This window comes from Lycorma delicatula, chromosome 1 (assembly GCF_047948215.1).
Source record: "Lycorma delicatula isolate Av1 chromosome 1, ASM4794821v1, whole genome shotgun sequence".
NCBI lineage: Eukaryota > Metazoa > Arthropoda > Insecta > Hemiptera > Fulgoridae > Lycorma > Lycorma delicatula.
Genome location: NC_134455.1, coordinates 219,827,840 through 219,899,928, shown reverse-complemented (window position 1 = coordinate 219,899,928; position 72,089 = coordinate 219,827,840). Strand labels below are relative to the sequence as shown.

Genomic DNA, 72,089 nt, shown 5'->3' with positions numbered 1-72,089 from the left:
CATCGTGCTCGGGCGATGATAACGCTGAAGCGTTTTTCGCCCAGAAAAACCACGGAAAAAACTGATGAAAGACATAGTAGTGTGGACATTAATAAAAACAATGATTTAATAAGCTTTGATTTTCATCGTATGATTACAACTTATACAAATGTCCACACTACCATGTTCTTTCGTCAGCTTTTTTTTTTTTTTTTTGTTTTTTGCCCAGAAAAACCAAAAATGTTTATAATAAACAGTGTATACTCCAATTCAGTTTTACATTTGCCTAAAAAAGAATCAGCTGATACCAGTCAATTAATAAAAACAATGATTTAATAAGCCTTGATTTTCATCATGATAACAACTTATAAAAATCTTAAATGACTGGTATCAGCTGATTCTTTTTTTTAGGCAAATGTAAAACTGAATTGGAGTATACACTGTTTATTAATGGGTTGGCATGGTTACATGGTGTGACTAAGTAATTTGTTATATATTCATATTCTTCAGTGTGTAATCTGGACTATAATTTATTGATTATATATGTAACACTGATTGATGCATACTTAGTTCAGGAAAATGTTGAAGCATAGTGATATCAGTATAAAACATGCTTGCATTTCTCATTGAGTAATACGTTAGTGTTTTTGAAGTGTATAAAATATTTTAGCCAGAAGGTTAAAAAATGGGTGAAACTGTTTCTAGGCTTAATTGAATGCTGTATTTTGTGTATGTGAAATAATTTTGTTCTGTTATATCAAGGTTAGGATTAAAGTGATGTATTCTGGGAATGTGTTGTTTTCCAATAACTCATGTAAGATTTCAATATTTTCTTATACAAGAATATTACAGTACAGAGTGGTAAGGAAGTATAAAAGAACAGAGATGCATAGAATGAGTATATCTTTACTTTTATCCTTATTGCAAGTATTCAAAATATGATGTAAATTCTGTAATATATATATTCTAAAATTTTTTTGTTAAGTCTTTGAATCAATACTTTATATATGTGTGTATTTTTAAATAATTTTGGCTACTTATAACTATAATTTTGTAATTACTATCATATTTTAATTGATAATATTATCTAACTTATATTTTGAATTATTTTCTATGTTTTACATCTGTAGTTGTGTTATATAAATTAGTAACTGTGTGATGTGCTTTATAATTTTTTTTTTAATCACAACCCAGTTCCAGACCCTCAGATACTCTCAAAACAACACTAGACTGTACGTTTTTTACATAGTATTTTTATATACTAAAGAAGGAATATAATATATTTCAAGAATCATTAGTTAACTATTGGTTTTAGAGATCTTTGTCGTGCAATGACTTCAAAAAGAGAAGAGTGGCTTGCCACTCACACTAATCATGATAGGCAGATTTTGATCCAGGCACCTAACGATTCATAGCCAAGCGCGGGAAATGTGATCTGCAGTGTGAGAGAGGTTTTTTGAGAATGAATCAAAAAGTACTTTAGAAAAGAATGAACCTTTAACCCATTTTCAAAAAGTTAGAGAACGTATTGCTGCTGCTCCTACAATTAATAAGAATACAGTTTCCAATATTAGTAAAGAGAAGTCTTTAACTGTGCAGAAAGGTTCATCCAAATTATCGATATCGGGCAAACAACCATCAAATGATTCTCGAGTAACTGATTTTAGATGCGTTTGCAGCTGATGCTATTTGCCGACACAACGATTACTCGAAGAAAGAATATCCATCAATTAACAGGTTTTTAGTTTCTGTAAGGGAAAATACTAAGTTTCTGTTTACAGAAAATATTAATTTTAATAAAAGTATTACATCAGCTTCGAGTAGAAAAAAATTAATAGCTGGAAAATTTTACTGCTATTTTTTTTTTTTTTTGAGGTTTTTAGGAGCATCGACTACTTTGGTCATTAGCCCCATCCCACTTCAAACAAAAAAAATAAAAAAATAAAAAAAGGGTTCAATATTTCACATTTTCATGTGTCAAAAAATGATCAAAATTTTACTTTTTCTTATAACTTCTGATCCAATAAAATTACTTTTTAGGCTTTCCTTTCGGCCATCCTTTTTTACGTTTCTCCATTCTTCTGACGGCCTCAACCTCTGATGACAGCGTATCTGAGGCCTCAGACATGGCATCATCTTCCTCTATTTCGGATGCCAGTGACGTTCTTCGGCTGACGTCAGTTGATGAAACTTTCGCCGGCGCTGTTAGCATCTTTGCTAATGTGCGATGATGTCTCCGCGGCGGATGAGCCGGACTCTAACTCTACTGCAGTACTGGGTCCGGCAGAAATAGATTCTCTCACCGAAGCTGATCTTTGCGCTTTTGGAGGCTCTATTGGTTCAGGTTTTATTTCATCCGCGCCTGGTGCTTTTTCTATAATAACTTGCATCTCCATTTCCGCAGATTCAGGTTTTCTTGTCACAATTTCTTTAGATTTGTGACTACACGACGGAGCGATCTGTTTCTCTTTGTCAGATAAATCAAGATTTTTAATTCTTACACAAGTTGGTGACTTTACAATCGCAGATTTAGCTGGTTTTTTAAACGGCGCTGGTGTGTCTCTCATGTCAACGGCGTCAGTCCGGGGATGAGCCTTCTCATCTTTACTTTGTTTTCTCTGATGAGTCGACTCAATCTTTGAATCAATGATTCTTTCAATCATCGTCGAAAGACTTGGTGCCATCGTGTTAAGCAACTGCTCCACATTAATTTTAGATGTGGAAGGGGCAGCCGCAGCTTCTGCATAAGAAGTCGATGGTCGTGGTGTACGCTTATTAACAATCTTCTTTGCTTCAGGATAGCTTACCTTCTGAAGCGTTTTAACTTCCTGAATTGCTGTTTCTAATTTATATGTAGGGCAGTTACTTGAACGACAATTGTGATGCCCTTTACAGTTAACGCAGGTTGGAGGGTCTTTACATGAGTCACCCTCATGTGTTTTCTCTCCACATATACATATTTCCTGCGCTTCACATCTTGCTGCTGTGTGTCCGAATCGTTGACTTAAAACATCTCATCGGCTGCGGGATGAAAGCTCGTACATCAAGCCGATGGATGCCAGCTCGTACCTTTTCAGGAAGATTCGGCATATTAAATGTCAAAACATGCGAGGCCGAAGGAAGAATCTCACCATTTCTTCTCATAGTAAGTCTGCGACATTGAGTTACTCCCTGACATTTCTTGTACAATTTCTTCTTCTGTACAATTAAGAAGATCGCGACAAACAACAACTCCTCTGGATGAGTTCAGTGTGCTATGCGGTTGGACAGAAACCGCAAATTCACCGATCTTCTTCAACGCCAAAACTTTCTGGCTTTGCATGTCGTTGATGGTTTCGACATGCAATCCATTAAAACTTTTACGAATTTCCTTGACAGGACCACCAGCACAATTTGTAACTTCTCTTGCGATAAGGAATGGACTAACTTTTTGAAAGTTTCCATTCTCCCTTGTAATAATTAAAAATCTTGGCTTAGGTGCGCTATAGCCAAATAGACTTTTCTTTAATTCTTTACTGATTCTATCAGCATCTTTCTTTATCCTATCAGATTCTTTACTTTTTTTCCTCTTGCGGCGAATCGGAGGTTTCTAAACGAGGGTGTTTACGTGCACCCTCTGCCACGTTTGATTGTTCAATATTCATGAACAGTGGATCCCTTCTGTAGCAAGGCTAGCCGCCGGGGTACACCCCCACTCCAGGGCTACTAACCTTGGAGGTCCGATCCGGTACTCCGGTGGAACCGGCATATGTCCTGGCAGACAGCGGATGCGCAGTCTCTGCACTGACTCTAGGCTCCTACTCACCGAAGCTTTCAGAGCTCCCATGCACCGACATACATGGGCACCATTGCTACATGCTTGCCATCGCAGGGGACAACAGAAGGGTCTCCGTTACACCTGCAATATCATTGACCCTGGCCGCCACACCGCCAGCTCTAAGAGTGGTATGAATCCATTTCCAAAATCGTTTGTTATTCCATTTCCTGCAGGTAGCCAAAAATCCAGTCCGTTTAGTGACCTGAAGTTGGAGCCAGGTCAAACTTAACAAAGCATAACCGAGGAATTTACTCGGAACCCCGTTAGCCAGCTATATGTAATGTACGAAAGTACAGCTGTTGCCGCCCTGGACGTGGAACATAGATGTGTTCCGGACGTGGGGATTATCTACCTCAGGGCATTTTACTGCTATTGTCGCTCATTGTAGTAATTTTCTGAAGCTGTATTAAGGCTGTTTAATGAATTTTCATGAAAATGTTTGGTTAGACGAAACTTGGGGATAATGGTAATTACTGAAACCCAAAATCATGAACTGAGAAACTCTTGACGGTACTATACTTGTACTTATTGATCGACGTGAAAGATCAATTGCCTGTCATGCCGATACAGCGGACGGGTTTGTGAATGAAGCGCTATTAATGCTAAAATGAATGAAAGCGAACGACTACCACGAGGAGATGAATAATGGAAACATTCACAAAATGGTTCGAAGAAACGCTTTTGAAAAAAACATGAGTTGATTGATTGGCTTGTTTCACGTGGGGTTAATGCAGACCATTCAATGACCAAAGGACAACTTTTGGAAATTATTCAGGAAAAAGCTTAAAGATCTATCTATGTAATAGTCAGGCCCAGATCTAGGTATGGGCAATCTACCAAACTGGGCATTTGCCCAGAATGGTAGATTTGGGAAGGCGGCAAAAATGGTTGTAGAGAAAAAATAAACTTTATAAAAACAAAAAATTTTAAAATATGAACGTGTCGTATATTTTCAACACGCTGCAGGTAAGAAGTTAGGCGACCCTTCAATTGGTTGAATGGAAGCACGTGGGCCGGCATGCATTCTGGGATATTCAATAGAAGAATAGGGCTCATGTCCTTATCGGCAAACATTGACACTTTCAAGTGCAATTCCGTAAATATCTTTTGTGTGCACTTGTCCGTTTTGAGAAAAACAATTTATTTTTATGACCAACCTGCGGAACTGTAGTTTGAAAGGAGATTCAGAAAGTTACAACAAATCTGTCATTGCTTATTTTGATGATTTACAATATAGGGTCTTTCAAATAGCGGACTTTCGCATTTAAAGTAAATACGAATATATCTGCAAAAAACTGTTGACAGTGAGGTTAGGTTTCAAAAGTGAACACCAACAAACGCTTTATTGTTATTTATTTTTTTTCCCCCCCTTCACCACCAGACCGGTTATCCATTTAAGTATACTCGGTGTTTGGTAAAGTTAACAAAAAAACACACAGCTCGTATTTGCCAAAAGAAATTGGACTTTAATTATGTAAAACAACTGAACTTATGTTACAGCAACCTTAAATTAAATGAAATTAGGAAATAAACATAACTTAATTTTACATAAGAAATATCAGCTGAAATCAGCATATGAATAATTATATTAAATGAGAAAATACATGAATATACATTTTTCAAATTAAAACAAAATTTAACAAATTCAAATTTTAACAAAGCCTGAAAGGCTTTGTTAAAGAGAACATAGAACAAGAGAACATAAAACAACTTATTTACAATTATAAACTTAGAAAAACAAAACATGAATAAACATATTATGACTGGAAAACTATTGCATTACTGACGAATGCTGTAATATTGAAAAAAATTATCAATGAACAAATGTCATTAACTTAGAAAAATAAATTACAGTAAATCTGTAATTGGCACTGGCCTTTTCTAATTTATGAACATCATAAAACTTAGCATTAAATAATTAAAACTAGAAATTCTAGTTTAGTGTAGAAAAAATGCCACAATAATATTCTAGTACAAAAAAAGTTAATACAATAATCAAATTGAAATAAGTAAACATATAAGTAGAGTTCATATTAGTAAACAAGCTTTCTTGAAGATATAAAATTACAAAGAAGTCCTAAAACATAACTGCACATCAGGAGTAACTTGCTTTAGGTTAATTTACGAGAAGTATTATGAATACAGTTCATGAGTAGAAAAGGATTAATCTCGGCGATTAACAAGTTACAAGATTAAATTATAGAGTTGATTATCATGACAACAAATTGCAATAATAAAGCACGTAAAATAGGTTGCAGCTGAACAATGACACAACCTTATATGTCACCTGTCGTGACTGTACTTGAGTAAATGGTTTTTTAAAATAAACTTGAAAGGCATAAGGTATGATGAACTGAATGTTCCACAAATTTTAATGATAAAACAACTGTTTAACGTAATAAATAATGAAAATTGAACTTGCCTGTAGCACACAAATATTAGCAAGAGACGAACTGTGAATGAAGGTAAATGAATACATACAGTAATCCTGGGCGTAGCCTGCAGTGGTGTATCAGGAATGCAGGGGTGATACGTGGTTTAGAGGTTGAGCAGGATGTGGCGTCTCAAAAATGTAGCAACGAGTTTGGAGAGATTCTGCATCGATGAAAATGTCAGCAGCTCGAGAAGATTAGGCTCGATAGAATTGGCAGTTTGTAGTGATTGAAACACTTTCCACGGAGACGTAATATAGAATTTGAAGAATAACTTAACGAGGCAAAACAAAACAAAACATAGAGATCGGTGAAATTTCGAGACACTGCCGAGTAGAGCTAGAGAATATTTCGACGGAGAAATACCGCAACGTTTATGCGGATATGAATGCGATGAAAATATTATCACAGTTTGAGAGAGAATGGCCATAGGCGACTGTCCAGGATGAATGTTGGATCTACTCTGCCGAAAAGATGGCGTGAACGAAAAGAATTACGTAAGGCTGATAAAATAAATTCTGAATACGCAAGTTGAAGAAATGACATCACGGCAGACAAAGAGAAATAGACTTCTAAGAACTATGACAATATTGAAATTGGTTGAGAATATAAAACACTAAGCCTAAGATATACATTAAGACTAAATAGCAATGAATAATGCGTGTTAGAAATTAACTGACGCCAATACGATGATGAAATCAGCAAGTCAAATTGGAGACTGAGAGAAATGATATGGAAAACAAACCCAAACAACCTATTTAAAAATACACGTAGATAAGCCTTACAAAAATGCAAAATAAAATTATAAACTACAAGACTCGACCATAACCTTGAATTCATTGGAATAAAACGACTTTACGCAAACGGCGTAATCACTTGGTCTGGGAGAGTGTGTCCTTATACTCTGAGGAAGAAGGCCTTCCCGCCCACCAGCTATAATTCGGGCAAGGCAGATCGGCCCCCCCGGATCTTTTGTTAATTTAATTATTTGCCTGCCTCAAATCCCCAGGTACGAAGCCAGGTCCAGCAAAGCTGTCCCCAGCCCCACCCCAGGGACCGTGTCTCGGTCTTTTTTATGCCTACCTCAAACCTCGCAGCCGGGGAGCCCACCCCGGCTATGCCGTTACGGACCCCAACTACGAGGCCGGGTCTCGGTCTTAACTTTATTATTCCCTATAATTCCGATGTCCTAGGCCGTTGAAGTGACAAATTGCTAGTATCCTCTTCTTCTACCTTCCTCTTCTTTCTCCTTCATGACGGTATAGGTGAATTTTTCAAATTTCCTCCAATTTTCATCAGAAGATAGGAGGAATCGGGCAAGTTGCTCCGGCTCCACGTCCGATATTCCAGCTCGTAATCTCACATCATACCAGTTAACACATCTGAAGATGGTGTGTTCAGGCGTATCCTCGAATTCACAATACATGCATTTGGGGCTATTTCTCAAGCCAAATCGGAAGAAATACGCCTGGAAATTTCTGTGGCCCGAGAACAATTGTGTGATATAGTATCCGGTTTCTCCGTGATTCCGATTCACCCATTGTCTTAAACTTGGAAAAAGGCGTTTGGTCCACAGGGTGCCCTGATGTTGGTCCCATCTTTCCTGCCATTTATCCATTATCTGGTCCTTTGCTTGCAATTTCTCCATACGGATATGGTACGGTATCCACTTGTTACTCCGATAAAGGCACGTCTATGAATTCCCTGAAGTCGCCTGACATTTCTAGCAATATGTATAGCCTTATACCATATCGGTGCTGCATACAATAATATAGACGTGCAAGCAGAAGCTATGACTCTTCTTCTGGAGGCTCTAGGAGCAGTCTTGCCAGATAATATTCTAGATAAAGCCTTTAACGGCTTTTCTGCCGCACCACATCTGTCAGCTATATGCGGACTGAAGCTCAGGGATTTATCAAGGATGACTCCAGGGTACTTCGTTTGTGCAACTCGACGTATAGGATGATTGCCCACTTTCAAGTCTCTGATGTGCCTTTTGCCTGTTGGAGAAATGTATTCACATTTGTCTACAGCTAGTTACAGGCCTTGTTCGCCCAACCAGGCGTGAATCTACTCCAGGACTCTATTGCCACTAGTCTCAATTTCGATCTCAGTTTTTGCTGCAATTAGTATAGCCAAGTCGTCAGCATATGCTATGATTTCAACTCCATCTGGTAAATTCAGCCTCAAAACATCGTCAAAGGCTATTAACCACAGCAAGGGGCCCAGGACAGACCCCTGCGGTACACCACCAAAAATTTGATGTCTCAAGCTTCCCTCCAAGGTGTTAACAGTGCACCATTTGTTGTTCAGATAATCGCTAACTTGTCTCTGTAACCAATTACTAATGCCTCTTCTAGCCAGGGCATTCCTTATAGTATCCCATTTGACAGTACCAAAGGCATTTTGGATATTAATTGATAGTGGTATTCTTCGCGTTCTCCATGTTCCGCTACGAGTGGAGAGGGCCCATTTATATATCCTGTCCAAAGCCTGTAAAGTAGATCTGCCCTTTCTAAAACCGTACTGATTCCTGTGTAATCCATCATTACCTTCGAGCTCTTCCATAATTGAATTTATCAATCTTTCTGCCACTTTTCCGATATTATTTATAAGGCTAAGTGGCCTGTATGTGATGCTCTGTGCGTCGACTGCCTTTTTTTGTAAGAAAACTACCTTGGATTCCTTCCACATGTCAGGAAACAGTTTATTTTGTACTCCATAGTTCACAATATCTGTGATTTCCCAGGGAACTCTATTCATGAGTCCTTTAAGGATTGCAGCTGGTATGTTATCTGGACCAGGGCTTTTCTTGTCTTTTAATCTTCCAATAGCTGCGGCAACTTCGGTCTGAGTGAATCTTCTTCTCCGAGTGAATCTTCTTCTCCGAGTGAATCTTCTTCTCCGAGTGAATCTTCTTCTCTGAGTGAATCTTCTTCCATTACAATCAACCAAATCAGCTATTCCAGGGTCATCAACCGGAAATAAGACATTTAATTATGCCCTAGCATTCTCCATAGTTAGGGTAGGCAACCGTCGCCCCCCAGTTTTCCTGTGACCAGCCTATATGCCTGTCCCCACGGATCGTTATCGAGTTCTGTGCATAGTTCTCTCCATTTGTCTCTTTTCGCCTGCTTAATTAAATAATTGAGGGTACGCCATGTTTCAGCAAATGTCACTGATGCCATTTCATGCGCCGGGCCTCCGTTCCTGAATGTCCTATGCTTCTTTCTACGACAGAGTTGAAGCTTCCTCCTCTGCTCGGCAATCCCAACGTTCCACCAGTAGACTGGGCGACGTGTATTGGACAACGGTATTCTTGCCATTTCAGCAATTATAATATCTTGTAGAACTGACGGTGTGACTACCCTACCGTCAGACAGTTTGTTGGCAGCTCTGTCTACAATTTTATTTATTTGTCCACTGGTGAAACGCGGATACCCACGAGGACAGGTAATAGGCGGTAGGCTTCCTTCATTGTCATCAGTGTTACAAAGTGATCGCTGGCGGTCTCCTCCCTGAGGACTCTCCATTGGAAGAGTGATGGGTCCCAACGACTGTCAATCAAAGTGAGGGTCAAGCACTCCTACACATTTGAGGCAAGAGGAGTTATCGTTAAGGCATACCAAACCTACAGTCATCATCATATTTTCAAATATTTCTCCTCTTCTAGTTGTATGGTTACTCCCCGCCAATATCAGTTTACAATTGAAATCTCCCATTAGGACGATTCTTTTTGTTGCCCGCTGTAATACTCCGGTGAGTTTGAAGATGTATTGCTCATATGTATCTAGAGTAATATTCGGGCTTATGTATCCAGATACCAAGACCATATCAGGCAAAAGCACAGCCAAAATTCCATCTCCTCTGTAGAGAAGCTGCCATCCTAGTTTGTTACTGACGTTATGAATGGCCACATCGGCAGATGCGTCGGCAAGCCAGTCGTGACGGGCCGCCGTCCTATAATTTGGCTCAGTGGTCACCACAATGTCCACTCTTTCGTTTCTGGCTATTTCCTCCACTAGATCATGCGAAAGGAGACTTCGATTGGCATTTGACAGCAGTAGTTTAGCCATCCGTTCTCTTGTTGCACGCTACGCCTCCAGTGCGGTGATCAGAACTAGAGCAATCCAGACATTTCATTTGCTCCCTGCAATCTCTTATTATATGTCCCTTTGCGCCGCAATTAAAACACACCGCTGACCTGTCGGGCCCCTTACAGTCAGTTTCTCTGTGGCCAGTCGACCAACATCTACGACATTTCTGGGTCTCTGTACGGATATAGGCCCGGCAGTGGACCCATCCGACTTTCATTCTTTTGGCCACAAGTTGGACAAGTTGGATCGTGGCATTTCTTGTGTCGCCACATTTCAGCGTGTCTAATAGATGAAATTCTAAACGATTCATTTTTACCAATGATTGCATGTATTGCTTCTTGTAATTCTTCCTCAGTCGTGTCTGCCTCTAAGTCTTTGATGTGTACTGCCGAGCGTCTATCCCCTCTAGATCTTACGTCCACCAGCAGCTCTGTCCTTAAGCACCGTGGTGAATTGCGCCGCTTGTTCGGCACCCTTGATCCTAACCTCCAATTCGTTGTTCCTTCCTTTTCTTAGAGAAAGAACTTCTCCAGCTTCTTTCTTGTTTATTTTACATTTCATGGTACGGAGCAGATCCGCGTAGGACTTTCCCTGTCCCTTAATGACTACTATCTTGCTCCCCTCAACCGGAGGCGTCGAGCGACGTGCCGAGGCGGATCTGGATCGACCACGGCTTGAGTCTGATTTCCTGGGTACTACCAATGTTGCAGGTTCCTCGTTGGTTCTATGCAAATAAATAAGTATTTTTCTCAAAATATTTCCATATTCACCAGTTGGTAGAATATAGGTCACTTTGTGTACACTGACTAGTACCTTTCTTAATGCATTTATAATGCACCTGGCCGCAAGCTTTTCCTCTTTTTCGGAATCGAAGAAAATAGTAAATTTATTTTTCTTAGTAGCCTCCATTTGGAGACTCTCCATCATTGTTCTCTCTTCGATTTACTGATGTCAACAAATTGACATGTATCCCCGTCTGTCGGAAGAGTAACGACTTTCACCTTGTTCATTGTCCACGCAGACCACCTGCTCGGGAGTAACTCAATTCATCATCAGACAGATCAAGATTTAAGATTTCTGCCTGATCCGTCTCAGAAGGAGGTTCAGTCTGGGTGGACTGCATGTTAACCTCTACGGGAAGGGGCACATCAGACAGATCAGTTAAGCCCTCATGTATTCTCCTCAGCTCATGCTCGTGGACTGTTATATATCTGGTCAAACTTGACCCCGTATGCTTTTTCAGGGCATCAATCGCTTGTCCAAGCTGGTGAACCAGACTGCCAAATGAGTAGGGCGACCCATCCTCTTCTTCAGAGGAGCCCTGACGGGCTCTCTTTTTCCCTTTGATGTCCATTTTCTTGACTACAGACGATTTCGTCGTGCCACCATTTTTGGGAGGATGTCCCTGACCCAGCCTTCTCATGGTGTGGCACTGGACTCAGAAGACAACCCCGAGTCCAGCGAGCACCCACACGCCCTGGTGCCCCAATTTTTTTTTTGTGGGGGGTAAAACGTCGAGGATTTTTGTGATCGGGATTCCAATATCAGCCCAATATCAGAATTTTTCGTGAAAAGAGACATTATTAAAACGTTGTATCCGCGAGAAATACTGTTTTTTGTAATTCTTAATTCACATTTTTCATAGTGTGAATCATTTACTTAGCACACTCTCATCATCCTTATCTCGAGTCACAATTTTCTACTATACTTATCCGTGTCGTTTTTGCTCATTACAACAAAGTCTTATTGAGTGTGTTGTGTGTTTGTGTGTGTGAATGCATTTTGTTTTCCGTTCATTCGTTGAATTTGTCATTTTAATTTTTATCTTTACGGATCCATACAACAGTTCAGTACCTAAATTATAGTAATGTACAGTGCGATTGTTAAGTGTTCTTCCGGATAATATTTTCCGGATGTATTAGTGCAACAAGTTTGGCATCGAAAAAGAGAGTTGTGTTTGACTGAAATACAAAAATCAAAGTAATCGAAGCCAGCGAAAAAGATAAAACTGCCCGTAAAAAACCTAGTCGAAAGATTTGGCGTACGTAAGATTCACATCTAAGAAATTTAAAAAAAATGAAAAGGATTTAAAAACTGATCGGTTAAAAGGGAGCGGTTCAAATAAAAGGCATATGCGAAAAACTGGCAACGAAAAATAACAAAATTATTTGGGAGTGGTTTGTGAGCGCGAGGGCAAGAAAGTTACCGATTTCAGGAGTAATCAGCATCAAGCAAAGGAAGTTGCAGAGAAATTAGGTAGTATTAACACCAATTTCAGCGCTTCAAATGGTCGGCTGGAAAGCTTTAAAAAGCGCATCAAATTGTGTTTAAAGAAGTTTGTGGCGAGGGCGGAGATGTGCGTGGCGAGATAGTAATTGACTGGAAAACAAAACTTGCTACTTTGACTGAAAATTACGAACATAGAAATATTACAAACTGAGACGAAACCGGACTTTATCCTGCACTACCGAGTAAGACTCATTGCCTGAGAAGGTTATATAGGAGGGAAGCATTCCAAGGAAAGGTTGACAGTTTTTGTTTGCGGTTTTATGACAGGAGAACTGGAAAAACCGCTCATTATTGGAAAGGCAGATAAGCCGAGGTGTTTTAAATAAAACATTAACCTTTTCAGATCATTTAGTCTTGGAACTGGTTATGTACGGCGTCAGTTTTAAAACGCTGTTAAAAAATCATTTTATATGGCATCTAAGTCGGTTATTTTGTTTTATATTCACAAAGTTTTATTACACAATTTGAACAACGTTTATAGGATGTAAAATGTTTTATTTAGACTAGAAAGAATATGACCATTTTTTCTCTCAGAAATGTGTTTGTATGTGTGTGTGTGACTTGTGTGTTATAATTTCTATGACGATTATGGATTTATTTATTATTTACAAAAATTGCTTATCTTAGTAGCAACATATCGATAAGTATTGAAACACATAATAAATTATGATATACGACACACACAAAAAAAGGAATTTGTGGTCATAAATACATCACTTTTACTTGAGGTCTATAAATATCTTTTCTGACAAATGATATCGGTAAACATGTAACACATAACGATTCGTAATGAATAACAGTATACAGTAAAAATTGTTTTTTGTCAATCTGTATAGTCTTTTTAGTGGTGTCGATTTATATAAAACGTAGTTTCTGAATCTACTTTCACTTGTACTAACATATGTTTCTAATCTGTGATTTATGACACGGGGTTTTCATCATATTTTGCCCAACTTTCAACCGATTTGCTTGAAAGTATGATTTTTAAAATCAGAAAACTATGTTTCATAAACATAAAGAAAAAAACAAAAATTTCGCTAATAAAAAACGCGGTAGAAATGCGCAAAAAAATTCTGCAATTAAATTATCGTAATTTTTGTATTGTTTCAATTTTAAAAAACATAATAAATATCCAATCGTAACGTTTTTTTTTTGTCAGAATCTGTTAAATCTCTTTAATATACTGTAATTTTTTTACAAGAGGGTAGCATAAGACTATGAAGGGAGGCAATCAGATACAAACATATTTTCGCGGAGCGCTAATCAGGATCATTGTGAAGGGAGAAGGTTTTAATAATCTTCCTGTAGTATAGAGATCAAACAAAAAATCATGAAGTCGCGTATTATGGAGGAATAGTTGCAAGAGTACAAAAACGAAGCAACAAAATAGACACATTCTTCTCATTTTAGATAACGCCATCCGGATATTGTTTTAAGCCATGCTAAATTAGCTTACTTTCCACCAAATATTACCCAGCCTATAGACCAGGGTGTAATTTATTTAATGTCTCAAATTACACTACCGTTAGCAAACGGAACAGTCAACTACTCAACTGAATAAATCTATATCAGTGCTCGACGCTATAATTTGGCTATCGGAAGCATTTAAATGCGTGTCGGCACAGACGGTTCAATACTGATTCCAAAAAGCAAACTTTCAATTGCACACGGCTACAGAAACGGAAATTACGACATTTGATTGCCTGCAGGAAGAACTGAACAAGGCGTCTTATGAAAATATAATTGCTAAAGATTTTGTTAACATGGACAACTTAGAAACCGAGACTAACAGAGAATATAGAAAAATTTATTGACACCATCGAGAGAAAACTGACGAAGACAAAGCGATTCCTATGACGGGACCGTAACAGTAATGAGCGATACAAAAACTAGATCATACAGTGTAGCGTTGTCCAACCTATTAGACCTTAAGGAATTTCACTCAGCAAATAATTCAGAGTTGTTTAATATAATTTGTAAAGCCAGAATGTTGACAGAAAACAGAGTAGCTGAAAGTAAAAGTAAATAACAATTTTTTTTCTTATAATAAAGACTAAATTACATATTGAACAGTAACAAAGTACAGTTAGTACAGTTAGTTAATTTAAATTATATTTACTTATTAAAGTGTATTAGTTATTGAATATAAGGTATTGAAATTCGTTATTCTTCAATGTTATTACAGTTCCTAAATTATAGATATTTTACATTAAAACACGAAAATTGTTCTACTACCCAGTATACTGTACTGTACATGCTAACATAAGATAGAAATTTTGTATTAACGAATTCGCTAACAAACCGATACACAATGCACTTGAGAAAATGAAATGGGGTTCTAGTAAGTACACTACCATATTTTTTTCAATTTAGTCCACTAGTTCACCGGAATCCTGTTCACTCGGAAAACATTTTCGGTCCCGCGAAATTCCATTAACTCAGGTTTTACCTGTACTTGATATTTTCATAATACTAGGAGAAATACCATTTGTTATGGTGTTAATAAAAAATAATTAATCAAGGGTAAACTTGAAACTAATTAATATAATCTAGGGTAAACAGAACTCCGTTGATGATTTAATATTTCCCACCTAACAAAATATGTAAGATTAACACAGTTCTTCTGGTGGTATAAATTGGTATTTATAAAAAATACAATAAAAGTAGTAGAAAATTTAGTGTATGAGACTTATTATACAATAAAACCTGAGTTAAACATAGCGTAGTGTACAGTATGCTGTATGTACAGTACTGTACAGTATACCAGTATACGTATTCTATTTTATATCGTGGGAAAACGGTTCTTAACTCGTGAGATTTTTTTCGTTTACGCGTCAGCCAGGTTTTCGTTTTTTCAGGAAAAAGTAACATCATATCTGGTAAAACTAACGGAACCTGGGAAATTTTCCGTTGTAGACAGGAGTCCGTTAAATCCAGGTTCTGTTAACTCAGGTTTTACTGTAGTTCGTTCCTAATTTTTGTTAGTAACTTTTATGAAACTGTTTATGTTACAGTATTTTTTCGATAGAAAATTAACATCCGACATTTTTATAAATTTCTAAGCGTCTAGGAACCTCAAAACAAGGATATTTAAAAAAATTATTTGTAAAAAAATTAACATTCCTATTTGTATAGGTGGAACAAATAGATACTTTAAAACTAGATTGCTTGAAAATTATAGAAATTAGAAAAAAAAATTAGTTTTAATATGGCAGACCATTTAATAAACAATAAACATTCTATTTTTGATATTAACACAAATTTAGAAGTACTAGAAATTAATAAAGATGACATAAAATCAAATATTAATAGAAACAAAATTTCAATTTGATAAACAAATTGAAATGTGACAGTGTTTGAAGGAGACAGTCTTACAAAAACTGCAGCAGATAGCAGCACCCGTGTAAATTAGTCCACAATTAACATTATTTTTAAAATTTATTATGCAATAACTGAATTATTTCAATCATGACTGAGGATGCGGGATTCCGCGAAAGTACTTTATGAAAAATTAAGAGTCTGATGAGTCTTATCAACCATGTCGGAGAGGTATCTGTTGAGAGCCAGACTAAGGAATGATTCCTGAAAGAGAGCAGCAGCTCTTTCAGAAGTTAAGGGCGTAGGTCAGGACGACTTAAACGGCCATATCATCTCTCAATCTTTTGAATACTGCGCTGCTGAAAGCAATGGAAAACTACAGCTGCTTTTTTTCCAAGAAAATGTAGCTCTCTGCATTTTCATATAACAAAAATGGTCTTCCTTGGTAAAATATTCCGGAGGTAAATTAGTTCCCCGTTCGGATCTCCAGGTGAAAACTACTAAGGAAAGGGTCACCAGACAATTAAAAAATGGAATGTTAGAAGTCTAAAAAAGGTTGGTAAGTTAGCAAATTTAAAGAGGGAAATGGATATGATAAATGTAGATATAGTAGGAATTAACGAGGTTCTGTGGGAACCTCATAGGAAAACGACTTTTGGTCAGGTAATTTTAGAATAATTAACTCAGCTTCAAATAATGGGCAGGCGTAGGCTTCGTAATCAACAAGAAGATAGGGAAGAGAGTAGAGAATTTCAAAACGTGTAGCGATAGTATCATTGTAATAAGGATAAAATCAAAACCTAAACCGACAACGATTGTTAACGTCTACATGCCTACAAGCGCCCGTGATGATGAGGTAGTGTGTATACGAAGAAATTGACGATTTAGTTAAAATGAAAATTTAATAATAGTTGGAGATTGGAATGCAAGCATTGGAAAAGTCAAGGAAGGAAATATAGTGGGTGAATACGGGATGGACAAAAGGATTATATCATGGTTAAGCAAAGATTTAGAAATCAACTCGACTGCAAAACTTATCCTGGGGCAAACATTGATAGCAACCATAATTTAGTGATAATGAAATGTAGGTTGGGGTTTAAAATCCTGAGGAAAAGATGTGTCATATGAATTGGTGGAATTTTGAGAAGCTTTAGGAAGAGGAGGTAAAGAAGATTTATGAGGAGGACGTCGCAAGAGGTATGAGTAAAAAAGATATGGTTGAAAATGTAGAAGAAGAATGGGAGAATGTTAAAAAGGAAATTCTTAAATTATCAGCAGCGAACTTAAGCGGAACAAAGAAAACTGGTAGAAAACCTTGGATTTCAGAGGATATATTTGATATATATGGATGAACGTAGAAAATAAAAGAATGCTAGTGATGAAGAAAGTAGAAGGAACTATCGACAATTACAATCAGGAATTGCAAACTAGCGAAAGAAGAGCGGACCGAAGAGTGCACCAAACAAAGATGGTGCACCGATTTATAGTACGAAAGGAAACGTCGATAGGGGGGTGGAATATATTGAATAATTATACAGAGGAAATGAATTAGAAAATGGTGTTATAGAGGAAGAAGAGGAAGTCAAAGAGGATGAAATGGAAGAAACAATACTGAGATCTGAATATGAGAGCATTAAAAGATTTGAATGGCATAAAGGTTCCTGGAATAGGCGGAATACCTGCAGAATTATTGCGCAGTGCAGGTGAGGAAGCGATTGATAGATTACACAGACTAGTGTGTAATATTAACGAAAAAGGGAAAGTTCCCTCAGACTTGAAAAAGACGATACCAAAGAAAGCAGGAGCAGATAATTGTGAAGAATACAGAACAATTAGCCTAACTTGTCATGTATAAAAAATCTTAATTAGAATTCTGTATAGAAGAATTGAGGAAAGTGAAAGAAGTGTTACGAGAAGACCAATTTGGTTTCAAAGATAAAAATGCTACGATTTGCTGATGATATAGTAATTCTAGCTGAGAGTAAGAAAGCTTTAGAAGAAACAATGAATGGCATGGATGAAGTCCTACGCAAGAACTACCGCATGAAATATACAAGAACAAAACGAAAGTAATGAAATGTAGTAGAAATTACGAAGATGGACCACGGAATGTGAAAATAGAAAGAGGAAAGATTATGGAGGTAAGAGAATTTTGTTATTTGTGATATAGAATTATTAAAGATGGACGAAGCTGGAGCGATATAAAATGCCGAATAGCACAAGTGAAACGAGCCTTCAGTCAGAAATATAATTTGTTTACATCAAAAATTAATTTAAACGTCAGCAAAAGATTTTTGAAAGTATATGTTTGGAGCGTAGCTTTATATAGAAGTGAAACGATCGGAGTACCCGAGAAGTAAAGATTAGAAGCTTTTGAAATGTGGTGCTGCACGAGAATGTTAAAAATCAGATGGATGGATAAAGTGACAAATGAAGAGGTGTTGCGGCAAATTGATGAAGAAAGAAGCATTTGAAAAAATGTAGTTTAAAGAAGAGACAGGCATATAGGCCACATATTAAGGCGTCCTGGAATAGTCGCTTTAATAGTGGAGGGACAGATAGAAGGAAAAAATTTTGCAGGCAGGCAACGTTTGGAATATGTAAAACAAATTATTAGGGATGTAGGATGTAGGGGTTATACTGAAATGAAACGAGTAGCACTAGATAGGGAATCTTGATCAAACCAGTCAAATGACTGAAGACGTTTACAATTCGAGTCTTTCGACTTCTTTGGACAATCATCGAGTTTATGCCCTTCAACGCCACAATGTGAACAGATTGCCGGCCGATTACAGAACTTAGCCCTATGACCGAACTGACAACACTTAAAACATTCACATCGATGTATTCTTTTACCCTTCACGACGAAAAAATCCAAGAATAATCTGCCCTCACTAACAAAGCTCTTTAGTAGAGCAGGGCTCACCTCAAACACCCCATGGTAGCGCTCCTTCTCGCGCTTACCCGACTTGAATAAAAAGCGACATTCGGATTTCTTCGTCCATCTGAGTGTTTTGTTCCTTCATAAGAGTCATTAACTCAGAAAGCTGTTTTCCCAACAGAGGTTAGATGATTATTGATGGAAATGCGAAATGAGTTAATAATAATTTTCCAGGACAAACAAATGCCATTTTCTATGCTTTCACAGAATAATGCGTATATGTTGCTGTTGGCTTACTTAGCTGACGTATTTTCTAATTTAAACGAATTGTATTTGAATTTACAAGGACGTGAGAAATACCTTTTATTATTATTAATGACAAAGTTTATGTTTTCATTAAGAAACTTGACTGCATGAAGATGCATTTTCTTGAGTTAAAAATTTAGTTGGCGGAGTAATTCCCGGAAGATAAAAAGATTTCTCGAAGTTATTTGTACTGAATCCACTTGCTGTAAACTACGTTTCCACCAAAAGTTGTTTTGCTGCTGAGTTACCGGTTGAGATTGAAGATCAGATCATCGAAATGTCTGCCGTTAAAACATTGCAACAATTTACCTCTGATTTAGATACGTTTTGACTTGCTCGTCGAAATGAATATGAAAATTTAGTTACAGAAGCATTGAAAATATTAATCCCTTTTACAATGTTTTACATCTGTGAAAAGGGTTTTTTGTCTATTGTTGCGCGAAAAACTAAATATAGGAATCGTCTTTTATCACTTGAATACGATTTGTTTTTGTGTATTAACACAGATTCATGTGTGGAGAAACTTATAAATGAAAAACAAACACATTAATTAATTCTCTTTACACGTACTGTAATGTTCATAATAAATGATTTTTTCTCATAAAATGATTTCATTATTGTTTATGTATAAAGTTATAGGCTAATTTCGCGACCCCCGAGAGAAACGTTGAGAAACGCTGCTTTAGAGTTTTCCATATATGAACATATAAATGGTTATTGCACGGTTTCGTGAAACCGACAAAATATAACTGATATATAACTGACTATATATAATTGATAATTCTAATATAATTTAGTGCAATCCATGCGATCCATGCGAGAAAAAATACTTCTCTTTGCTTGTAACAAAAATAAAAAAAAATAACTTGCAATAAAAAACTAGAAAATCGTATTAAAATGACATATTCATCAAAAAAAAAAAAAAAATTAAGAAAGTATGTTACCACCATTTTAAGATTTCATGTAAAACAGAAAAAAATATTTACCTCAATAATTCTTTAGTACCCGGTTATTTTTTTTGCTTCGGAGGATGACATGAACAATTTTTTTGGCTTTGATTGCCATACTTGACCGGGATTCGAACCCGGGACATATGGATGAAAGGCCGAGATGCTACCACCAGCGTCACTGAGGGTATCACTCAATATCCGATAAGCAGCAGTCTGTTGAACTACCATCATCGTTTCCCAAATTTATCACATCTTCAGTAATATTTTCATACAATCTGTCCCAAGCCTTTTTCTTTAATTATATCTTGAATACAATTTTTTCAAGGGTTTGCAACTACTCTATAACACCATCTATTAATAAAGCTTTATTACATCACAATTTCCCGTCGGATCTCCTGATGGGGACTGCTAAGGAAGGGGTCATAGAAAATTAAAAAGCAACATTCTCCTAACAGTCGGAGCGTGGAATGTTAAAAAAGGTTGGTAGAATAAAAAATTTGAAAGAGGGAAAAGAGTAGGTTGAATATAGATCTAGTAGGAATTAGCGAGGTTCGGTGGTAAGAGGAAAACGACTTTCGGTCAGGTGATTTTAGAATAAATAACTCAGCGTTAAATAAAGGACAGGCAGGAGTAGGTTTTGTGTTTTTGGTAGGCTTTTGGTTTATATTTTTTGATTTGATGTTTCGGAACTGTCGGTGAAAGTTTGTTGGATACGTATATAAAATTTGGTGACTATTGGATAACGGGTTATTGGATAGGGTTATGCTATTTTGATCTGTGTTTTTCCTACATGAAACTATAGTGAATTGGACATATTTGATCTTAAATAAATGAAGAATATTTCCAAGTGAATTAGCTTGATCACACAGGTGAGTGATGTCACCGTCAATAACATAAACAAGGACTTTTAATATTTTAGTTTACTCTTCAACGAATATAAGAAAATATAAAAACAAGTATAAAATGAAAACATTAAGTCCAACGAGCTTTATAAGTGAGGATTTGTTTTTTCCATCTATCTCCCTATCCTTTTCCTTCACAACCTTTCCTCCCCGGATCTCCATCGATCCGGGTATTTCCAAAATTTTGGTGACCCCCAGAATGTATTTTGGACCCCCAAAAAGGAGCTCCCCAAGAAAGGGCAAGTGGGGTGTCGTTGAATGCGTTTTTGGGTGCTGATTTCAAAATAAGTGTTGAAATCAAATTTGGAATTTCCTGGAAGGGGTTGGGGGTTTCAAAAAGACATCCCCCCAACACAGGCAAGTGCGGTATCAAATTACTGGATTTTGGACCCTGAACTCGATTCTGATACCAGATTTAGAATACCTCTTTGTTGGAAAGAGATACAGATAAAAATGAATGGATCAACAATCTGATCTTTTTAAGCCCAGTAAGGCGTTAGGAAGATAGTCCAGAAGAAGAGAACAATGAGTCCAGAGGAAGAATCTCAGGGGTTTATGACGCCATCTACCAGCATGGAATCTGTGAACATTGCCGAAAGAAGAGAAGAACGAAGAGCGGGTGAAGTCAGAAAGCGACGAAGACCTCCAAGTACAGAAGACAGAGAACCTGAAAGAGAATTAGTTGGGTTAATTACCAAACTAGAAGAGATTGCTACTACGCTACATGGTAATATTGATAAAAATACTAAGAAGGTGAAACAGATTCAGAAACGATTGTACGGCTTGGTGCGGCAATTTTAGATCATTGTTGATGAAAAGATCCTTTGAGAAAAATACAACTGAGATAGCTACGCAGACTGATTTTCAGGAAGACCGTGAGGGTGTGCAACAAATGTTAGATCGAGATCTTGGAGTGGAAGAATTGACTGCATTGTTGCTCAGGAGATGGCTGGCTAAGTATACGGTAGATTTTTCAATCTACCGCATACTTAATTTGGAAATCGAGGATGTAGATCCGGTGGTGGTTATTGACCTTGCGTCACTAGAGATGCCGTTTGTAAACAGTGTGTATAGGAAGATACCTAATTTGAGATTACACACCGGCAATAAAAAACTGCCAATAAAAATTGCCAGAGCAATTAGTGGCTTTCACGCCTGCCACCAAGGTGAACATTGGTGAGGATTTAATGGAACCTGAGAAGACGATATACGTAATAGTTGTGGAATCGGCATTAGAGGTACGTAGAGTTATAGTTGATATGAAGAAGTGTATTGGTAGGATTTTTCAAATGGGAGATATGTTTGGATCGACTGGTGATAAGACAGGAGGATTATTAAAAAAAAATGATGGGAATATGTAGGCAGGAAAAAGAAACTGCATATAGAGTATATCTTGAGATTAATGAGAGAGCGAGGTCTATGGAGAGGCCTCGTGGTCCTCCCTCAAAGAGTATTGCAATCAAAGTGCAAGGTAGGATCTACTCTGACCTCCTGAAACATGTCAAGGAGAGTGTAGCAGGTGAACTGTCGGACATCCTATCTGTAAGAAGTGGACAGGCAGGCAGGCGTAGTCCTAGTTAGGATAAAGGACGAGGGAAAGAGGTTTGAGGACTTCCAAAAGAGAGTCACTGATGAGGTGGTGGGGGTAAGGTTTCCTGTTTGGATCGAGGAAGATTCAAGAGGATTAAAGAAGCAGTAAAAGACATTGATGTGTTAGTTACTTCCGATGAAATAGTTGAATTCACGGTTACAGCTACAGGGCTGGAGTTGTGCAGTTTCAGAGCAGGACTCTGAGAGACATATGGCAAGACGAAATCCGCTAAGTTTTTGGTACCCGCTGATACGGCTGAAACCATATGTAAGAAGGGATGCATCAAAATTGGATGGGTGTCATGTAGAATGATGTTGGGTACAGAAGTTGAGAGATGTTTCAGATGCCGGTCTATGGGGCATAGGGCGTCTATATGTGATGGTCGGGACAGGAAAAGGTCCTGTTTTACTTGTGGTAAGGAGGGAAATTTTAAGGTCGACTGCCCTGAAAAGTCTAGAAAGATAACTGATAGCACTAGAGGCATGGAGTGCTCTAAAACGCAAAATGCTTAAGATACTGCTGACTAATGCAAATAGGAGTGATCTCTCACATGACCTTGTTGATATCACTGCAAGAGAGAATAAGGTGGATTTTATTGTGACCTCGGAGCCTACCAAGAATACTGTAGCCATGTGTGGTGTGCTGATGCAGCGGGTGATCTGGCCGTCAAGGACGTCAGTGAAGTTATGGATGGAGTCTATTCTATAGGGATAATGGCCTGGTTGAAATTGAACTTGCTGAAACTATAGTTGTTGGTGCATATATTACGCCTAACTGTAAGATCTCAAGGTATACAGAGTTTAGGGCTGTGGCTGCTGGAAGTAATGTCACTAATAGAAGAGGAGAGATCCTAACGGAATTTCTGCAGCTGACAGGTTATTACTGTCTGAATGATCAGTCTCCAGTATATCGAGCGAGAGGCATAGTTCTATATTGGATCTTGGCATAATGGACGGAAGATGGAGACACGATAATTGTAATTGTAGGGAGCTTGAGAATGAAACAGCTAGTGACCATCTGGCGGTTAAAGATTGAAGGTTAAAGATTTACACATCAGAACCAGAACAAGAAAAATTCCTAGGCGGCTTACAGAGCACCAAGTGGAAACTGTCGTGCGGAGAGTCACCAACAGAAACTAATATGGAGTGCCGCTAACGTTGTCAGGCAGGAAATAGCCAGGGCAATGAAAGGTAGTATGGACCACAAACCTGTCTAATGGTGGTCCCCTAGAATCGGACAACTGAGAAGTGAAATGCAACGCCGAAGGATTGCTCAACAACTTACCAGAAATATGAGGCCTGGATTTGAGGAAGCGTCGCGTGAATGTAAGGCTGCTAGAAATCTCCTTAACTTTGAGATAAAGAATGCGAAAAGAGAACTGGTGAGACTATTATCGTGCGGGGAGGTGGTGGTTGAGTGTCCAGCGAAATTTGATTCACCTTCTTAGTATTTTTATCAATATTACCATGTAGCGTAGTAGCACTCTCTTCTAGTTTGGTAATTAACCCAACTAATTCTCTTTCAGGTTCTGTCTTCTGTACTTGGAGGTCTGACTTCACCCGCTCTTCGGTCTAGAAGAAATTGTGGCAGCTGTGAATGCGCTTGGAAATTGAGAGTGGTGTTTTCCCAACATGTAGGAAAGAAGCGCGCGAATGGTATTTATACCTAAAAGCAGAACTGAAGATCTGGGAAAAGTCTACAGACCTCTGTGTTTGATAAATAATATAGTTAAAATGGTCGAAAGGGCAATTGCCAACAGGACTATGGAAGAACTCCGCACAAAACAGGGCATCCATAACAATCAGTATGGATTCGTTAAAGGTCTGTCTGCCATACAGGCGGTGAATAGAGTGGTGGAATGGGCCGCTGAGGTCATAAGGGGCACCTGAAGGACGAGAGGCATTTCGGCTGTAGTGTTACTGGATGTCCGGAATGCCTTCGGTTCGATTCCTTGGAACATTGTCATAACTGCGCTGAAAGACAGGGGCATAAGCGATTACTTGTTGAGGCAGATAAATCAGTATTTGAAGTATTTCTGAGCGGTAGTGGAGACGTTAGAAGGGAAATTAAACCATACGATTTTTGGAGGAGTACCGCAGGAGTGCGTTTTGGGGCCCCTGTTATGGATTATAGCGTTCGATGAAGTGCTGAGACTACAATTTCCTCAGCAGGTCGACATAATAGCTTACGCCGATGATTTAGTGGTAATGATTAGCGGCAAGACGGAGGATGTAATCACAGAAAAGGGAAATGATGCCCTGCGTATTTCAGAGTGGATAAGTGTCCACGGGTTAGAATTGTCTAGTGTCAATTTGCCACATTGACCGGCAGACGTAGGATCGAACCTACATATTAACTCAAATTGGAGATTTCCAAATAAAGGAAGTTTAAGTGAAATATCTGGGGTTCATGCTAGACAAAAGCTTCCGATTCATGTTCTGATTGTATGTAGTAAAGCTGAAAAGACTTTAAGTGCGCTGAGTAGGCTGATGACATTGCATGCGGGGCCTAGATCCTCCAAGAAAAGGATGATAATATCAACGATAACATCTATAGTGCTTTATGCGGCACTAGTGTGGGTAGTTAGTGTGAGAGTTAAACGCAATTTATTAAGATTGGTGAGAGTGCACCGTAGATCACTGCTAGGTGTGGTGTGACGGAGTTTCGGATGATCGATTGGATGATCGGACGATTTGATTGGTTTGATACAGCTCTCCAAGATTCCCCCTATCTAGCGCCAGTTGTTTCACTTAGGTATACCCCCTACACCTGTATCCCCAACAATTTGTTTTGCATATTTCACATGTTACCTGCCTGCACAATTTTTCCCATCTACCTGTTCCTCCAATATTCCAGGATACCTTTAATATGTGGCCTATAAATCTGTCTCTTCTTTTAACTGTATTTTTCCAAATGCTTCTTTCTTCATCAATTTGCCACAGCACCTCTTCATTTGTCACTTTATCCACCCACCTGATTTTTAACATTATCCTATAGCACCACATTTCAAAAGCTTCTATCTTTTCTTCTCAGGTACTCAGATTGTTTCTACATAAAGCTATACTCCAAACATATACTTTCAAAAATGTTTTCATGACGTTTAATTTAATTTTTGATGTAAGGAAATTACATTTCTGACTGAAAGCTTGTTTCACTTGTGCTATTTGATATTTTATATCCTACTTCTCCTCCTATTTTGTCCATCTTTAGTAATTTCCAAATAACAAAATTCTTCTACCTCCATAGTATTTTCTCTTCCTATTTTTATATTCAGTGATCCCATCTACTTTATTTCTACATTTCATTACTTTCGTTTTGGTCTTGTTTATTTTCAAGATAGTTTTTGCGTAGGACTTCATCCATGCCATTCATTGTTTCTTCTAAATCTTTTTTATTCTCAGCTATAATTATTATATCAACAGAATATCATAGCTCTTCTTTAACATCATTATCTGCTAGTTCTATGTAAAGATTAAAAAGTAACAGGGATAGGGAACATCCTTGTCGGACTCTAGTTTTTATTACTGCTTCTTTCTTATACTCTTTGATTATTACTAATGCAGTTTGGTCTCTGTAAATGTTTCTGTATTTGTTCTTATACACTTGAACACTACATTTTTAAAAATGCTGATCATTTTATTCCAGTCTACATTGTTGTCACATGCTGTTTCTAAGTTTATAAATGCCATGTATGTTGGTTTGTTTTTCTTTACTCTTCCTTGTACTATTAATCTGAGCGCAAAAATTGCTTCCCTAGTCCCTTTACTTTTTCTGCAACTAAATTGATGTTCTTCTAACACTTCTTCCATTAATAAAATTTAATCAAATAAAATGTGCTATTCATTCATAACTAGTTTTTTTAAAATCATTAGTTTTCTTTTTGTCTCACTTCATACATTGACAGCTGTGATTATACTCCAGACTGTATTCCTTTACCATTTAAAAAAGCTGAAGTTAAAATGAGTAAAAATGCTAGACATGCTAAGAATTTTATCTTATACTTGTTGGGAAACTGTTTCAAGTTTGCATGTTTGGTTTCTACTGAGATCTGGTCAGTTCCCATGACTATGGCTGCATGGCTTATTCATTCGCTTAGTACACCACTCTTAGAATGCTCAATGCAGCCTATCATTCATTTATCCGTCTTGCTATAGTATGTTTCATTCATGCCCTGTGATAAGTCTACTGGGATGGACATTGGTGAGCCATCACATTGGAGTAAATGAAACCAAATGATCTGCTCTTGTGTAGCTTGCATTAAAGCGCAACCAAATCATCCAAACTTTAATGCGATTGTTTTCTAACCCACATCTTAATTAATATCTGGAGTAGCCGAGACTACTGTTTTGCTAGGCAAAGAGCCCAGCACCTTTTCTTAGCTAAATTTTATTATATTATAAATAGTGTAAATCCTGATTCTATAGTTTATACGGATGGCTTTAAAAAGTTTAATTCTGTTTGTTGTGCTTTTCTGTTTGGCAATAGAACATACATGTTTGGCCTTCCCAACATTGTCAGTGTGTTTGTTGCACAGTTGTATGCTAATAATAAGGCCTTAAATGTAATTAACCTAACATTTCAACATGTACTTATCTGTTCAGATTCCATGAGTCCCTTACAGTAGTGACATGTATTTCAGACACTCTGTAGTTTCTGAGATTCAGTGTGCTATTTCTCAAATGACTCAACATAATGTAACCATGAGCTTCTGCTGGATCCTTAGCCGTATTGAAATTTCAGGCAATGAGCCTGATAGTGTGACAAAAGAGAGGCTTGTTTCCAGCCTCCTTTCACTTATCGCATTGTTTCTGATGATCTTGTCTGTTTTTTAAAGAGGGTTGTTCATGATGAGTGGCAAAGTGAATGGAATGCTACCATGAACAACACACTTCATCCTGTTAAGAACACTGTATCATCATGGAGCTCCTCATGTTGTGGAATAACTGTTGAGAGGAGATTATTATTTGCCATTTGTGAATAGGGCACATTAGGCTCACTCATGGATATCTCATGACTCAGACCGTTGCACCCATTTGTGTTCACTGCAATTGACAATTAACTGCACACCACATCCTTGTGAATTGTGTCTAGTATGCGGCATGTTGGAAGTTCTAAATAGGGGCTAACTTTCGAAATATCTTGGGGAAACAATGAGACAATGTTATCAAATATTTTAAGATTGCTTAAGGCAGTCCTTTATATTCAAATACTATGTTTTTACTACTGTATGTTTCAGCTATTTATGCCATTTGGCCTTTGGTAGATGGTAATTTTATTATTTTAATTAAAATTATTAACGTAATATTTCATAGTGGTTTTATTTCGCTTTTAGCATATGTCATAAACATATTCCATGTTTTTACATGAGTGGGTTTTAGGGACAATTTTTAATTGTTAATTTTTTTTATTTGCTACATAAATATGGTGTCGGGGTAAAAATTTACAATATATACTACATTTTAATTTGTATTCATTGCTTACAATATTAACTGCTACTATGTATAATCCTGCAGCAAGAACGGTCTCGAAAACATGTTTTTATCTAGGCCCGTTACATTTACGAAACCCATTGTTAGGAAGTTCGTGTTATAATTTTTAAAATCCAATGCCACTCCACAGCGTTTATATGAAAATGGATATTTCCTTTTATACGTTTTTTTCTGCACGCTTATATGTAAGTGTAGTTGTATGAACAGTAGTATGTATGATTTTAAACGTCTTACTCCTACATGCCACGGTTTTGTACTCTTTTCAGCAGAAAACCGTCCCTTCCCCGAAGTACGCTCAAAATATCATTCATGTAAAAGCTCATTAATAGTCGATTGTAGGACATGCATGTCCATTAGTGTTCATCTTGTGATTGACTGTTCACACCTGTTTCGGAACTTGAGCTCTTCTGATCTGAGGTCGATACAAGTAGCAGGTCGGTTAACTTGACCAGTTTGCGTTGTTATGATTTAGTTCCTCAAACCTTACAAAGAATCTGATCAAGAACTGACTCGCTGCAGATTGCCACATCCCTATTTACCACATTTTTTCTTCGTTGTTGAACAACAGTCACTTTTACTCAGCAAATGGTTAAAAAGTGTGGAAATTTAACCTATAAAACTGAATATTGTGCACCTAAAATGAGTGATAATGAATTTTTCGTAATTGATAAAATTAGACAGCAGATTGTCAGTAATAATTTGTCTCTTAAGGCCTTAATTCAGGTATTTAAAGAAGTTAAATAAGTTTGTAGGTTAAACTTAATTATAATAATGTAGTTAAGTTAATTATTATTAATTGTTAAATTAGTTATTAGTAATTGTTAAGTTAATTATTATTAATTGTTAAGTTAGTTATTATTAAGTTAGTTAGTCTGTAACAGGCCAGAATTCTTTTAATTTTATTTTATGTTAGTTTTTTCTTATAATATTTTTTGTTGCCTTCTGTAATATCACTTGAGGATGTTGTTAATAACTTTTGTCGAAATAACTGCTTTTAATTGTGAGGTTTTAAGCGAACGTGTGGGATTTTGGAGTTTTTAAGAATGTATCTGTGAATTTGTTCGAAAAAAATATTTTAATATTACAATGAAGTTTCCACTGCGTCCCAAATTGGATAGATATTATTATGTTTACAGTGTTATTAGTGAATTGATAAAAGTTATAGACGAACGACATTCATATTAAAAGAACTCTTGCTGACCATCTTTCATATTTAACTTTTGTGAAATTTGTAATGTTATAAATGATGAAAAGTAATCATATTTATTTTTTAATAACAAACCAAATTCATTTTAATGTGCCGTTTTTAAATTTGTTATGCATTTTGCCTCTTTTGTTATCCCTTTAATGACTGCTGTGCTGATATCCACTTTGGTATCATTGTTAAATATTTTTAACTTTGGTTGGATGTGACCTTAAAACATATTTTTTACTCAACATTCTTAGTGCCTTGGTATTTGATACATACAAAAAACGGAATGCATCTGAACTACTTGAACTTAATATTAAATAGATATTCAGTTAAAATTTAATATAGTTTTAGACAACATGTGAAATAACTGTCTTCACAACTCAAATTATGACCAGCAATGATCTCCTAATACCTGAAAAAAGAAAAACTAGTTTAACAGCTGATATATAACTATCGAACCCCCAGCTGCCTTCATATGCTTAAATGAAAGGCATGATAATTTTTCAGCCATACCTATTGGGGGATGGTATAACAAATTATCCTAGGTGAATAATTTAAAAAAAGGTTGTTTTAATTTAAACTTCAATATTAAATTATTTGCACGTTAAAGTCTTAATAAATTAATAACTAACAAATACCAACAGTTTTATTTAGGCTACTAAATGTGATCTAATCATCATAAATTGTCCTATTATCTGTTTTGAATATAAGTTACAATGATAACAAAATATTGGAAATAATCACAAAAATATGAATAAAGTTTTAAATAGGCTGAATCTTTGTATTTGAAGTTTTAAAGATTTCAAGATCGTTTGTTTGTGCATTGGCCTAATAAAATCTTAAATTTTCCTCTACAATGATCCAAAATTTTAGATTATTTTGCAAATAGGGCAAAACTTTCTGGGACTGTTGATTCACCTACCATCTCTGCAACTGTTATTGCTAGAGAATTTTGCAGTAGGTCATTTAAAGCTCTCTAAAGTATTTTCGTTTGATTTACATATCAACTTGGCTGTATAAAAATAACATGTTTGATTGTATTTCAAAGTTTTCATTTTTAAAAAAATTAATAAAAACCAATTTTGTTGTTTTGTAAGTATTAAAATATGTTATTTCAGTATCTTGGCTAGAATTATAGCAATTTTGATGATGATGAAATTGTTGTTTATAGGAAAATTACTTTTTGATGATGGTATTGCATGTGATATTAACTAAAATGTGAGCAATGATGTGCCTAGGCTTTGCTGTAATTTGCAGTAATACTGTGATTCAGATGAAGGCATGTCATGATGTAAAAGTAGGAAATTAGATTTCCACATGAATGTATTAAACTGATTTAAATTAAAATATTGTTTCAGTTATTGTGCTTGGAGAAAAGTTTGAATATGATTATCATTATGAATGTACTAATATGGCAGCCTAATGCTCTTTATTTTTCTGTTTTTATTAAGCCTAGTCCAATTCTCTTTCAGTCAATACAAGTTGTATCTGCTACTTTCTTTGTTTACCAGTGCATCTTCTTTTTTAGGTGTATTATTTTTAGTGATTGTGTTTATTTTATAAACTGTGAATAGTAAGAGGACTTCAGAGAGAAAATATAATAAAATGAAGTTTTGTGTGGTTTTTAACAATTTTTTTAAGTTAATTATTTTAAATATTTAGAAATATTTAATTAATTAAATTAGTTTATAACATCTTTTTTATAAGTTAAACATTTTAAATTTTATTAACTTAGTTCTTCGTTTATACTTAATAATGATTTAATTTTATTTTGGATTGAAGAATAGACTATAAAATATATCAGAACTGTTTATTTTTTACTCTTTTGTACAGCTGTAAAATTTGGCAGTTCTATAGAAAAAAAAAACGGATTAGTATTTTCTGTTAAATGGTGAAATCATATTGAGTAAACTGGACAGTTTGAGCCAGATAAGCCGAGGGATGGAAGTGATTGGATGTGCTCTGTTTGGTTTTGATAATTGTATGAATTGAATGAAAATACTGTTTGTGAGTAAACGTAAAATAAAAGATAAAACTCATTTCAGTTCAGTGCCTGGGGGTTGTGGAGATGACTTTATTTGTGTAGATTTTGATGTAGCTATGATTATTCGAATAAATGTAGAGGATTACAAACAAAGAAAAAACTTTGTAGACCATGCAAAAAAAAAATTGAGTGGAGTGACACTTGAAAAAAATTTGTTAGATCTCGAAGTTATAAGAAGCAATTTCATCAAATATGAAAGTGAATTAGAAAACTATCACAATTAAAACAAACGTTTTTTTAATCAAAGTCAGGGCGAAAAACTGACAATATTATCCACCTTACTTGCTGCTAGCTAGAGTCATAACGGAACAGAAAATAAGTTCAGAGTGTGTGAATATATAAAATACAACTAAACTTACAGTTTGTTTCTATTGTTATAATAGTGAAAACATAAACAGAATGATGCTTAGTAAAGATTTTTTACAATTCGAAAGACCAGAAAACAGGAAAAATTGATTTACAAAACACATTAGGTTCTGTGGAATGTAAATGAAATATATGATATGTTTAAAGGAATGCACTTGACAATGCACAAGTTGTGCTCCAATGTGACCCAAAAAATACATAGTATCTTAGTGGGGATAAGTGGAGCTTATCAGCTTAACAGCTTTTTTGGGGGGGTTGTAGATGATGCACAATTAAAATATTATCAAACATGTTTACAAAATTCAGTTAGCACTTTTTGTTATGTGAAGAGTGTGTCTTGGGTTGGATCCTTTCAAGAATTATCAAAAGTATATTGTTTATCTGTAAATGGATGTGTAATTCAGTTCTCTTTTTAACAGTCGAAGTTGTAGGAGATCTTCATCTGTTGGTTATCTATTACTTTGTTGAAGATGATGAAATTAAACTTCTCAGATATGTTTTATTTCTGAATTTTTGAGTACTGAAAAAACAGTAGAAGAGCTTTTAATTGTAGATAACTTAACTACAGAGTGAGAAAAAAAATTGAATCTGGATTTTCTACATATAGACTGTCGTTCTTTGTGGTTGCTTGTATGCTAACCAAAAAATCAAGAAAATAATTAATTTCTTACATACGAAAGTACTTGCACCACTAATTTACATCCTAAAAAAGTAGACATTTGGATATTGTACAGCTGAGACTTTTGAAAAAGGTTGAGCCAAGGACAGCAAAAGAAGATTGTTAACATGTAAAAGTATGGAGGTGATCAGATATGGAAAAACATCTCAAGTTCTAGAAATTAAGCTTGAAAAACATAAAATAAAAATGTAAGAAAAATTGTTATTTCTCTATGTATATGTGTGCTATTAACTAGTATGCGCCCAGTAGTGTTTTTATTCTGTTTTTTGCTGTGAAAATAATTATAAAATCTATTTAATATTTTGTCTTTGTTTATTAAAAAATCTTTATTTAACTAATAAAATAACTAATAAATTTTTATTTAACTACTTTTACTGTTCTATTACTCGTATTAGAATGTTATACATTTATAAATCATTAACTAATTGTTGGAGTTAGTTTTAACTAAAAATAAATTTTTAGAAAAAAATAATTATTAAAGGTCATCTTTAAAGAGTATGCACCTACTTTTAAATTAAATTAACCTTAGTCATCAAACTGGCTGATTACAAATTCACTATTATCATTGAAAAATTATTTTCAAATGGACACATTGTTTCTTGATCATCAAAACTGGTGTATATATAATTATTATGTTGATGTAACATATTCTATGAATATATTTAAAATATTTATTAATATAAAATACATATTTAAAATGAAAGAGGTGTAACTGAAATTTTCAAAAATGAAGATTTTGAAAAAGTACAGTAGGGATGATGACTCTTTCTTGTACTGTTGAGGCAAATTCCTTAGTATCTATGTTTTTTTGTTCTACAACCTCATTGCTATATCATTTAGTTCAATATCAACACATTTTATTTTTAATTTTTTCTTGTTTCACTTTCTCTAGCTCACTTATTTCATGAATGTTTTAAGCCACTGGTATTTTTACTGACTATGTATAGAAATTGTGACCCTAGCAACAAATTTTGGTTAAGTTAATTTATAATAAAATTTTTGAATTTTGAAAAAATTAAAAAATTTACTGTTATTACTTACTATTCACCTTAAGTGAACAATAAAGTTTTATTTAAAAATTTTTAGAAACTTTACAAGCTCAGTGCTATCAGTGAATAGTTGAACGTAGAAGTCCACCTTGATTATATAAATGAATTTTTATACTGCACAGATCTTTGTATAATATTTCTATTAGCATAATAACTATTGTGTTAAAGAGTATGTCATCTGATTAGAAATACAAGATTGCAATTTATCCTTAACCCCCTGGTAATGAACTGTCGTTTGGCCCAAAGTTCAAGGTAATGAAAAGTTTACCTTTGACGTGTGGCTGTCACTTTGTTCAGAATCAAAATATTCTATGATGGTGTTGTAATTTTCTCATCACTTTTGACAATAAACTTCTACTTGGACTAGGTTACAGTTTTTATGTCTGTGTATTTTTAGTATTAATATGCGGAGATCCTTTATGATTCAGAAATTCTAACTTGTCTGATTGTAGGATCTATGTTTCGAAATGTGTCACTGTTGTGTAAGTTTCATAAAAATTCACAAGATTGTAAGAAACAATGTAAATTTTTTATGTGTTTCATAAAGATATATTTTTTGTATGCTTCATAAAATTGTGATGAAAAATTGCTCATTGTATTTTATTGTTTTTCTTATTTTGGGTCATTGTACTCAAAAGCTACTGTTAAGTAAATGAAGTTTTAAAAAATATTTAATTTGTAGTACATAGACTGGTATTTAAAAATAATAAAATTTGTAGTTGTTGATATTGACAGTCTGTTTTCAACTGGATTGATTATTCTGTGATTCCTGCTGAAGCCATTAATCATCTGATTGTTCCTTGGTTAATCAAAGCATAGATTTGACAAAGATTTGTAGAACAGCTGTGCAAGATGTAAATAGGAATATATAAATTTTACTAATGTAAAGGTCGTTTTTAATTATTAGTAGGTTTTAAGTAGTTAAAAGACTGTGAATAATGGTAAGTTCAGTTTAAACAGCTCCTTTTGTAAAATTTATACTGAAGTAAATTTTTACATATACTCATTTATACTCATTTTTTACCAACCTGTGAATATTTTACCATTTTCTTGTAACTACTGAAACTACTTTTTACTAATAGTTAAAACTTTTTTGTAACACATTCAATATTTCTCTTTGCATACTATCACTACTACTGTGAACTTATCTGTGATCAGCCTACATTCATTGTACTGTATGAAGTAAAAATTATGATTGGTGTCTTAACTAAATGATTTCCGTATTAGTTAATCCTGTGCTGAAAATTTTTAAATTTATATTCTGATGACTCCTTCTTGACTCAACTGTTTGACTCCACATTGTGAGACTCAACTCACTTGTCCCTACTTGACTTTGTGTAAAACTGCCTTTATTTTACAAAACACAATCATCCAGTCTGTGAATTTCATTTGTTATTTTTAATAAATAAATTAGGGTTCCATTGTAACTCAACTGTACTTACATTAGATAAGAGTAATACATTTTTAAAAATATTTTAGTTATTTAACAGATTTAAAAGCAACAGTATAATAACAGTGCTACTTAATTTTGTATGGTGTCTACTTTACACAGGGGCATAATCCTTTTACAGTAATTGTATGTTGACTGTCAACTTTCTGTATAATAGTATCTTTTCTATAAAATTATATTTATTTTTATGTAGTTCAAAAATAAATAGTTATTTCATAGCAGTTGTAAATTATTTAACTTGGATATATTAAATAATTATGGTTCACCTCATTGCTTTTCAGTTTTTATCTGTAAAAGAATTTTAGAAACACTGTTTCATTACTTAACTAAATATCAAGAATTATTTTTTATCTGTCATTACACTTCTAAATTCTGCTTTTCTTTACTTTTATAGTAACTAGCTTTAGCACAATTTCCTGTCAGTTTTTTCAAGGATTAGATGCAAGAGGTTATTTCTTTTAAGAAGTAACTTGCATCTGTTTTAAATTTTTTTTTTTTGTCTTCAGTCATTTGACTGGTTTGATGCAGCTCTCCAAGATTCCCTATCTAGTGCTAGTCGTTTCATTTCAGTATACCCTCTACATCCTACATCCCCAACAATTTGTTTTACATACTCCAAACATGGCCTGCCTACACAATTTTTCCCTTCTACCTGTCCTTCCAATATTAAAGCAACTATTCCAGGATGCCTTAGTATGTGGCCTATAAGTCTGTCTCTTCTTTTAACTATATTTTTCCAAATGCTTCTTTCTTCATCTATTTGCCGCAATACCTCTTCATTTGTCACTTTATCCACCCATCTGATTTTTAACATTCTCCTATAGCACCACATTTCAAAAGCTTCTAATCTTTTCTTCTCAGATACTCCGATTGTCCAAGTTTCACTTCCATATAAAGCGACACTCCAAACATACACTTTCAAAAATCTTTTCCTGACATTTAAATTCATTTTTGATGTAAACAAATTATATTTCTTACTGAAGGCTCGTTTAGCTTGTGCTATTCGACATTTTATATCGCTCCTGCTTCGTCCATCTTTAGTAATTTTACTTCCCAAATAACAAAATTCTTCTACCTCCATAATCTTTTCTCCTCCTATTTTCACATTCAGCGGTCCATCTTTGTTATTTCTACTACATTTCATTACTTTTGTTTTGTTCTTGTTTATTTTCATGCGATAGTTCTTGCGTAGGACTTCATCTATGCTGTTCATTGTTTCTTCTAAATCCTTTTTACTCTCGGCTAGAATTACTATATCATCAGCAAATCGTAGCATCTTTATCTTTTCACCTTGTACTGTTACTCCGAATCTAAATTGTTCTTTAACATCATTAACTGCTAGTTCCATGTAAAGATTAAAAAGTAACGGAGATAGGGAACATCCTTGTCGGACTCCCTTTCTTATTAGGGCTTCTTTCTTATGTTCTTCAATTGTTATTGTTGCTGTTTGGTTCCTGTACATGTTAGCAATTGTTCTTCTATCTCTGTATTTGAACCCTAATTTTTTTAAAATGCTGAACATTTTATTCCAGTCTACGTTATCGAAAGCCTTTTCTAGGTCTATAAACGCCAAGTATGTTGGTTTGTTTTTCTTTAATCTTCCTTCTACTATTAATCTGAGGCCTAAAATTGCTTCCCTTGTCCCTATACTTTTCCTGAAACCAAATTGGTCTTCTCCTAACACTTCTTCCACTCTCCTCTCAATTCTTCTGTATAAAATTCTAGTTAAGATTTTTGATGCATGACTAGTTAAACTAATTGTTCTGTATTCTTCACATTTATCTGTCCCTGCTTTCTTTGGTATCATAACTATAACACTTTTTTTGAAGTCTGATGGAAATTCCCCATTTTCATAAATATTACACACCAGTTTGTATAATCTATCAATTGCTTCCTCACCTGCACTGCGCAGTAATTCTACAGGTATTCCGTCTATTCCAGGAGCCTTTCTGCCATTTAAATCTTTTAATGCTCTCTTAAATTCAGATCTCAGTATTGTTTCTCCCATTTCATCCTCCTCAACTTCCTCTTCTTCCTCTATAACACCATTTTCTAATTCATTTCCTCCGTATAACTCTTCAATATATTCCACCCATCTATCGACTTTACCTTTCGTATTATATATTGGTGTACCATCTTTGTTTAACACATTATTAGATTTTAATTTATGTACCCCAAAATTTTCCTTAACTTTCCTGTATGCTCCGTCTATTTTACCAATGTTCATTTCTCTTTCCACTTCTGAACACTTTTCTTTAATCCACTCTTCTTTCACCAGTTTGCACTTCCTGTTTATAGCATTTCTTAATTTCCGATAGTTCCTTTTACTTTCTTCATCACTAGCATTCTTATATTTTCTACGTTCATCCATCAGCTGCAATATATCGTCTGAAACCCAAGGTTTTCTACCGGTTCTCTTTATTCCGCCTAAGTTTGCTTCTGCTGATTTAAGAATTTCCTTTTTAACACTCCCATTCTTCTTCTACATTTTCTACCTTATCTTTTTTACTCAGACCTCTTGCGATGTCCTCCTCAAAAATCTTCTTTACCTCCTCTTCCTCAAGCTTCTCTAAATTCCACCGATTCATCTGACACCTTTTCTTCAGGTTTTTAAACCCCAATCTACATTTCATTATCACCAAATTATGGTCGCTATCAATGTCTGCTCCAGGGTAAGTTTTGCAGTCAACGAGTTGATTTCTAAATCTTTGCTTAACCATGATATAATCTATCTGATACCTTCCAGTATCGCCTGGCTTTTTCCAAGTGTATATTCTTCTATTATGATTTTTAAATTGGGTGTTGGCAATTACTAAATTATACTTCGTGCAAAATTCTATAAGTCGGTCCCCTCTTTCATTTCTTTTGCCCAGCCCGTATTCACCCACTATATTTCCTTCCTTGCCTTTTCCAATGCTTGCATTCCAATCTCCAACTATTATTAAATTTTCATCTCCTTTTACGTGTTTAATTGCTTCATCAATCTCTTCGTATACACACTCTACCTCATCATCATCATGGGCGCTTGTAGGCATATAGACGTTAACAATCGTTGTCGGTTTAGGTTTTGATTTTATCCTTATTACAATGATTCTATCGCTATGCGTTTTGAAATACTCCACTCTCCTCCCTATCTTCTTGTTCATCACGAAACCTACTCCTGCCTGCCCATTATTTGACGCTGAGTTAATTACTCTAAAATCACCTGCCAAAAGTCGCCTTCCTCTTCCCACCGAACCTCACTAATTCCTACTATATCCACATTTGTCCTACCCATTTCCCTTTTTAAATTTTCTAGCCTACCAACCTTTTTTAAGCTTCTAACATTCCACGCTCCGACTCGTAGAATGTTATTTTTTAATTTTCTGGTGACCCCTTCCTTAGTAGTCCCCACCCGGAGATCCGAACGGGGGACTATTTTACCTCCGGAATATTTTACCAAGGAAGGCGCCTCCATTATTACTATGTGAAAATGCAGAGCCACATTTTCTTGGAAAAAAAGCAGCTGTAGTTTTCCATTGCTTTCAGCTGCGCAGTACTCAGAGGACTGAGTGATGTTGATACGGCCGTTTAAGTCGTCCTGACTCACGCCCCTAACAACTACTGAAAGAGCTGCTGCCCTCTTTCAGGAATCATTCCTTAGTCTGGCTCTCAACAGATACCTCTCCGATATGGTTGCACCTTCGGTCCAGCTACTCTGTATCCCTGAGCACTCAAGCCCCCTCACCAACGGCAAGGTCTCATGATTCATAGAGGAGGCTGTTTTAAATATATTTCAAATATTTTAAAAATAAGTTTTAATGTTCAAATTCTACTATTATATTGTGGCACAGCTTACAACTAATCAGTTGAAATATTAGTTTTAAAGTAAATGTTTTTTTTCTCAGCAGACGTAGTGCATTACAACAGAAACAACCCTACTCTGTTGATGTGCTTTTAAGTAATACTGATTGGATAATCCTAAATTTTTTCCATACTTGTTAAGGTACAGTCAAATTTTTACTCAAATATTTTGAGTAAACATGTAATACTTTTAGATGTTTTTTTTTATTTTTTATGGTGTACCAGTTTGTTTAATTTGTTGTGGTCTTCACACAGTTGCATTACTAAAATTTCATCAAATTGTTACGTATGTATTAATATAATCTGTAATCACTTCTGTTTCTTTATTATTTTGTTATGTAATGCTGTTCTGATCAATGTTTACTACATTGTATGTTAATCCTTCTAGCAAATGCTGAAGAAGTTCATTTTTACTATTTATGGCATAGCATACCTCCTGTTCTTGGTGGGATGTAAATGAATTGAATAATTATATTACAATTAAAATAAAGTATTTATTTACACTACACATGTGGTTGTACAACAATTGTTAATGGCTGTACAACTTATTGTTAATGGTTGTAATGCAGTTTTTATTCATTTATTAGTTCCTGTATTAGATGTTTTAATAGTTTTTATTTGCAGCGTTAATGAATTTGTTGCTTGTATACTATTTAATGTTGCTTAAATAATAAAAGTTGCTGTTATGAATTACATTTTCTCTCAATTCATCACTCAGCTGTTGATTTCATATTTCCTTTTAATGAATAATTGCTTTTTTTATTTGTTCAAATCAATTAATCCATACACACAATAAAGTGGAAGGAAAATTATAAAAGAATATAATTACAGTAAAAAAGGATGTTAATATGAATACAATTTTACATTTATAAAAAAAATTTTGATCAAGATTACCTTCAAAGATACATTATTCATTGAAAGATTATTTGAATCAATTATGGATTAACATTACACTTCTATTTTACTGCTTTGGGGATTCATTAATCTGAATAACATTACTATATATTTAAACTAGCTAGGATGCTGGTTCCTAGGTTTAAATCCCAGTAAGTCTGTTTTTTTTTCAACACTATGACATCCTCTTAATATAAACAAAAATATTAATTGGGTATGTGCCTGATGAGAATGAATAAATTACTTTATTTGCTCTTAGGATATTTATGATTGTTCTGGACCTTTGGAAGTATTGAATGAACTGAGTGATGAAGGAAGATTGAAATTAGCTTTGTTTAAAAAACAAGTTGATCAGTTAGAGTATTACGCATATGAAAGAACTGGTAGAGAGAGATTGGAAATGGTGGAGGAGGTTAAAAATCTAAGGGAGCAGTATACAAGGTAAGAAATGTTAAAACTACCATCTGGTTTCAGTTCTCTTTATTAAGAAAACTTTAGAACTGTTGTGTTCATGATCGTGTGTGTGTATGTATGTACACGTGCGCCAATATGTTTATGTAAATTTTATCAATTGATTACTATATTAAATGGTAGTTCATGCAAGATCTATTGCATGTACCTTGGTGCCCTGAGGAACCATGACTTCCTCACTGGGGCACTGCAGAATGTTACACAAAAAAAATGTATTAACTTCATTAATCTGTTTATTATTAATTATGAAAATACATTTCTTCCGTAAAAGTATCACTGCTAGTACAAAGACTCAAGACTTGTTCAAGATCCTTGATACTTTTATATCTGAAAAATGGTTTGAAATGAACTGAGTGCATTGATGTCTGTAGTGTTGCTCATTGTATATCTCACTGTTACGGAGGATTGCATGTCTTTAGTTGAGGCAAAATCCCTAAAGCACTGTGAATTGTTTGTGTTATTCACAGGGAAACACTCATGTTAAATTATCTGAGCTCTACGTTGCACCAGTAGAAGATGAAACATAAGAATGTGAATTAAGATGTTTAAAGAGATTTGTAACCAATATCTTTTGGAAGCTAAGCCTACCAGCTTCTCTAGATGAGAAGCTGATAGAAAAGCAGTGGTGGATTAGGAGAATAATGGTAGACAAGAAAATAAATTTATTTGTTATTTACTATATCACATGAGATTTCATGTGTTATTTATATTTAAACTTATAACATATTTTTAGCCACTGTAATCTGATGTTAGATTTACAAAGTCAATTTTTTCTTTAATTATACTAGGTGTACAAAAAAGAATGTTGCAGTTTTAATTATAATACCTCTTGGATGAGCTATACAGTGTTGATTTAAGGCTAGAATCAAACAGCAAAAAATACAGTTATAGTTGTACACATGGCTATAGGTTGATTCTCTATATCTTTGCTTGAAGTGCCACTAACAAAGGTGGCAACTCCTGAACAAAACTCTTGTAGTTTGCTAAAGGTGAATATCTAATTACAGTTCAATGAACCTTCATTAAAAAGTTTAATAGTGATCCAAAAATGACAATAACATTCATCCACAACATAATCAGTTTGAAATGGCCAGATGAGTGTGTAAAGGGAAGAGTACAGGACAAGCAGTTTGTCTGAAAAAATGTTGATTGTGTCAAGGAGTCTTTCCTGTATAATCTTAAAAAAATTGTTAGAAAAGGCCAGCCATGAATTGAAGGAATTCAAGAAAACACATGTGTGTTTCATTTACAATTGTTTCAGGCTTTGAAATCTATCGACTACACAGGGCATGCCAACTTTGCAATTGAAATGCTGCAGTATGAAGATGATGATTTTCTTGATTGTATTACTTTAGTGATCAATATTTAATCTTTGTTGAAAATCAGAATATTTGTCAAGAAGGTGGTGTGTATCCTCACTGGCATATCTCTGTCAGAACTCTTTGATTGATGTTTTCCTTACTGCCAAATTGGTTGGCATGGACATGATGACAGAACTTGTTTGCAGTGGCCTCCAAAGTTAGTAGATCTGACTACATTTTATTTTTTCCTTTGGAGCTTTATAAATGATCTTGTGTATATGCTTCTGCTACCTACAATCTACCTGATTTAAGGCACAGAATTGAAGCAGCTGTTACTTCCATTATTTCAGACACGCTGGTTAAAGTATTGGATAAACTCCCCTATTGGTTGGATGTGTACTGCATGATGAAAGTTACCCGCTCACATTGAACTCTTGAAGGGAAATACTGTAAGATTTACTCTTTTATTGTATTTGTGATTCATTGGTGTAAGTCAAATATATTAACTAACTCTTAGAGCTCTCTCTAGAGAATCTTCTGTTTGTTCTCTTAAGTTGTTATTCAATATGGTTTCAATTTAAATCATGAAGTATCTTTAGCAAATGCGTATTTTACAGCAATTTGTTGTGATAACTTACGTAGAGTCTAGTTTTAGAATGGCAAAAATAATTTGAATATCAGCTGCAGGCTATAGAGTCCTAACAGAAGGTCGCCTATTTCATTTTTGCATTTGAAAGTATAGCCCTGTTGTATGCCATTTTTTAACCAAATATGTATGCTACTCTTTGTTGGGATACAGACATGTAGAAATTTTCTTTGAATATTTGAGGCGTTTCTTGAAAAGATCCACAATGCACATAAGCTTTTATTATAGCAACCCTTTCCTTGATCAAATAAGCTTGTCTAGTGTGTATTGTATTGCTTTTTTAGAATAATAGTTGAAATCTTTTTTTTTACATACAATTTTGAATAATTCTAGTTAACAATTCAACTGTAACTATGTAGTAGAATTAATACCTATGTAATAATTTTTATAGTTTTTAGTTTTTCTCGATATTTTAGTATTTTAAATAGTGTTTTATTATAATATACTTTCATCTTTATCATAAATGCTATCTGTTGCCATTGGATTAATTTTTATCAATCCTGTTATTATTTGTTTTGTGTGCAATTCTTTGTTTGGGTAGCTGTTTTTCTAAAAATATTCAGCATATAACAGTTCTAGGTGTAGTTGTAATAATACTTTTAATTTAAATTAATCTAAATACTTGTAATTACATTTTGTAATTTTATTGCTTGATTTATATCTCTTATTTATGATTATTATTTACTGAAATGTATGTAATAATATCTTTTTTAATATGTATATATAGTTCATCTTTTAAATCATTGTCTGTGTGAGTGGTTCTCAAACTTTCCATTACAAAGACCACCTAAGAGCAGAAAAGGCGATTTTACAACAAATTTTAAGAAAAGGCATTAAATATGCTGGTGCTGTATCAGAAAGTTCTTGTATTCACTATAGATGTGACATTTAAATTCAAGAACAAGAAAAACATTCATGTTTCATAAAAAAACATCGTTCATAATTCAAGTTGACCAGTTGGTCTTTTCCAGTTTTGTCTTGAACTTGAAAATATGAATATTTTTTTCTTGTAGGTGCAGATTATATTCATTAAAAAAGAGAAGATATTTGTGTTTTAAGTAAATCACTTTGCAGACTCAAACAAACACAAATTTCTTCTTACTTAATCAAGAATATTCTGATTATTTGCCAAAGTAAACTATTTTACCTTAACACAAACCTAAAGAACCAAGAAACCTTTGGGCTAATTTACTGTACGGAAAGTTAATAAAAAGTAAAAGAGAAAAGTTATGTTTTAAAATTTTCTGTTTCTTTACTCAGGGCAATGTGCCCTGGAGCTTCTTTATGCACGAAGCAGTAACTCCTTTTCAGATTCACTGCTGTAATTTTCTCCCAGCAAACAGACATGTTTGCTGGGATATCTCACCACTTTCCCTATTTAATATCATGCCTAATAGTGATGCCGCGTTTGGTATAAGGAATACATTCGTAGATTTTGTCTTAAGGACTTCTATGAAAGAAAAATTCTTTACAGACTGTGTACCTCCTTGGAAATGAAAGACAATAAATTTGCTTCACCAGTCTACATATGTAGTCTTAAGTTGTATTGAAAAAATCAGGCTTTGTTATTTTGTTATCTGCTGTTCTACATTACAAAGCATTTAATAAATTATTTTAACTGTGTCATTTCATAGGATAGTCATTGTAATTTATCTTTTTATTTTTGTGGAGTCACATGCCAGTTTCACCTGTTGTTCTTATAGCTTGAAAATTGAGAGTACTGCTGTTGTGTGGGATTCCTACTCTTAGCAGTGAGCAAGATCTGTGCATGATAGAATGACAAAGTGGATTTTTATTGCTGCTCCTAGCATATTTCTCTAAATAATCCTTTTGCCACCATTTATTTCTCTACTTTTAATTATAATAAGATTCATAGTTAGTAGGATTCATGTTTTTGTTTAACATCACTTCATAAAACAAAAACCACACTGAAGTTTCTGTTAGTCTTCAGCCCCAAGTTGTAATCCATATTTTATTCAGTCATCACATCTACATATTTTATGTATTATAGATAGACTTAATATTAGCAATGTCTAAACTTGACATGGATTTTGAAAATCCATAGTTCATCATTAATAATTTTTTTTTCATATAACTAGCTTAACCAATGATCTACTTCTTAATTTAAATTATAATTTCTTAAATAACGTACTACATTCATGCAAAAACTTCATTCTTTGTATAATGAGAAATGAACGTTAAACATACATTTTTTATGTTTATTTACAATGTAGTACAGTGGCACTCATGAAACTAATTTGCAATGAGGGTGAACTGCATTAAAGAATAACAAAATAACATTGACTTTCCTATACCCAAGATTTTTTAAAGAAACAGACAATTTTATAATTTCATGTATTACAAATTTTGTTACATTCACTTGAAAATATAAGAATCACATGATGTTACCGAAAGCAGAAAGTGCACAAGTTAAAATTTTTAAGAGTATTTTAAAAGTTTGTGTTGTTAACCTGGGTGCAGAACCCCCTGGAATTTTTTAGATTTGTATTCAACTTTGAAAATCATGGACTGTGAAATTCGGTAGTCTATTTATACAGACTGTTTAATTGGTTGCTATTTTTTTCTTTCTATTTAGTGGTAAAAATATTTTAATTTGTTATTTATCATTGTTACTGGATTTCTTGATTTTTCTTTGTAACCTCTAATTTTAGCTTTGCTTATTTTATGATGTTGATATCCAATCTCTGATATCCAGTCTGATGATGATATACACTCTGATGTTGATATCCAGTCTGCTACAAGTTATGTAAACTGTTGAATTAATTACCTATTTTGTGGTGTTCTGGATTCATTTGTTAGTTTTAACATCAAAAAGTTGTGACTGCATTTCTAATCAAAATTGTATTTTATGAACATATTTAATATTAAAAATCATAATACATCTTTCATATATTGTGAAGATCTCTAACTTTATATAACTTTTTAGAGAACCCGTTTTTTAATAATTTATATAAATTATAATTATTTATAAAAATTGTTTTAGGAAGCAATAGTACTTTATGTAAGCATTCTCATGTCATTATAAAAGAAGTAAAAACAATGAAAAGGGTGAATGATAATAAATATGTTAATAACAGTTCAGTATGCAGTGTAAAAAAATTCTCCTTTACACTAGACAGATGGGTGCAAAGTGTGGAATTCTGTTTCATCATTGTGTTGTAGATAACTGTGATGGAGCATAACAAAAGCAGAGATATCAAGATAAGAAGGAGAATGGCTTGAACAAGTGTAATCAGTAGTCAGTTTTGTTATGGAATGTAAGCTGCATAGAAGAGATCATCAAAATAGCATTGTAACATACTGGAATTAAGAATATTAACTTATTATTCAGTTTTGTATAATGCTTTACACAGAGTATTATTTAATATGTTGCAGAAATATGGATTAAGAAAGAAAGAAGAAAAATAATTACCAAGTTTCAGGCAACCTGTTTCTTCCCACAAATCATTGTTGCTGTGGAATCAGTGGCCAATAGCTTTGATGTATGGTTGAGAAGCAGTTGTCTTTGTTCCATACATTATTGTACCACATGAATTCAGCCAAGTGCAACTCAAGTGATGCTATATCGTTCTATGATGACGTTTGTTTTACCACTTCACCCTGTCCCAAATTATGTTCAATATTTTTTATATAAGCCCCAGTTTTGGGTCAAAAAATAATACTTGTGATTGACTGTGTGCAAATATTCCTTCCAATTCTGTTGTGCAATATCATTTTCAGCAGTCTGAATGTATTTTTTTCCCTCTTGTAATATCATTTTTTATCACATCCGTTAGGGTTGCTTGTGAGCAGTTGGATGCCATCATACAAAACACTTGCTGGTTTCCTGACATGTGCTACTGAATATCCATTGCTGTGAAAATATATGGGCAGAATTATTCTTCTGTTTACTGAATAAGCTCTCATCAATTTAATAATTTTATTAGGCCTTCCAATTTTAACAATAGACTAATTGTTAATCTGCTTTTCCCACAAATAGTTATTCCAAGTACTATTTTTTTATCTCATTTTTTAATTGACAGGGACATCATTTAATAGATGTGAGGTCTTTGGAGTGTACAATTTGTACAATTAGTTGGAAGTATACAATTGCTACAAATGGAATTTGTGTATATTCTAGACAGTTACAAGCAAATTAACCATAATTCAATGTTGTCATAATTTGCAGCACTGTTGTACCGTTCGCCAAAGTGAAACTTCATATCATGACTGGTTTTATATCTCAAAGCAGTAAATAGAATTCTGTATTGCTAAAGGAAAGCACACACCTTTTCTTTGCTATTGGGGAGACTCCAGATATCCATCTTATACAATAATGAAAATTATTAACAGGACTTTATGGACAGATTGTTCGGCAACACTGTACTTGTAAGGCTGAAAAAGTTTATTATTGCAAACTATAAATGGTAACTGCATAAATGGAATGAGTTTATCTATTGTACATTTTCAATTCTGTGATTATTTTTATTATTGCTGGTTGAAATGTATGTAGTTAATTCCCTCTTCCTTATTGAAAGTGATTCCACAGTAAAGATTTAGAGAAAAATGGGGCAAATCCAATGATCCTCCACCATTAATATGCAAGTACCCATAAGTAATTGTCACTTACTATTATATTATACATATTTAGTATCACTATATTATATGATAATGTAGTGTGTATCATGCATACTCTTCCATCAAATGATAAGTAATTTTAATTAGTTACAGAAAAATTAATTGCAGATTGATAGGTCTTTAAAAGATTTAGAAAATTGAATACGTATAATTGCATGTATTGTGTTCGTTTGATTGTGAACTTACTGTGAATTGTCCCAATTCATAAGTTATATTTGTACTGCTTGTAACATTACTCTAAACATATGAAATTGTCAAATATATACAAGCATCATAACTTACACAAGCTTTTGGTTTCTTTTATTTGTGATTTTTCTGTTACTTGTTTTTTTAAGCTTTTTTGGTTTCTGAGTGTAAAAATAAAATATAGTGTGAAACTTAATAGATTAAGGCAATTATGTATTTAATTTTATTTACTATAAAAATGTTTATAACCCTCATCTTAATACCATTTTGAGGAATATCAAGTGCCCATAATTAATTACCTGGGCAATAGGTAAACTGGCTATTGGTCATCATATTGGCTACTATATCAGTTCATCTGAAACATTCAAGTTTGATTTTTAACTCTTTATCATCACCTTCACATAAAGTAATTGCTATGTGAAGAGGTTTTTGTTTATAGAAATTAGGTAAATAAAATAAAATGTTCACAAAAGGCATTTTGAACTTTTTTCTCTAACACTGTGATCATAGAAGAAATAGTGACTGGTGATGAGGGGGTTTGTGTTTAATAATCTTTATCTTTCTGAAGAATCAGTATAATATAGTATTTGTTATATATTCTGGCAAGAATTGATTATTTGGCATGTGCTTCAGTAAATATGCTTTCATCACTAACTGCTTTGTTGCCATTTCTCTTTATGAAAAGAGGCTGAATTTGTTTTTTGGAAAGAACATTTTACAAGGAATGTTTTAGGAAATCACATACATAGTTGGGGTGTAAATCATTCTATAGTACATAAATCACTCTACAGTACATAAAATAATGATAATAATATTGAATCTAATGAGTTTATTGAATTAAAACAAGGGCTTTGATCTTTATTAACAAGATAAAAAATCTTTCTAAAGGATTTCATAAATTTATTAAATTGTAGTTTATTAAATTTATTAAATTGCATATTTTATAAAAAAAAGGTTGAACAGGGATTATAAAAAATGTAGTTTTTTAAAACTGTTACAGATTGTTTAAAAGAGTTTGAAATAATTATATTTTTAAGATGAGTAATAGTAAGTATGAACTGCGTGGATATTTAAATCTGTATAAAATGTTCAGTTATCTACCTACCTCTAGTTGTTGTTTTTTGAGAAAATACATTAAAAAAAAAGTGTAATAGTAATAAAAAAATAGAGAAATAGTAGATAAAAATAATTTAAAAGTGTAATATTTTGTGTATTTTAAAGTATATTTTAATAGAAGCTTATTTCTTCTTTTAATTGAAAGATAAAATTTTTTTCAGTACATTAGGATCATTTCGTAAAGCAAATGTTTTATGCATGCTGACAATTGATAAATCCAATAAGGAAGAATTATTTAGAGGATCTGATGGTGAACCAAACATGAGATTAAGGTATGTAATTTTATACAAATCTTAATTAGGTAAGACTTGACTATGAACTAAAGAATTTATGAGTTACATGTTATACTATGTCTTCTCTTTTGATTAATGTTGATTGAGAAATGTGTTCAATTATAATATACTCTCTTACAAATAAATAAACTTCAATTGAAAATTATATAAATAGTTTTCTATTATATAAATTACATTTAGCCATTACTTAGAAGCTAATATATATATATATATATATATATATATATATATACAAGGTGCTACCCAAAAGTTCGGGGAATTTGAATTTCGCGCACAAACCATTGCTGGTACCTGCTGCTGCTAGATGTGGCTAACAGTACTCTTTGTGAATCAGTGTTCCAACAGCTGTGACGGTGAGAGGCTGCATTGTTGACTTTCGTGCGGTTGTGTAGTGTTGTTTTACTGCTTCGGTGAAGTTCTAAATGGCAGATTTTAAAGAGCAAAGAACCTGCATAAAATTATGCTTTATGCTTAAAAACTGGTGCAGAAACCCATCGCATGCTTGTGGAAGCATTTGGTGACAATGCTATAAGTAAAAGTAAAACTTTTTTGTAGTACAAATGATTCAAAGATGGACAAACGACAGTCGATGACGATTTGCGTTCAGAAAGACCATCAACAAGCGCAACACTGGAAAACATTGCGAAAGTGCAAGATGCTATTGTTGCAGATCGTAGACAAACAATCCATGATGTTTGTGTAATCGTACAAATGTCATATGGGTCCGTGCAACGCATCTTGTCGGACAATTTGAACATGAGACGCATTGCTGCAAAATTCGTACTGAGATCGTTGAACAACAACCAGAAACAAAATCGCATAGCTGTCTGTAGTGAATTGAAAAATTCAGTAAGAGATGACCCTAACTTCATCTCCAAGTTCATGATGATTGCTTTTTTCAACATCAAAGGCATTATCCATAAGAAATTTATTCCTCTTGGTCAGACTGTTAATGGGATGTTCTATTGTGAAGTTTTGAAGCGGTTATGTGAAAGCATTAGGCGCAAATGTTCAGATCTGTGGGGGCAACAACACCTGGGTTCTGCACCATGACAACATGCCCGTGCACACATCGCTAGCAGTTTGGAATTTCTTGGATTCCAGAAAGATGGTAGTGATTCCCCACTCACCCTATTCGGCTGACCTTGCCCCGTGCAACTTTTTTCTCTTTCTGAAAATAAAATTTCAATTGATTCAGGAAGAAACGCAGAACGTGCTTCGAACACTTACATCTAGAGACTTCCAGGGATGCATGGAATTATGGGAAAAACGCTGGAATCACAATGCCCAAAGGTATTACTTTGAAGGAGACAGTGGAAATTATAAGTTATGGTAAGCTATTTTATTTTTATGGTAAAATTCCCTGAACTTTTGGGTAGCACCTTGTGTATATATACAGGTAATTCAAAGAAACGGGAAATTTAAAAAATTGAATAACGTTAATGAAAAATTTTTTCGAAAATGAATTTTATTTCATGTAATTGTACAAATGTTGCCATTTTAGGATACATACATTTTAGTTTATTTTTTAAAGATGACATCTTCCAGGTGACCTCCTCTTCTACGTAAACACTCACAAAGTCTCTTTGTTAAATTGTTCATGGTTTGACATAACATCTTAACTGGAATTTCCGCAATTGCTTCACGGATCTTTGCCTTCAGTTCTTCCGTTGTAGCAGGTCTACTGTGGAACACTGCTTTTAAGGTGACCTCACAAAAAGTAATCGCAAGCTGAGAGATCAGGCGATCTGGGAGGCCATCTACGTCACCTTTTCATGAAATGACACGTCCAAACAATCGGCGTACAGCTGCCATCGATATTCGTACAGTATGTGATGTTGCTCAGTCTTGTTGAAACCAGGCTGTGTTAAGAATTGGTGGAAATCTCTTTTTTTGTTCCACAACAAAGGTTTCAAGCATGACTATGTAACGAGCTGACGTCACTGTAATCGCAAGATCGTTGTCATCCTAAAAAAAATAAGGGCCTATAACACCGTAAGATGACATAGCACACCACACGGTCACTTTCTGGCTGTGCAATGGACGCTGGTGTAGCTGCGTAGGATTTTCTTGTGCCCAGTATCTGAAATTTTACTTGTTAACAAATCCACTGAGGTGGAAATGCGCTTCGTCTGACATCCACAGTTCGTGAACAAACTCTTCGTTATTTATCTTCTGAAGCATTACATTACAGAATTGTGCTCGCACAACTGCATCGTTCGGTTTCAGTTCCTGAACGATCTGCAACTTGTATGGATGGTATTGTAAGTCCTTCACTTACATTCTTCGAACACTTGAACTATGCAATTGTAAATATGCTGAGAGACGACGGATTGACCGATGTGGACTTCGTGTGACAGCATCTTGTAAAGCTTGAACATTCTGTGGTGTACGGACAGTTCGCTCACTGCCTGGAGGTTCCTTTTTCAATTAATATTATTATATTTGTTGCACTTAATTTTGTACACATCTTCTCTATTATTATAAAATATTTAAAAATTAATAATAATATTAGTAATAGAGAAGATGTGTACAAAATTAAGTGCAACAAATATAATAATATTAATTGAAAAAGGAACCTCCAGGCAGTGATAATTTGGTTTATATGCTTTTTTATGTTTTTTATATCATAATGTTAATAATCTTTTCTCTTATTTTATTTGTGTAATTATATTTTAGGTATAAACTATTTTTAATCTTTTTGTTATATTTTGGTAAAATTATCTTTATATTTTTTATTCTGATTTTTATACATTTTTTCTATAATTTTATCATCAAAACCATCAATTATTGTTATTCATAATATTTATAGAAGCTTGTGTGGGGAATATAAAATTAAAATTTTGTAGTTTGTGAAAAATGCCATGCCTGACCAGGATTCAAATTCTGGACCTTCCTGATAAAAGGCTGAGACACCACTACTCCACTGAGGAAGTTTGAAGATCTCCTGTGGCGTATGGCAGTGGTTCTCAAACTTTTCCAAGTTGCGGCGCCCTTTTTCAATTAAACTTTTTCCATGGCGCCATACTCTAAGTAAAAGTATGACTACTTGTAAGAGATAAAAATAAATAAAACTTGTGTATCCTCATTATTTTTTTACTTTATTAAGATTAAATTAATAATTATAAATGTCTTGGTTCAATTAATTATGAAGCTTTACAATATTTCACGGCATCTCTGTAAAGAGGCCACAGTTCCCTGGGCAACTGCAGCACGCAGTTTAGGAATCACTGTCCTATCGCATATATATTATATCTTTAATTAAGTGTTTGTCCATTGACTTGAAATGCATACAAAATTTTTTTTCACCCATCCCATTGTGCGCAAAAGCAGGTTAAGTTATTTTTTAAATTTACTAGGATCAAACTGGCTTTCAAAATTATTAATATTCAATGCACAAAGTTAAATTGCTGATGGCAATTTAAACAAGCAGCTGATTGCTGATCAGCTGTTGTTTACAGCTCATAAAATAAATTTTTTCACATAATTTAATTTTCATTAGAAGTTTTTGAAAATTTTTAGTTTTTTATTTTATCATTATGGTTTTTAAAATTATAATATTTTTCTGCCACATTTTTGACTGTTTTTTTTTTTTTTTATTAAAATAAAATTTCTGAGAGTTGTATTAGTTTTCTGCTTGTATTTACATCAATTTTATAAAAAATAAATTCTCAACAATCTTTTTTTCGAAATTTTAATTCTTTTATGGGCTATTTAACAAAGTTAATTTAAGCTAATCCAAATAAAAACGTGTTTTTTTTACTTTAATATTTTTGGGCTTTACAATAATGTACTTTGAGACTATTAGAGATATGGTTATTTTATTCAGTTTTTCAGGTCAAAAAAAAAATTAGAACTACCAAATATGCTGCTAATTTGAAGATAAATGAGTGTTTTGTGATTATAAATCTGTTTTTAATGTATACTAATGTTTTCCTGTGTTATGAACATAACAACCACATCTTATTTATGTATTTGCAGACAAAAAAAAGATAAAGCAAATTTAGTGAAAATGTCATCAAATGTAACGGAACAATTACGCTCTATAAGTAGGCACTTAGCAGAGACTACACAAAGAAGCTGTGATACTCTGGAAACTCTTGGTAAGTTTTAATTGAATGCCTTGGTTCCTATTATAAAGTTAGTTAATTTTTTACCATTAATTTTCTTAATTCATGGTTTGTAAGGCAAGTTATACTTCATCTAGTTTATGCCTTAAAAAAAAAATAGGCTGACTACCATGCTCAATTCTTAAATTTTTTTCCTGCTTCTGTGTTTGCTCTATTTTAGAAAATTTTGTTTGAAATTTTTGAGCAAGTTTTTTCTCAACATTTCGTAGAAGTAAGGTAAACACTTGGTAGCTTAGTCATAATTGTTTAGGCAGTCAACTAGTGTTTATGACCTTCATTCCTGATTTATAACTTGATCTTCACAGTGAATTTTATTCATGATAAACATCCATAAACTGTTAAGAAGTAATTGTATTTGTCAAGGTACTAATTTAAAATTTTATATATTTGTTTATTACATATATATATTGCATATATATGCATTTACTGTTGCGTAGAATTTGTACAATTCTTTATTATTAGATTTTAATGATATGTATACTTATTTTTATTTTCTTTTTACTTCCGTATACAAAGTAAAGGAAGTATTGTGATCGTGAAAATATTCGGTTTCCAGATTTCAACGGAAATAAACATTTTGACCATTCCTGAATCCATTAGTTTCAGCATGAAATCTGTATATATGTACAGCTAATCATTTTTGATTATATACATATCATTAAAAAAAATAATACATTAAAATAAAAAAATCTGATGTGGAAAACACATGACTTCCTTTATGCCTATTAAATTATATTTACATATTTTTTTAAATTAAAAGTATATAAAATTTTATTTCATTAATAATTTCTGATATTTTTTCATACTTTGAAAAAAATGATTAGCTGTAGGATGTTGAAATTTTAAATTTAGGACTGTTGTAACATCTAGTTGTGCATCTCTCCTTTTGATTGCAACCAAAAAGTGGTTCGACTGAACCAAAAAGTGTCTAAAAAAGCCCAAAATCCAAAAAAATTGGGTTTTGGACTTTTTCTTAAGTGCAGCAATAACTCCTCATTGAGAGCTTTTTTACAATATATCATAAATGGTACTTATTTTCATTGGTTCCAGAATTATAGCCAAATAAATAAATAAATTATTTGGATCTTAGGGGAAGGCAGATCGGTTTGAATCAGACTTCATCTCCTTTTTTTAAATTTAAATGTATTGATTAATAATTTAATACTAATAATAATTGAACTAATGAATAATTTAACAAAAAAAAGTATAAAAAAATATCAGAAATTATAAATGAAATAAAATTTTATATACTTTTAATTTAAAAAAAAATATGTAAATGTAATTTAATAGGAATACAAGGAAGTCATGTGTTTTCCACATCAGATTTTTTTATTTTAATCTATTATTATTTTTTTTAATGATATGTATATAATCAACATATTCAGTGATGTTGTTCTGGCCTTATGCATTTGTGGTAGTATTTAACCATTGTATTATATTCATTCCAATAAAATTTTGCCCCAATTTATAAAGTCAACTAAGTTATTAGTTGACAGCTTGACGTAATTTACGTCTTTTGCATTTTTTTAAACACTGATTTGAATAACAGATCGTGGATACCGGTGTTCTTTGCTTGTTGGGTTTCAATTAACCACACATCTCAGGAATGGTTGAACTGAGACTGTACAAGATGCTTCATTTACACTCATGCATATCATCTTCTTTCAATCTCTGAAGTATTATCTGAAAGGTAATTACCGGAGGCTAAACAGGAAAAAGAAAAGAAAGGTCTTTTGCATTTGAAGAAATACTGCAGAGAATTCTCTGAAACAAAATATTACAAGGTGTCAAATTACATGTTTGTAGGAGCCATTCAGATGTTCTTTAATTTCTTTCCATTCAAGAAAAGAGATAGTCAACTAACTTGAAAATCATAGTAAGGAGGTGCTGTTATCTTGCTCCTAATTATAGAAGGGTTGCTTTATTAATAGGGAAAAACAAAATCTCAAAATTTGAATCATGTTACACTTTAGTTGAATTAAAAATTAATTCTCCTTTTTTGTGGTCTTATTAATATCTTGAATTCCATGTACATTAAGTTCCTTCTCCACAGTTAAGCAAGAATTTTCACCATAATCATAAATACAATTCTCAAATTCCCTAGATCGTTCAGTTTGAAGCATAAAACCATGTCGCTAAGGTAGAAGAATAAGGATGTGCTTTATAGGACATTATAAATTCCTTTTAAATTAACTTCCTTCTCTCAAAATCATATTTACAAAGTGAATGATGTAATCTTGGCCATAGCACTTCCTTTAGAATCTTTTGTAAACTTGTTGTGGATATTTCCAGCTCAATAGAAGCCTTTCTGGTTGACATATAATAGCACTTTACTAATATCTGCAGAAGTTGTTTGTTTTCTAAAGAATATGAAGGTTTTATTCATATGTTAGAAGTTCACCTTCCTATCCCATGTCAATATATGATTTTTTTTTTGTACTGAATTTTTCTTATGTTGCATCTTTGGATGTTATATCCAATAGGAAATCATAATACTAGCACTTGTAAAAATTATTGTTAATATTATGTATTTTTCACTAGAAAAGACTTTAAACAGTGAAGTTGTTTGAAGGTGAATGTAAAAATAGACACAAATCCCTTTTATGTTATGTTCATGCAGGATTGAAATGGTATATTAATTTATCTAGATGTAAATATTCATTAATTATTATTCCAGAAAACTACAAACTATTAAACTACCTATTTGTCATCTGACTCTTTGTTGCTGAATTTTATACCAATTTTTTTTTTTTTGTTTCTAGCAAATTCTTCATCGAATGTTACAGCTGCACAAGAAGAACTCCACTCAACGGGTAATGTAATAGCTCATTCTCATAAACTTCTTGCAAAATATGGCCGTAGGGAATTTACAGATAAAATTATTTTAATTTTTGCATTTCTATTCTTTTTGGCATGTGTGTTATACATTATTTCAAAACGATTATTTTGATCAGTTAGAATTATTATATGTTGATGTATGAGAATACATGATATGTTTTTTAGTTGATTTTATTTGTATGAGAGTTGTGTATATGTGAGCTTAATATTTATGATGATTTCTCGTAGCTTTATACCTCAGTTCAGAGACTAACAGTCATAGATTTGATAAAGGAGGAAACAGAAAATTCAAGCATTATTTTTTCCCTATTTCATTCAGTTATTTTGAAATAAATATAATTTCTATAATGTAAAAATTAAAAATAAAAAATTTAATGTACAGTTTTATTTTTCTTCAGAATATACTGTGTAAAACTGAACATCAGAATTATTTACCTAACCTTAGATATACATATCTCTTTTTTTATGTTTACCCTTCATACAAACTTCATGGATGCTCTACAGAAATATAATTCTATACTTATTAGACCAATATTAAATAAAAAAAAGAATCATGTTACAAAGTATAACAATATACACTGATTTATTGGTGTAATGTGAACTCCATATCTGCAGTATGTGCAGCCAAACTAAGATAACTGTGAACAAAATTATATTTTATTTACAAAAAGAACATGTGTGTAAAAACACAAGGGTTAATTTATCAGAAAAATTTGTCATTATGTATGTTTATAAGTTTTCAGAGGTAATGAGGAAGTAATGGTAAGTAATTAAAGTGGTAAAATATCTTCAGATTTTTTTTAGGATTCAAATTTACAATCAAGATAGGTGGTTAGAAAGTAATCAAAGAGTAATTTTTTTTTTAGATTTTTGAAGAAAATTTTCAGAAATATAATGAAACTGCATCTATTTTTTTAATATGAACTGCCTGCCGAACAAGAAATTATTAAAATAATTAAATCCTTAAAAGCCAACAAAGGCTTGGTAAAAGACTTTATAACAGCAGAACTTTTCAAATTAACAGAAAACATTACTGAAGAATGGCAAATTGCATTAATACATCTGCTACTCAAGAAAAGAGACAAAAGATATGGATGTTAATAATTATAGAAACATTTCTCTTCTATCAGTTACATACAAAATTACTATCAATTACATACAGATCAAACAGATGATCAAAACTAATTTGCAATTATGGCAAAATGAATGATCTTGCCATAATTACAAATTGTTTAAATATAGCTAGTATTTCAAATAAAAACTTTAAAGGAAATCTACAAATATCCTGTCAAAAAGCTGAATGCATGATCAATTTCAAAAATAAGTCCAGATATTTAGTAACAAAATATGGTAAAAAATTCAAGTAGTTGAAAATTTTAAATACCTAGGAAAAATACTACAAACAATGCTATGAAAAAAGTAAATCTAGAAAGCAAAACAAATAAAATGAGTTTTGACAAGAATCATTTACTTTATAGTCAACATCTTATAACACAAAATTTGGCACTATAATACAACAGTAAAACCTGAATGTTTGTATTTAGCAGAAACAATGATACTAGAAAATAAGTCAAGAATGTAAAAAAAAATCCTTAAAAAAGGAAAATATTAGACCTAAAGTACAAAGATAATAAAATATATTAAATTCAAATGAAGACCCGTACCCAGATCTTCATCAAATGACATACTCATACAAAAAGGAGGTTTTGGTTGGTTCTTTGTACATTTATAAAAATGAGTAAAAACACATTAACCAAGATATTTTCTAAGCAAACCTAATTGTTTTTAAGCAATGACTATCAACGTTTTTAGCTTCACGACCCTCAAAAAGTAAAAAATTAAATATAATGAATATTTTGCAACCCCTCCCAACCACAAACCAATGAAATCTAGTTAATACTATTTAGCTGCGTTGATAGCTATGGAAGTAATCATGCATATATTTTTTTTTTGTGGGTGAAAAACGCCTGGGCGTTATCATCGCCCAGAATTTTATTAATAAAAGGGTAAAATAACTCCAAAATAATAAAACTTATGTGTAAAATTAATATTAATCATATAATAATAAATTATTAAAGCAAGAGAATAAGGTAAAATAAAACTACAAAGTCTTTAAAATATAAATGTTAAAATAATCAAATAAAGAAACTATATAAAACTTACCTTACCTAATTCCGATGGGTTGTGCAAAAGGCTCCCTTCCCAGATAATAAAATTAAAGACATAGAACTAAAAAAATCATAATTGGATGTAAGGTTAAAAATTATCAACAACTCTTCTAGCATAAAAATATAATTTTTTGCAGTAACCTGGTACTATGCAAAAACAGAAACATCTGGTCCAAAATTCCGCTATTATTGTACAAGATACCACAGATGTTTGTTGGTAGATTAAACTTACCATGCAATGCCGCATAACATATGAAGTCCACGAGAATGTGGTGCACAGTCATGCAGCAGTTGCATCATGTGCATAGGGGCGGGACTTCTCCTGACATTAGGTATTCATGTGTGATCCTCGTATGTCCTATTCGTAACTGGCAGAGGACCACTTCTTCACGATGAGATTTCCTGCAAGAAGAGCTCTATGGCAACACTGAATCTTTAATCCGTCCGAGTTTATTATCGACGGTAGTTGCCCAGTCACTTTGCCACCTTGCTCTCAGTGATTGTTTTACATGATTGTTGGTGCTCTTCATGCATATATGAAGTGCACAAACATGAGCAATTTACTGGTTTAAAGTTGATGTGAACATATTACCTGTAGTTTGGCCTGCTTGCATTATATTCATTGTGACAGTGTCATGTTCAAACATGCATATGTTAGGTTTGAACATGATCATGCTCTCAGCAGCATAAGAGGCGTAAAGGATTGCATAACATCAGTTTAGTTTTGAATATGAAGTGTGTGTTTGGTGGTTTTTTTTAAAGTTTTTAAAGGGTAATTTCATTGAAAATTATAATAATTGAGTAGTTAAATGGAATAGATAAATTTGTGAAAAAATGAAGCGAGCCATCTACATCCAGTGAAGTGATGAAATGAATTTGGTATAAATGCAAGATTGTACAATGACAGTTATCTAAATTGTGGTTTTACCTCATTGGATGTAAAGCCACAGTGCATTGTTCTGTTTTCAAGTCCTCTCTGCAGAAAGCATGAAACAATCAAAATTAATTTGACACTTGGAAACTAAACAATGGTTCTAAACAATCTGGTTCATAAAAACAAACCCTTGGAATTTTTCAAAAGAAAATTACATCCTTTGAGAAATCAACGAGCTTCTATTTTTAAGTCAAGCCATACTAATAAAAGTACACTTGAAGCATCTTGTAACATTAAGAGTAACTGAGATGTCCATCCAAACCCAATACAACTGCAGTAGTTGATACGGCCTGCTGCAATTGATATGGTCGGTAGTTTAATAGGCATGGAAGAAGCAAAAGAAATTGAAAACATTCCACTTTTGAGCAACACAGTATCAAGGCAAATCGTTGACATGGCTGCTGATGTTTGCAGTTAGGTAATGCAGTTAGCAAGTGAGTTCAAGTGAATTTTTTAGTATTCAATTTGATGAATCAATAGATGTGACAAACATTTCTTAGTTATGTTTTATGAAATATGAATGCAATAGGAACAGATCAATCAGAGAAAATATGTTGTTTTGCAAATCAGTACCTGGTAATGCAATAGGACAATTTCTTTTTGATGTTTTTTTATGAAGCTACTAAAAACTATAATATACGATTGCACAAAATGTATTGCAGTATGTAGTGATGGTGCAAAGGCAATAACAGGAAAGAATAATGGATTTTTGAATATTTTTAAAGATTATCTTATACCAAGGGCAGAATGGACACACTGCTTCCGTCACAGACATGCTCTTGATGAAGGTGGATTTGCTGCTAAGGTATCAGTTGAGATTCACGACCAGCTCATTTAAATGTCTGCTGATAAAACATTCCAAAATAATATAATTTTCATCTGAAGATTTACATAGATACATTTTTGGCTTGAACATTGAAGTGAACTTTGAAATTTAGTCATAGAAGCATTGAAAATAGTGTAATCCCTTTCACTGCATCTTCTCTGAAAAGGTTTTTTGTATAGACAAAAGACCTTTTCAGAGAGTTTAAAAACTAAATATAGGAATCATCTTTTATCATTTGAAAACAATTTTCTTTGTTTCTAACATAGAGCCATGTATGGAGAAACTTTTAAATAAAAAACAAATTAACCATCTCATTAATTTATTTTCGGTACATGTGTACTTATAAATGTAAGTAAAATGTTTATAATTATTGATTTTTTTCTCATAAAATGATTTCATTATTATTCACATGTAAAGTTGTAGGCTAATTTCACTACCCCCATGTTGAGAAATGCTGGTTTAAAGAAATGAAAGAACTAAAAAGAACTAGACATAAAGAAATGGGAAAGCATGAAAAGTTCATTTAGAAACAAAATACAAAACTTCAGAATATCAAGGAAAAACAAATAGCAAAAAGACGCAAACCTTGAACAGAAAGAACTAATTCAAGTGAAAGAATGCAAAACTTGTGGTTCGTAGAAGACCTAAATGGAAAAAAAAGATTTAAAAGGTAATGAAATGAATTAAGTGACAATTGGTAGTGATTTCTGAAATGTTAACAATATTTTTTTTTTTAAATTAAGAATTTACATAATAAAATAATCAATCATATTATCAGTAATAATAAAAAGATACAAAATAAAAGAAAAAACCAAAGCTCAGTAAGCAACATTAGTTTAAGTGTATGTTTCTAAAAGAAGTTCTTATTTTTAATAAAAAAAAGATGTAAACATCATCATATGTAATGAGAATGTGCCTTTCCACTGCTGCCCATATTTTTCATTTTATTCTTATCAAACAATTGGTTAGTAGTATCATATCATCATTCTAGCGTATGCACTCAATAAAAGCAGGAAGTCAGATTCAGATTACTGGCATCAACAGTTGGCATGTTCGGGTTCAGGATGGGTGCACATAGCATAGCCAAATTTACAAGCTCGTAATCATAATAACATTATTTATTTAGTCACTATTTTATTATCATGGAGTTCAGTTGTGAGGGAGCTTTCTTTGATACTGTTCACATCAGAAACTGTCAGTTTGAAATAAAACAAAAGAAATTTGGGGTTCATGATATTATTAAGGCTAGAAGAGTATATGGAAAATACCATTACCTTTTTGATGATCTAACAAAAGATCCTATCAGGTTCTTTGAATATTTCAGAATGGAGATTCATACTTTCTACAACGGTTTAGGAAAATTGAGCATCGGTTATTGAAAAATTGGTGTATTATCAGCAGGAAATTTTGGCAGAATGGCTAATGTTAACTATCAGGTAAGAAACAGATTTCTCATAATTGTTATTGAAATAATTTTCTGTTATTATTTTTATAAAATTAACAAAAAAGTATAAAAACCCTTGAATAACAATGAAAAATGTATAAAAATTCAAAATAAAAAACGAAATTTATGACAAATGAAATCTTTACACCAATAGATAAATCATTAAGGTTATGAGGATTTCTGGAGAGTTGTATATCTTGTGGTGTTGTAAAATACCCAGAGTTCAAATAATTATCCATGTTAGGGGGAGATGTTGCAGATTGATCCGAGGATAGTATGATACTCAGGTGAAGGGCTGTAGGCATACGATGTTTGAGGTAAGGTTGGCATCATATTTAAATGCAGCTCATAATTAGAAGATCCAGAATTGTACACAAATTGCTCCACAACTTCTTGAACACGATTCCTGAAAGACAGTTTCATGTTGTCTGGTATTTTTGCAATGAGTGAAGGCTACAGAAAAACAGCTCATCTTCATTTTCAGGCTTGCACTAGTAAAGATCTCTTCTAAAATTTTAACTTTTCTCAGCTCCATGTCAATCATTGTCTTGTATTTAGCATTAGTTAGAATTCTCCGTCCCTTCTTCTTCTGTTGCAAAATATCTTCGTTTTCAGTATTTTCAGCTCTTGGTCTTAATAGTGTGCTTCATGTGGAACATTTGTCCTTTCTTCAGTATTAGGTTCATCAAATGTAATGGGATCTTCTTGAAAACCCTGGTTTTCATTAGCGTTGTTATTGATGTCTTCATTGACATTATAAATCTGTTGGCTTGCTTCATTAGGTGATGCAGCAGTTTCTATTGCTGATAAATTATCTGAGGAGGCTATCATGGTTTCACAAGTCTCTTAAAAACAATAGCGATTTAAAATGCAGCCATTTTGGCTCAGATGATTCGTTTACTGTCCCTGTGGGTTATAAGCGTCATCTTCTCGAATTCTACAGCAAACTGATGTCTTAAATATTTCCATTTCTTTCTCAAAACAGTATCTGAAATCAGAGTATAAAACCTCATGTCACCTTCAAACGTGACTATTCTATATTGAATTAAATAAAATATTATAACTAGATTTATTTTAACTTTGCTAATAATAGTTTAGTCCAAATGCAACTAATTCAATATGAAAACATATGATACGAAAAAAAAATTTTCTCCAAATCATCCTATTATTTCTTTCAGGTACCTGACCACTGGCATGTCATTCTGGGCTTTGGCCTTCTGTTTTCATATGGGAAATACTGCAGTCAGAAGAATTATCAAAGAAACTGTTGGTACCAATGCTGGTACCAACTGTGCAGCAACTTAAAAATAATACAGCAGAATTTGAAGAAGTCTGGAATTTCCGTCATATTGTTGGTTGTTTAGATTGAAAAACACATCCATATTTGTCCAGATAATACCAGCTTAATGTTCTATAATTACAAACATATCTTTTCTCTGGTTCTTCAAGAGCTTATGGATGCAAAAAACAAGTTTATCGTCATTGATGTTTGTGATTATGGAAAACAAAGTGATTTTTGGTTTCAGACTTATTTAATTTTATCAATGGAAGACAAATAACTTTTCCAGAACCTGACTCTCCCTCACAGTAATGTGAAAGCTCCCTACTTTATCTTGGCAGATCAGGCTTATCCTCTGCTCCCTTACCTTTTGAAATGCTTGTCTAGCGCTAGAAAATCTGTAGAACGGTCTGTATTCAAAATGGCATATCCTCTCCAAAGTGATTGAAACAAAAATCAATTTTGCTGAAACAATTGTCAAATGTGTTGACAATTGTTTTATTTGTGTTTTACATATCATTATAGATAAAGAAGAGTTTCACAGGCACTTAACTGATGCTACTGTTCATGGTGAATCAATAATTTTGGTAGAGATGTGGAAGGAAGGCTTCCAACTGAGGCCAAAGGTGTAATAAACAGTTTTTATTTCTCTTGTCATATGATGACTAAAAACAAACAAAACACTGTATTTTACAAAGTAATTCTGAACTGTTATTAATATAATATTTACTATAATTAACTGATACTATTTTATTACTCAACAGATAATAATAAAAAAGGATTACAGAAATATTACTGCAAGTAATGTCGTATTTAAATTTTTTTTTTTTATTGCATATCCTGAAATATCTTTGGCTATTTCTTGCCAACAGCAATTGACAACTCTGTTGGAATGCAATTTAAGCTTTCTATTATAAATTTCTGGTTTAAATGTACTTTAGAAATTAAGAGTTTCGGTACGCATTATTTACGTTTACACAATAATATTACAATTTAAAAACATTTAAAGTTGTTTTTTTTTTTTTTACAAATGTGATAATTGTAGAGCTATAGATTTTTTGTAATAAAGTTTTTATATAAATATAAAAACAAAAAACACCTTCCCAAAATGTTCAAAAACACACAATTAAAATATACTTTTTACCACAAACAAAAACAGTGTTTTGTTTGCTTGGCATTTTTCTTGCCACCACCGTATTCAGTCGCCCTAAAGCATTAGACCAAATGTCTGTGCCACAAAAGGCTACTGAGCCTCAAAACAGTTTAGCAACCAGTGTCCTAAATAGCTCCTAGAGCTTACCTAACAGCATAAGCAGCCTAAGCATGGTGCCATACACCACCGGCTTACGTGTCCCAACCATTCATTTGTCATATATTTACTAAAATGTATAGGCCCACCCCGGCAATTACTGAAAATATATATGACATCCAAAAATTAGATTTACTTTGTCTAGACAGCAATTTGCTACCATGCCTAGTCGCTGAATGTCAGCAAGTACCTGTCCACCATATTAAAGTGCTTGGAGCCTTAATTGGCTGGTGGTCAGCCATATTTTTACACTTTTTACATCAGTGTTTCCAGTTTCAAGTAATGTTTCACTTATCAGTTGTGATATATGAAGGATATTTGCCAACACATATCCTCTGAAATGAATGAAGAAAACAAATGGAATTCTGACTGTTGGTATTGATTTTAAAGAAAAGGTTCAATACTCTTTAATGAACCTGTTGTCTAAGCTTACCAGAGAAAGAATTAACAAATATACCAGAATCTGAATTCTTTCTTAAGATCCAGTGTCAGCATAGGTAAATTTATGATTACAATTATAAATTTCAAATATAGCTATGGACAAATATAATGAACAGAATTTGCAATTTAATTATTCCAATCTGTTTCCTACTCATTGGACCTAAGCATTTGGAAAATTAGCATTTTTGTGGAAACCTTTCTCATTTCCTAATTATGTTTCTGAAGAAGAAAATTTAATAAAATCATATTTTAATCCATGCCAAATTAATGCACAGACTTCATTAACATTTTCAGGTAGTGTTACAATTCTTATTGATAATGTAGAGCTTGGTAACATAAGAACAATCTTCGTGAATAAAGCAAAAAACAATTTAAGAACTTTTAAATTTACATTGAAGCAGTGTGTTTTGCTATAGCAGAACTATAGCTGCCAAAAACTTTTCTGCAGTAACTCTTTTATTCCAGATTTTATAATTTTATTTTAAGTGCTGATTTGCAAAGATAATGGAGAAGCCTACAAAATTTTTTTTCACTCGGGAACTGGCTAAAGAAAAAATAAAAATCTGCAAGTGGAGCATAAAACAGGAAAAAATGTGTATTTTGATGTTGCCTTTCTAATTCCTACTATTGTATGCAAAAGGCAAAAAATATTCCACTTGTTTGCTTGAAAAAAATAAGTTTAATAAAAGTTAATAATTATCGAATCAATAACATAGATCATTAACATTTTTATAAAGAAGTGGTAGTAATGTTATACTTAAAAGAATGGTATTAAGGGTAAAGCATTCTACGCTAAACTAATGCAAAAACTGTTTCAATTCAATGGCCTTTATATACTTATGTTAATAATAAATGATGATATGAAGCACATCATACGGCACTATGTATGTTATGGAAACTCATTTTAACTATAAATATAAGGGTGAATCAAATATAAACATTTTTTTAAAGATTTTTTAATAAATTTTTTGATTAATAATATACCCAATTCATACCTTCATCAATTCTTGATATAGTTTCCTGCACAATCCACACTTTTGCCAATGATTAGGAAGCTTGAATGGATAATCTTTGTTAATAAAAAGTTTGTGGATGAGTCGTCAACCAATTCCACGCGCGCTCCTTTATGTCTACATTGTTTTTTAATTGTTTCCCTCCAAGCAATTCTTTCAAGGGCACAAACAAAAAATAGTCACAGGAGGACAAATCTGGGCTAGAGAGGTGGTCAAGGGTTTCCTGGTGCAGTTTTTCCTACTTATCCCTTGTCAAAATCATGATGTGTGGCCAGGGATTGTCATGGAGAAGTATGACAATCATGAGAAGTATGCCCATATCTTGATTGGCATACCCCGTCTTTGAAATGATTTCCTTCATAAATTCTTCACATCTCAATATTAACAAAATATTATAAGAAAGAACATTAATAACTTTCTCTCTGAAAACAATTACTGGCAATATAACAATATTAACATCTAGCAGTCAAGATTTTTCTGATTTTAAAATATCAAAAGTTTTTTTTCCTCCCTGAAAAATATTAATTACAAAAAAGTTGTACCAAAGAAGTTTCTGGTAAACTACACTAATTTAAATGTCTATATGCCATTAGGTTTCTGAGATTCATGAAATGTAAAAGGGCAAAATTTAGTTAATATTCTTTATCAAAAAGAAAGTTCAAAAATGGAGTGGCAATCAAAATACTGACATACTAATAAAAGGTGATTTTTCTTTGTAAAAACAGTGAAATATTAATTTAAGACATCCTCTGAATTATCATAACTTAAAAAGTTGTATCTGTTGTATCCTTTCATGTTACTATTAATGAGTCTTACTATTAATAGTTGTTAGTGGTTTTCTAATGTGGAATTGTGAACAAAGCCATAAACTGATAAAATCTTATTTAACACTCATGATAATTTGTCACTGTGATTGATTCAGTGATTTCTGAATGGTTAATATGTATGTTTACATGTATATAATTCATAAAAATTGTGATTTAGTGATGTGTTGGGATACGGTGGTAACACTGTTTAGGACCGCCATTGGCTAAAATTTAACCATCAGTTTAAGTTTGATGCATTCCGATTGGTTAGAAGTATTGGCCATTGTGAATAGTTACTTGTTGGCCTGCAACAAGTTCTATATCACAGTAATAAATATTCCTCTGTACAAATTTATTATGGAATTAATATGAAAGAAACATTTGATGTTATGAAACCATTATTGAAAAAGTAAATTATAAAAAGCGTAATGAATCTGGTCAGAATTTTTTCATCATATGTTTTTGAAAAAAATCCAAATAAAATTTTGGAAGTTGGTTGATGTTATATGATGCATGATTATATTCTTAAGATTTATTTATTTTATACGATCATATCTGTTATTAACCATGAAACAATAACTTCTCATAACACAAACCTCACATATTGTATCATGACGTCTTTATTGAAGTGTACATGAACAAGATTCATTATGTCTGTACAATTCAAAACAACACAAATCTTGTTGGATTTGTTTGCCTATTACTTTTAATAGTGTAATCTCTTCAGTCAATTTTTCACATAAGAAAAAATTACACCCATTAATTAAAAAAGTTTATAAATTATACTTTGAGTATAAAACTGGGAATTAGGATAAGGCGTGGGCTTATTTTAAGTGCTAACGCTAAGGCCACACCGCTGTTAGGTGTGTGAGACCGCAAATATGTGTATGTGGTGATGAGGTACATGAAGGAGAGCCGTGTAAGGAGCCTCCTTCTTGTATTAATTGCAAACGACAGCATTCTTGTAGATCCAGGAACTGTCCTGTCTACAAAGACGAGGTGGCTGGGCAGGAAGTAATAACCCTGCAAAAGGTCAGCTACTTCGAAGCAAAGAAGATTGTAAACGCTCGCAAACCTAGAGCAACAACAACCTATTCCCGACGGGGAGTCTTATTCTTTAAGACTTTGGGGGTTGGCGTCCCCATGGGCCTAGCCTCTGCAGCTATTCTTCCCACTATACAGTGAGCTGCAGAACACTTTACATCATACACATATACTACACCAAGAACACTACATAAATTACAACGTACACATATACTACACCAAGAACACTACATAAATTACAACATACACAATTACACAACATCCTACACTGATATTTCTTACATTAACACACTGCGGTGTTGATTAACACTCGCAACCGTAACCCAAGGCGGGAACAATGGTGCCGATGGGTGAATGGCTCTACGTAGTGAGTCTCGAACGATGTCCTCTGGGCACCAGGGCGAACCCAGTTGTACTTAGCTCTAGCTCCAGTACGCGTGCGCTCTGCTGGAATGGTCCATTTTTCGCCGGTACTCGTGGGACCAAAATTTCTGTTCCTATATTAAATTCCAAGATGGTTGGTGGTCCATCTGAAAAACCACCAAATTAAGTCTTTTGAAGAGATCTCGATCAGCTTTGTCTGACGAGGATAAAAGTCCTACCGAAGAGAACTGCAAATCTTTAGACTTAACTCTAAAAATATTCGATTCGTTGTTCTCCGAAATAGTCAGGAAGGTGGCTCCCTCCAAAAGGTTTCACCTTTCCTAATAAAACTGTAACAGGTGCAAGTGGCTCCCCGAAGAACATAAGTAAATTACGCGACGGATCGATTCTGATCGAAACATTCTACGACGAACAGAGTCGATCTATCTTACGTCTCCGTAATATGGGTGGTATAAATATAAGTGCAGAAAGCCAAAAAACTTTAAATACGAGCCGGGGTGTAATTTTTTGTCGAGATCTTTTAGATATAGATATCACTGAAATAGTTGACGAGCTTTACCACCAAGATGTTGTTGAAGTGAAACGTATTATGAAACGGCAGAACGGAACAGAAGAACCGACACCGTCTCTTATACTAACATTCAATCTCCCTGTTCCACCAGAAAAGATTAAAGTGGGTTATCTCTCGGTTCGGGTACGACCGTTCATACTCAACCCACGGCGATGTTTCAGATGCCAAGGTTTTGGTCACATCTTGCACGAAAACTGAGATCTGTGCTCGATGTGATAAAGAAGGTCACAATGACACTAACTGCGAAGAAAGTGAAAAGTGCGCAAACTGCAGTGGTCCACATACAGCCCGCTCCCGAGAATGCCCAATCTTTAAAGAAGAAAAGGCAATTCTCAAAATCTGTACGGAGCAAAAGCTATCTTTTCCGACCGCACGAAGAGAATACAAAAAGTTAATTCACGGAACCTGGTTAAACCAGATGTATTTTTTGCCACCGCTACATCGAAAAAAACTCTTACAAACGTTAATAATCAGCAGTGCGGATCCTGCAATGAACTTAAACTTGTTCAGATGCTTTCTTCACTTGAGATGAATAAAACGTCTTTCGTTGCAGTTAGTGAATCCAACAGTGTGATACATAACGAAAGTTCCTGTTCCCAAAGTCGTACCGGCACGAGTAGCGACTATCACAGCTGGCAGTAAGCCACCTAATAAGCTCCCCGTAAAGGGAACCCACATAACCACCCCCTCTGGGATGTTAACTGCAGCATCCCTTTCAAATAAATCTCCTCCACCATCACCTCATATACTGGAGGATATGGTTGAAGAACCACCCGACCCTAGGGTATCGGAGTTCTTTAAAATAAAAAATACAAAAAAGAAAAACCGAATCACGTACAGCTAATTTTTATATAATTTCCGAAATTATTTATTTTTTACCTTCTACAACATGACCCAATTACACTCAGAGGATACTTCTGTGAGAGATACGACTGCGTAGTAGACAGTAGGGAGAGTGGTGGAGTAGCGATTTTCATGAAGAATGGGGTGTCAGCTACAAGAATTCAACTAACCACTGTCATTCCTGCTATTGCAGTAAAGGTCTCTATTCCCTTCAAATTGCATATCTGCAATCTGTATCTCTCACTGAACACTGAGTTCAGTGCTTTAGATGTCTCAAATCTCCTCACGCAAATACCATCTCCATCGTTAAAAGTTGGAGACTTCAATGCCCATCATATTTCCTGGGGTTCAACCTTCTGCTCCACTCGAGGAAATATGATAAACAGATTGAGACAAAACTTTTTGACCTTTGCCTGCTGAATAATGGATCACACACATTCATGTCCTTATCAACTGGTACTGTATCTAACCTTGATCTCTCCATATGCTCACCGAATTTGCTCCCTCATTTTAATTGGTCTGATTGTGATGACTTTCACGGCAGTGATCATAGACCAATTATCATTGGTTTCGGTGTAGACTGCGAGATTTAAAAGAAGGCCATGAAGATGGATTGTTGAAAAGGCAGATTGGAACGGATACCATAAAGCATTCCAATCGCAGTATGACGATGGAGCGAACATCCTCGACCAATATTCTTCTTTTACGTCCATGATACTTGAGAATGCCAACAGATATATCCCACAAACATCGGGTAATCCTAGACGTCCTTTCGTTCCATGGTGGAACGATGATTGCAAATATGCTATTAGGAATCGACGGTAGGCACTACGCAAATTTAATCGTAGGCCTACAACAGAACATCTAAATTTATACCGCAGGGCTAGAGCGGTGTGCCGTCGGGTATTCTTGGACGCTAAGAGGAATTCATGGACGAAATACGTGAGCACTGTCTCACGCACTACTCCCACGTCTACTGTATGGAAGAAAGTTCGTGCAATTTTCGGATCACCGAAAGAATCTATTCTCGGTCTTATTGATGAACTCCTTTCATCACCCTCGGAAGTGGCAAATAGTCTAGCAAAATCTTTCCGCTCGGTGTCTCTCACCTCATCATATAAAACGATTTTCAAAGGTACAAGATACAAAAGTATTATCGTTAAACATTGGTGATTCGGTTGGTGAATTAAACACTCCATTCGTATTTAAGGAATTGTTACATGTACTTAAAAACTCACGGGATACTTTCCCTGGACCGGACAACATTCGCCTTTCCATGCTTTCACACCTTCCTAATTCGGCACTACAACTTTTGAATATCTTCAACGGTTTATTCTCCGAACAAGTCTTCTCACCCGGCTGGTCAGAAGCATTTATTATACCAGTACTAAAACCTGGTAAAGACCAAACCAACCCCTCAAGCTACCGCCCTATTTCATTAACAAGCGTTTTGTGTAAAATAATGGAGATAATGGTAAACCGCAGACTTACATGGTACTTGGAGAAACATGGCTTTCTATCTCCAGAACAGTGTGGTTTTCGACAAGGACGATCTTCTATTGACCATTTAGTGTCACTAGAAACAGCCATACAAAACGCTTTCCTAAATCGCCAGCACCTCGTCGCTATCTTCTTCGATATAAAAAAGGCGTACGACACAGCCTGGCGACGTGGTATTCTTAACACTCTCAAAGAATGGGGAATCAAGGGCAATATGCTTGCTTTTATCCGGGGATTCTTAAATCACTGAACGGCTCGTGTTCGTGTGGATGATTCGCTCTCAGATAGTGTCATCTTGGAGAATGGAGTGCCCCAAGGTAGTGTATTAAGTGCCTCCTTATTTTCTGTAGCCATAAACGATATTACCAAATGTGTGCAGGCTCCTGTCTCATGTTCTCTATTTACTGACGACTTTGCTATTTACATTGCAAGCCGTTCAACACCTACAGCAGAGAGACTACTGCAGAACACTATATCTCACCTTGAAGCTTGGTCCAGGATTACTGGTTTTACATTTTCATCCGAAAAAACAAAATGTGTAGTTTTTTCTCTGCTACGAAACCCTTCTATTCCGCAAGTTTTTCTGAACGGAGAGACTATTACTATTTCTACCTACGTTAAGTTTTTAGGTTTATGGTTAATTTTTTGATAGCCGACTTACTTGGGTCAAACATATAAAAGAATTAAAAACAAAATGTTCCAAACTTCTAGATATGATGCGAGTCCTTACTAACACCAACTGCGGAGCCGATAGGTCATTTATGATACGTTTTTACTATTCCTTTGTTCGCTCCCGTTTAGATTATGGTTGTGTCGCCTACTCTTCAGCTCGTCAAACCGTGCTTAAAATGCTGGATAGTGTACATCATTTCCTTCGGCTTGCCACAGGCACGTTTAGATCAAGTCCTGTCGCAAGCTTACTTGTAGATTGTGGTGAACCATCACTTTGGGATAGACGAGACCAGCTTTTATTATCTTATTTTGCTCGTCTCAAAGGACAGCCAAATCACCCGGCTCTTGACTCCGTCTTTAAAAATCCTAATCTAGGAAAGTATGAGGACCATCCACGTCGTACTGCACCTGTAGGTGTCCGTACCCGGCGTCTGCTGCAGCATATAAATGTTGACACACCGTCATTCTTTCCTACATATCCTTGCTCATATCCTCCATGGAGAATAAACCTTATAAATTTTACTTTTGACCTTACGACATACAATAAACAATCAACACTACCTATTGTCTTCCAGCAATATATATATATATATAGGAATATATATATATATATATATATATATATATATATATATATATATATATATATATATATCTATTGTTCTCTCCAAGATGAAACCAGACGCGGTTGTATACACTGATGGATCGAAACAAAACGATACCGTTGGCTGTGCATTTGTTGTCAATGAAAGAACTTATATGTTTGGTCTACCCGGTATTACGAGTGTGTTTACCGCTGAACTATACGTTATAAATAAGGCTCTAAACATCATTAACCCTAAGTATAGAAAAATTCTTATTTGCAGCGATTCGTGTAGTGCTCTCCAAGCCTTAAAAAACTTTTATTCCACACATCCTATCGTCATTGAAATTTACAACGCAATCGCTGAGTTTAATAATCGCAACACAGAAGTAAGTTTTTGCTGGGTCCCAAGCCACGTAGGGATTTTAGGTAATGAACATGCAGATTCCGCTGCCAAAGAAGCATGTAACCAACCTCCTTTCACCACCCGAGTTGCTACTTCTCATTTTATTAATTATGTAAAACAATCACTAAGAGCAAAGTGGCAAGGTGACTGGACGGCTACTGTCTATAATAAACTCCGGCATATTAAAAATTCTGTGTTGCCATGGGACTCCTCATGTAGAAAATCTCGGCGTGAGGAAGTAGTCCTCTGTCGGTTGCGGATAGGACACAGCAGGGTCACACACGGGCACCTGATGACAAGAGAACATTCACCCCTATGCACACGATGCAACTGCCGCATGACTGTGCACCACATACTCGTGGACTGCATATGTTATGTGGCGTTACGTCGTAAGTTTAAATTACCCAGAAACATCCGTGGTGTCTTGTGCAACGACAATGAAGTTTTAAACCGGATGTTCCTTTTCTGCGTAGTGTAGGGTTAACCCAAAAAATTTAACATTGTCGGGTATATAACTTATTCTACAACATTTTTTTAATAGATTTGATTTTGTCAACCGAGTAGGGAGCCTTTTACACTCCCTATCCGAATCTGTTAAATTTTATTTTTTATACAGTTTTTTTATTTAATATTTTAGCTTTTATGTTTTAATGACTCAGGCTGTGATATTAGTTTTAAG

General features: G+C 33.9%; 1 protein-coding gene across 3 annotated transcripts; it reads left to right on the top strand.

The window, feature by feature from the left end:
* Nucleotides 1-28,469: 28,469 nt before the first annotated feature.
* On the top strand, nt 28,470-62,586 carry Sec20 (vesicle transport protein Sec20). 3 transcript variants are annotated; one of them, XR_012757353.1, is made up of 7 exons: nt 28,470-28,774; nt 39,828-40,009; nt 48,088-48,198; nt 52,201-52,322; nt 55,112-55,162; nt 60,440-60,551; nt 61,738-62,586. XR_012757353.1 is itself a non-coding variant. In XM_075372779.1 (6 exons), exons 1-6 carry the CDS (start codon nt 28,637-28,639, stop codon nt 61,743-61,745), a joined length of 612 nt encoding a protein of 203 aa, XP_075228894.1. In that variant the 5' UTR covers nt 28,471-28,636; the 3' UTR covers nt 61,746-62,584. The 3 variants fall into 3 exon arrangements, 2 of the variants coding, with proteins under 2 accessions (XP_075228894.1, XP_075228883.1); XM_075372779.1 differs by lacking the exon at nt 60,440-60,551 and having other exon boundaries at nt 28,471-28,774; nt 61,738-62,584; XM_075372768.1 differs by lacking the exons at nt 60,440-60,551; nt 61,738-62,586 and having other exon boundaries at nt 28,473-28,774; nt 55,112-55,566.
* The last annotated feature ends 9,503 nt before the right edge of the window (nt 62,587-72,089 follow it).

Excerpts from the sequence above, each read along its gene's own strand:
- Sec20 (XM_075372768.1), top strand. The coding sequence starts at position 28,637 with ATGGTTAAAAAGTGTGGAAATTTAACCTATAAAACTGAATATTGTGCA. Across the intron at positions 28,775-39,827 it reads CTCTTAAGGCCTTAATTCAG|GATATTTATGATTGTTCTGG; the intron begins GTATTTAAAGAA and ends ATTTGCTCTTAG. Across the intron at positions 52,323-55,111 it reads TGATACTCTGGAAACTCTTG|CAAATTCTTCATCGAATGTT; the intron begins GTAAGTTTTAAT and ends TTTTGTTTCTAG.